The sequence below is a fragment of the Apium graveolens genome, chromosome 9 (assembly GCF_009905375.1).
Source record: "Apium graveolens cultivar Ventura chromosome 9, ASM990537v1, whole genome shotgun sequence".
NCBI classification, from domain to species: domain Eukaryota; kingdom Viridiplantae; phylum Streptophyta; class Magnoliopsida; order Apiales; family Apiaceae; genus Apium; species Apium graveolens.
This window is the reverse complement of record NC_133655.1, coordinates 9435695-9507783: the sequence shown is the minus strand read 5'-3', so window position 1 is coordinate 9507783 and position 72089 is coordinate 9435695. Positions and strand designations below refer to the sequence as shown.

The 72089-nt window shown below is 34.9% G+C and overlaps 1 protein-coding gene and 3 long non-coding RNA genes across 7 annotated transcripts; 2 read left to right on the top strand and 2 right to left on the bottom strand.

The window, feature by feature from the left end:
* Nucleotides 1-2317: 2317 nt before the first annotated feature.
* LOC141687205 (uncharacterized) lies at nucleotides 2318-5602 on the bottom strand. 4 transcript variants are annotated; one of them, XR_012560957.1, is made up of 6 exons: nucleotides 5527-5602; nucleotides 4488-4547; nucleotides 4109-4396; nucleotides 3880-4017; nucleotides 2616-2747; nucleotides 2318-2516 (listed from the first exon to the last, which is right to left on the bottom strand). It is a non-coding gene; the product is annotated as an uncharacterized LOC141687205 (long non-coding RNA). The 4 variants fall into 4 exon arrangements; XR_012560954.1 differs by having other exon boundaries at nucleotides 5314-5580; XR_012560955.1 differs by having other exon boundaries at nucleotides 4186-4396; nucleotides 5314-5577.
* Nucleotides 5603-21665: 16063 nt separating this feature from the next.
* Nucleotides 21666-22448, bottom strand: LOC141684987 (secreted RxLR effector protein 161-like). The gene is made up of 2 exons (XM_074490116.1): nucleotides 21885-22448; nucleotides 21666-21785 (listed from the first exon to the last, which is right to left on the bottom strand). The coding sequence occupies exons 1-2, from the start codon at nucleotides 22446-22448 to the stop codon at nucleotides 21666-21668; spliced, it is 684 nt and encodes a 227-aa protein (XP_074346217.1).
* Nucleotides 22449-32675: 10227 nt separating this feature from the next.
* Nucleotides 32676-33938, top strand: LOC141683171 (uncharacterized). The gene is made up of 3 exons (XR_012560149.1): nucleotides 32676-32899; nucleotides 33696-33767; nucleotides 33872-33938. It is a non-coding gene; the product is annotated as an uncharacterized LOC141683171 (long non-coding RNA).
* A 937-nt stretch (nucleotides 33939-34875) lies between these two features.
* Nucleotides 34876-35609, top strand: LOC141683013 (uncharacterized). Its single transcript, XR_012560059.1, has 4 exons — nucleotides 34876-34995; nucleotides 35082-35186; nucleotides 35267-35354; nucleotides 35465-35609. It is a non-coding gene; the product is annotated as an uncharacterized LOC141683013 (long non-coding RNA).
* The last annotated feature ends 36480 nt before the right edge of the window (nucleotides 35610-72089 follow it).

Here is a 72089-nt window from a genome sequence, read left to right as displayed (position 1 = left end):
ATGTTTGGGCCAAACCCATTTTTTTTTAAAAAAATAGGTCCTATCCATATCTAAGCCCCTGCTTATTAAAGACAGGCCTATTGGGCTTTTTTATGTATAAATATGATTTTCCCTTCTTATGTGTTCCTTTATCTTCTCACCAATGTTCTAGTAAGATTTAGTAAAATCTACAATCTTCAATATCATTTTTATAAATGCACCTTTCTGGTTTAGTGATATCCTATCCCTTTCCCCACATTTTCCTTTCACCCCTCTCCTCTTAGACAACTCAACATACATTATAGTAAAGAATACTAATAATTATAATTTTTCAAGTTTCTAATATACTAAATACAATAGTATAGAAGATGGAGTATAGTTTTTTTCCCTAGAATTTCAAGTCTAGTGGCACAATTAGTTGCGAGCCAATGGTAAGTTATGATTCACAATACTTACTCGAAATTTGGTTTTTTTATAATGATCTGATTTAGTTTATTCAATTTTACTTTACATTTCAGTTTTCATATTTGTTTTCCCAGATTGATTCTTAGATCTGTGTAAATTTGGAATTTCATTTATGTTTTGGTACTTGTACTTAAATTTTAGGGAGTTAATTTTTCTTTTTTTGGTTTCCATAAAATTTCACTCTACATACAACCAAATCCAAATTTCAATGCATAATTAAATTCAGAATTTTGGTACTTTTTTGGATCAGTGTTTTTTCAGATCTAGATACCAAATCAAGAATATAATTGACAACATTGTTAATTTAAAATAATAAAATATGAAAATGTCTTTGATGTCTAGATTCTTCCTATATCTATTATCAATTTTATTTCATAAAACTATCTAATTCAATTTTTCGTATCATTTTTTTATAGGTAGAGTAAACAATGAAGAAAATGCTCAAAAATAAAAAGGTATGTTTATCAAGTGCATACAAAATACTTACATTAATATTTTTGTTTCTTATTTATTTAAATATCTTTTCTTAAGTAATATCTCCTCTCATTTATTTAATTCATGATGCATATATGTCCTGGACTAATTTTTCAATTAGCATCCTAGCGTTTTAATAAAGACATTTCGTCTAGGACCATACATGTCAAGTTTTCTATTTTCACCAAGTTGCTAATCTTTCCTCGCAAGATCTTGTATTGCTTCCTTTGGATTTGATGTACAATATTTAAATTGAAATGTAATTTTTTCACCATTTTTTTATTCTGTGTTTTTCTTTGATCGGTTGATCTTAATTTTGTAGAATTGATTTGTATTGATGATATCAGTCTTATTAAGACTGTTTGGTGATGAGGGACTAGGATAACATAATCTTCAACTTGAAGAGGAGGCAGACACAAAAAACAAGTATAAAATGGAGCAATTTAATTTTTATTTTCTTCTATTATACAAGTTGGGTTATCTTTCATACAGAAATTTATGGTGAAATTTACTCACCTAATTATGACTAATGTATATTTAGCTACTCTTATGGTCATGCAATTCATCATTAGGAACAAAACAAAATAGAACTCAGTAATACCAACAACTAAAACGACAAAACTAATAATTAGAGGCAAGATTATCACAGTTATTAGAACATGGCAGTGTTAATGCTGTAACACTTAATTTTGTGTTAAAAGACAACACTCCATTCTTTTGAATGTACTCCCTTGCAATTAATTACTAATTCTTGACACCTAATAATTAGGTCAATCAGAACCACATACTATCTATTGACACTACGATTTAAACACAAGCAATATTCAGAATATATGATTGCAAAATAGAGAATGTAAGGTTGAACAGCTTAAAGATTTTATTGATACTCACTCCGAAACTTAAACAAAATACACCTAGAAAGTTTCTTACAAAATAGGGACCACATAATAAAACTACCTAGACTCAATCAACCACTAACGTTGAACAAAAACTCACTACCCCATAAGTGAGCTATTGTAATACTAATGGTGTTACAATAGGCCCTAAAACCAATACAATAGGTCTATTGTAAGACCAGGGAGAGTTACATATACGAGCATTACACTTTACTGATCTAATATAATATAGAGGAAAATATTACAGTAAGCACCTTCTATAACACTAACAGGCCCAAATGTAACGCAAATTGAGTGATACAATAGCTTGATCAAGATTGCATAAGTGGGACCACCTGTGGGTCCCATATAACATATTGTAACCGTCTGTTCTATCAATTGTAACAACAATCTTTTTAATCAAGTAATTGTAGCATTTGTAATCTAACACTAAATTAAAACATACATTACACTATAATAGGCATATGTAACATTTAATTTTAAAATTTGAAATACTTGTTCTGTTTTAAAATCTACAATCCATATCCAAAATGTTACAAGCACCACATAAAATTACAACAATACGATCGATCAATTAACCATACTTTGCAGCTATGTTGATCCCCTTCTTCCCATAACAAATTCTTGGATTTTGCTTCTCATAACAATCATTTTTCTCTGCTTCACCGCCTTTTCTTATAAATTTCTATACTCGGGAGAAATCTGATTCATATCAAAAACAGATCAAAGTAGGTTAGGGAGTAATCAGACTAATTGTGCATACTTAGTAGGTTAGGGAATGATCAGACTAATTGCACATACTTGGTAGTATCAAGAACCTGAACGAGATGGGGGTGGCTCTCTGGTATTGTGCAAAACTGCAACACCTAAAGGCACAGTTCAAAATCCGTAGAGCACTGAAATAATGTCGCTATTATTTTGACCAGACCAATCCTGTATTTGGAAAACAATATCAATTTGTCAGCCTTAAAGCAATATCATCCTCGGGGTAAATATTTGTGATTATCTATCACTGTGTAAAATTACTTAAAATTAGCAAAGAGAATTAATGTAAATAACACAGCACTAGCTAAAGGCATACACTTTTAACAACAACGTGTAGTTTGTGTAGAAAGATACATGACCTTATACTAGATACTATTATTCCTGACCGTGCTATACCACTTTGTATCTCATCTGCAATCATTAGTATATTATACTTTGAGTACAGATCTTTGATCATTAGTATATTATATAAACATTTCTAGCTTGGTAAATATTTGTTTCTGCAATATACTAAGCATGCAAACTTTAAATGTTCGTAGTATATCTGTGATTTATACACTTATAATCAAATATCATGTACTATTACTTTGCATTCGTTAATATATAATATCAAATTGATCCCTGTGAACTGAAGTTCATAGCACACTTTCAATTGAATATAAACATCACTATAACCTATACGGTTTATAGAAATGAGTATAGAACCGGTAATTAGAATGTACGCCCACTGTAAAATATCAGTAGAATATATTCGCTCATAAACCTCTGATCAAACATAAGTGACAATTATTAACCTCTTTGTTTCCGAGGATAGAGATCCGCTCTTTAGAAATCAAGTGACAAGGGATGTTAAGTTTAAGATACCAAGTACATCTCCTTAGTTTTTATTTGGCCTTTTTTAAATTGAAAAGAGGTCAGGTGCATATTTCAATCACGAAACACTTGGAACCATATTATAGGACTCTTAAGCTGATCACTTCCCTAAGACTAGATACCTAAATTGAATTGTTACATGTAAGGAAACTATTTTACAACATCGGGAGTTCGGTAAAAGCTAACTAATTTATAAAAGGGAATAGCAGTGCAAGATTTTCAATTCTGTTGCCATTTACTGAACTTACTGAGATAGCACATGAATAATTGTCGCACCACTAACTCCTATATGGTAAACAAATATAAGCTTGGGGTCCAAAACAATATTTTCTAGTTCTCCAACAACTGTTTCAAACATTAAGTATGTGCTTAGTAGGTTCTGTGCATGGATGTTATCCTTGTTCAAGTATAAGTAGTGTAATAATACCTGTGGCATATAGGGGAGTTGTAGTATCCTTAAATCCTCGAAAAACTCCTTGCATGGTTAAAGAGAGAAGAACTGTTGGAGCATCCAGTGATATTAGTTTCAAATACCGTTTTGTAGGCTCTAGCATAGGAGAATCCTCTATAAAAGAAAGATCAGATGTATAATCAAGTTTGATTTTTGGAGACATTAAAAAAAAACTCATGTGCATGAAAAGAGGAGATGTACTTACAGATCTGAACAGTCTTTGACACGAAGAACCCAAAGTGATTATTATAAAATACTGATACTTCTGAATAGAAAACAGACCTGACAATCCAAAACTTCAACTTCTTTTTTCAATTGCGTCCTTTCCTGATCGTAATTTATCACAGTCTCCAGTGAAGACATATCAGAAGCTTCAATCTCCCTTGTGAGATGAAAGATATCCATGTGTTCTGGTATTGGAATCTCTCGATGCCTAATATCAGTAAGGAGAGTATATTTTCCACAACCATTCAATCCAAGAAAGTCCTACCACCTACAAAGTATTAGATGCATGAGTGTGTAGATATGAGTTGCATATAGCCACAATAATTAAGAGTTGCATAGTATCGGGGGAAAACACAAACCTGCCACTCAAAACCGACAATGAGATCAAGTCCGTTAAAGGTAAGAGACAAAGACTCTATCTGCAAATCACCAGCAAAGATCATCTAATAACCAATCAAATATACTCATACAACTCATTCAGGATGACGACCAAACTTAAGATGCATATTGGTAAAAAAAGATTTACATATTTTCATCATATTCAATTTCTGAAGAGGCGCACAATCAAGATCACACTCTGAACAAGTGCTTTCTCACTGATAAAACAATGAAAAATAACGGGTATAAAAATATTAACTGAAAAATTGAGACTACTCCCAACAACATACTACTTTTTAAGCTTTCAGAAAATTTTAGAAATTCTTATAAGTCATCTAACACAATTGATCAAAGAAATATAATGAGAATATAAAGAACAAACTCCAAAGTTTCAGGCTTTAAAATGAAATTACCAAGTCAAAAAAGAAAAGGAGATGAATTAGTGTTATGTCTCAACTTATCATGAAAACAGGGATCAACAATCAGACCCATAAATTACATCTACCCTACAAAATTGAGAAGTTCATTTTGGGTGGGAAAGGCTATAGAAAACCTGTAGATTTCATCTATACTGACCATGGTTGAGGAAAGATGCCTTGCTCAAACCTTGAGGACCTCAATTATCAGGAAATGATTCATGACATGAAAGAGCAAGAATTCTGCAAGTTATTTCACATAGTATAAGCCTTAAGCAATATGACACTCTATATCCAGTCATCTTTTTTATGTCTTTCATCACAAAATAATTAATTAAAACTAAGCACCACGATGAAATAAAATTACTCAAATAACAACAAAATCAATTACCAAGAGAGCAACATCGCCGGAAAACTTAGAGGCAACAAAAGAAGAAGAGCTATCCATCAAAACAAGCATAAGAAGATGCTGTGAAGAATCACTCAGGATAGGGTTGGAAAATATGTACATATTTACCGGTTAATCAGACAAAAAGAATTAAAGCCCCAATTTGAAACCCTAGACACCCTGCAAAATCATATAAACCGGAAAGTTAGTAATAACCTTTGAATTAGAGCCACATAACTGTGTAATCAAATATCAAATCTTTAATTTGATCTTCGACTCATCCCTAAGAGTAGAGAGAGTGTTTTCAGAGAGAGCTGAGATAGAGATGTGAGAGAGTGTGTTTGACCGTTTTGTAAGTGGCCCGACCCGAGTCTTTTTCATTTGGTGGGAAAAATACCGCCCATTTTTTCACCTACAAAATTGTAATGTAATTTTTTTTTTTTTTATTTTTAAATTTTAAATATTAAAGTATGATTTATTAAATAAAAGACAACAAAAACTAACTTATGTATTTATGTACAATTTACTTTTATAAATTATATAATATTATGAATTACATTTCTAATTCCCTAATAAACCGAAATATAATTTTAAAACTAATTAATGATAATATTTTTATTTTATATTTTTTAAAAATAAAAAATTAACTAATGTAACATGTCATGCAACACCAACAATTTTGTGCAATAACTATTGTAACACTAACTGAGAGTTGTTACAATAGGACAAAAATTTATTAGGTAATGTAACTATACTTGTAACTCTTGCATTAGAGTACCCCACTTATGCGGTAGTGATTACTCCTACAAACTCTCCAGGGCATGACCCACTAGGACATGATATAGCAGCACGACTCAGACAAATAAATAGACAAAACACATAACTTCAATTTTGAATTGACACTCCTAGATTTTTCTTATAAATACCATGTACCTCACCAAATAGAAAAACAAGTCCTTTTAAAATTTTCTTTATATATAGAGTCTTAGGACACCAGTTTTATCAAGTCGAGAAAATAAGAGTTGTCTGATTAATTCTCGGTTTCTTCAGTCTTAATTTTTCCCAATATTTCGATGATAGTTCTCGGGATCAGTTCAAGTTCGCTGAGATTATTTTTGATTTATCGATTATACTAGTATCTCGTTTTATACAGGGAAGCAGGTCGCTAAATACTGATGGTGCGGGGCTTTAAGGAGACAGTTTTCTGGACTCGAGATTAAATCCAATCTCTGTTTATTTTCTCAAACTCTTCTCCTAATTTAATTTTTAATTCTTATATGCTTATGTGATTTAAGAATTAGCAGTGTTCTTGTGCATTAGTTATATATTCAATATATAAAATAATGTCTATATCGTACAAGATTGATAGCACCGAGCTCTGTTGCTCAACAAGGAAACTACATGATGCAGCCCTACCAAGGTGCAACATGGCAGCAGTCACCTCAAGGTTGGATGATACAGCAGCTGCTCCAAGGTGTAACGGGACAGGGGCTGCAGTAGCAGCACGGCTCACACTTACCGATCCTTCAAACTCCAACTAAATTGGCAGGAATTATGATTCAAAATTATAACTGAAATATAATTAATTAGTTTTAATTGTTTCTTGATTATCCCAGATTTGTAGCAGTAATTTATTAGGTTAACGTGTGATACTAATCAAACAAATTTGTCTTGTAATAACTCTATATGAATAAAAGTATAAGATTCTATCAAATATTAATATATGTCCCTTGTGTATCAATAATATCAATAGAAGTGGATGTGTGAAATAAGTTCAGTAGTTTACCGTAAGAATTCCTAATGAATTTTGTGCTTCATGTATTTCACTCAAAAATGTTTTGTCATAAGAATTTTTGCTTAGAAGTTTATGCATTTGAGCTTGACAAACCGCTATTAATACTAGGGATATATATCCAAAAGGAAAACTAGCTAATTATTTTACCTTGTATTCCACTATCCGAGTTACTCTGTTGTTTTCAAACAAGAAGTTATACACTAAACCACATTCAGGCTTCTCTGATAGCAAATTTTTGACAGAGTCTCCACCAGCCCTCAACATCTGATGAAAGCAAGAATCTGTCACAAGATTGGAAAAACATCCGACAGAATGTGTTGTTGGATGCTGAATTTTCTAAAAATAATGTGTTGTCAGACGGTATGCATATTTTATTTTTACCAAAAATTCTAAAAGGAAGAAATCATTGTTAAGGTATTAAAAAATTCTTCATTCTTCTCACAAATAGACTCAATCAGAAGTACTGCCACTACTTATAAATAAAACCATTAAAAAAAATATTTTTATCAGAATTTATGACGGCCTTTCATTGTCTGTCAGAAAGTCCCCTGCTACCTGCGGTTCACACATTCAGATTTCATTCCATTCGTCCTTTTTTTTATTCAAACACACACTATTTCCTCATGCCATCAGAATGTATAAAAATTGAAAAGCTAACAGCTCCAATCTGAAATTTTATCTTCCTTCCATCAAAGTGTCCATACATAATGTAAATATGATCTATATACACATTGATATATCATTGTAAATGTTCATTATGGATGAATTAATAGATGATATGTCAGTTTATACTTTGTAGATGTCTTTTGAACGTAGTTGGATCCCTAAAAGATCTCATCCTAATGGTTATAGGTTTTACACAAGAATGTGATGACGGTGTTGATGAATTTATTGAATTTACGGAAAGAAAATGTAATCAATGAAGAATTTATTGGTAGTGGTTCGAATAATGTCCCATATGGAGATGTGTTTGATCAATGAAAATGTAATCAATGAAGGAATATCCGATATGGGGATGTGTTTGATCAAACCGAAATATTGAGGGATGCTTTTGGGGAAGAGTTTACCAACCACGAAGAGCGAAATATAAAAGTAGCAGAATTTTCAAACAATGTGAATGGTCACGGGGGCCACATATATAAAAAAATACAAAGTACACGTAGCTGACTTTTGTTATGAAATTAATTCATTTCAAAATTCAACATGGTTGTAGTGAAAAGGGCTTCAATGAGCTGCTCTCTCTACTTAGTGATGTATTTCCGTAAGATCATAAACTCCCCGAGAATTATAATGAATGTAAGAAGATGGATAAAAATTTGAACTTGGGATATGAGAAAATACATGATTGTGAAAATGGTTGCATGCTGTTTTATTGTGAAGACACCAATGGAAAGCGTTGCAAGTACTGTGAGTTAAGCAGATATAAAGATGCCCAGCGTGGAGGAAGCCGTACGATTCCGAGAAAGATCTTAAGATAATTTCTTTTCAGTGATCGTGTATAGAGGTTGTATATGTCTGGACGTACTGCTGAACAAATGAGGTGGTACAAGAATAGAGCTATAACTGAAGGGGTTATTTCTCACCCTACAGATGAAGAAGGGTGGAAAGAATTTGATAACAATTGTCCAGATTTTACACAAGAGGTTCTTAATGTTAAATTGGCCTTGCAACTTATGGTTCCCCCCATAGCAATGGTACTTCATCCCAGTATTCAGTTTGTCCTGTTGTAGGAGTTTTAATCTCCCCCCTTCTATATGCATGAAAGAGTCGTACATGTTCATGATATTACTCATACCTGGGTCTAGTGATCCTGTAAAAATTCTTAATACGTATCTTAGACCCTTAATAGATAAGTTTTTTGAATTGTGGAAAGTTGGTGTCCATACTTATTATGCCTTTTCGAACACTAATTTTACATTAAGGGCAGTCTTATTATGGACAATGAGTGACTTTCCTCGATTAGGCATGGTGAGCGGTGGTCAACTCATGGGAAGATGTGTTGTTATATTTGTATAGGGGAAGTCAAAGCTAAACAACTACCCTACAACATGAAGCCCAGTTTTTATGGATTGCATAAGGGGTTTCTGTTGATTAAAAATAAGATCACAAACTGGGAATCAAAGTGTTTATATGAAACTGTAAAAACAAAGAATATTTATCTGAACGTATATTTTATTAGAATGCAAAACAAGATATATATGCACGTGCATACAGATGCCAAGCCAAAAAAATAGGACCAGACTCTCCTACAAACTAGCTACCACATAACGTTTATTTCCATGACTTCCTAGAAACTCTCAGCTGAATATATGACCCAGTCATATGCAGATACATGAACTAAATTAAAATAAATTAAAAAAGATAGAAAATGAAATAAGCACGCTTTCGATTAAACCAACACCCTCCCCTTAATCTTAAGCAGGCTTGTGCAGGTCCTTGACACCCAGCAGAGCTCTCATCCTTTCAAATTTCACAGTCGCCAATGCCTTCGTCAACATGTCAGCTCTCTGGAGATCAGTACTCACATGTTCAACAATAATCTCGCCCGTTCAATGCACTCACGGATAAAATGGTAGCGAGTGTCTATGTGTTTGCTACGTCCATGGAACACAGGATTTTTCGCTAAATCAATCGCTGATTTGTTATCGATATAAAGTACAACAGGACCAACGTAGCTTCTTGTTGCTTGACTTAACAGATTTCTCAGCCAAAGAGCTTGGCAGGCAGCTGCAGTTGCCGCCATAAATTCTGCCTCACAGGAGGAAAGAGCCACGCAGCGCTGTTTTTGAGAGACCCATGTCACGAGGCTGTCATTCAGGTAGAAAGCCATACCACTGGTGCTTCTTCGATCGTCCACATGCCCTGCAAGATCACTGTCATAGTAGCCACTCAACATATTATTGTTGCTGTTTTTCGTGTATACCAATCCGTATCCCAAAGTTCCCCTGATGTATCTAAGAATTCGCTTTGCTGCTTGTAGATGCAGTATAGTTGGTGTCTCCATATATCTACTAATTATACCCACCGAATAGGCAATATCCGGCCTTGTATGAACCAAGTAGCGTAAACCCCCAACAATGCTCTTGAATTCAGTTGCGTTTACGGGCTTTCCACCTACATTCTTAGTTATACTCTCCTTTGGATCCATGGGGTACTTAGTGGGATTGCATCCCATCATTCCAGCTTTCTCAAGGATTTTTTTAGCATATGTTGTCTGTCTCAACTTAATGTAATCTCCTCCTTGCTCCACTTCAAGCCCCAAGTAATATGACAATTTTCCAAGGTCGCTCATCTCAAAACGAGCACTCATTTGATTTTTGAACCTTTGAATGAGGGACACGTTCGTACCCGTTATCAACAAATCATCGACATAAACCCCTATTATTAACAATTCATTTCCAGTCCTTTTAGTGTAGACGGCATGTTCATACGGACATCGTATGAAACCCAGTTCTTCAAGACACTTACTCAATTTCCCGTACCAAGCATGTGGTGCTTGATGCAAACCATATAGTGCCTTCACAAGCCTGTAGACAAGTTGTTCCTTTCCTTGCTTCACGAAACCCTCGGGCTGAGTAACGTAGACTTCTTCGTGGATTTCCCCATTCAAAAACGCAGATTTGACATCCATATGATGCACTTCCCATGAATTTTTCGCAGCAAGGGCAAGAAGGAGTCTCACTGTCTCCAGGCGTGTTACAGGCGCGAATATTTCATCAAAATCCCTCCCTTGTTGCTGAACATACCCCTTCGCTACTATACGAGCTTTGTGCTTTGTTACTTCTCCGTTTGCATCCTTCTTAACCTTAAAAATCCATTTCAGTCCGATAGCCTTTTTACCAGCCGGGAGTTTTGTTAATATCCAAGTGTTATTCTTTTCGACTGCATCAATTTCATTTTTCATGGCCTGTTGCCAACAATGTTCCGTCACAGCCTTACTGTAACATGTAGGTTCGGTTGTCCCCATTAACATAAGTTCGTCCTCGTCTAGCTCAATTTCTTCAGTAGCATCATAGACTTCTGCTAATGTTCTGAATCTCTTCGGTTGCTCGCAGCTTGTCTGTGCTTCTGAACTCCCAGTTACATCAAGAGTAGAACCACTCACGGAGGATGGAGTGGTGTCAGGTTCAGCAGTGGAAGAAAGTGAATTACTTTGTGATACGTAGCTTGCCTCTATATTGTCCTCGCTAACAGGTGACTGACTATGTAGTGGGCTATGAAATCCAGCATCTTCAACTTCATTCCTATCATCTTCCTTATACAAATTATACACAGTAAACGTACCTTGCTGGTTGTCCCCCACTGTCTCTACTTTCTCCCAATCCCATCCTTTCCCTTCTTCAAAAATCACATCACGGCTTACATGAACACCTCCGCTGTCGGGATCATACACCCTATATGCTTTAGTTGACGGTTCTTTTCCCAGGTTGATAACCATTTTGCTGCGGTCACTAAGTTTGGTCACTTGGTTACCTGGAAACTTCATGTGAGATAAGCATCCAAATACTCTGACATGTGCTATATCTGGCTTTCTTCCTGACCAAGCCTCATACGGTGTCACCCCGGTTAAGGCTCGTGTAGGCAATCGATTCAGTATGTAGACTGAATGTCTGACTGCTTCTGCCCAGAACATGCCAGGCATATTTTTATACTTCAGAAAACTCTGGGCCATTTCTACTACGGTTCGATTTCTCCTCTCCACCACACCGTTCTGTTGTGGTGAGTACGGGGCTGTGAGTTGTCTATATATTCCTGCCTCATCACAATAATTATTAAACAATTTAGACGTGAACTCACCTCCTCTATCTGTCCGGAGTGTTTTGATTTTCCTTTCAGTTCCCTTTTCCACTTTTGCCCTGAAATTCTTGAATGCCTCAAGCGCGCCATCTTTGCTCTTTAAAAAATAAACCCACATAACTCGCGTGTAGTCATCCACTAGTAGAAGAAAATACTTATTTCCTGCCATTGTTGGAGGTGAAATAGGTCCACACAAGTCTCTAAGGACTATTTGCAAGATTTCGTTTGCACTATAAGTTGCTTGGCTTGGAAAAGAGTTTCGGGTCTGTTTTGACATAAGACAACCTTTACATACTTCATTCTGGGATATTATTTCAGGCATTCCAACCACCATTTTTCCGGTCGTCATTAAGTTCATGGCTTTGAAGTTCACGTGCCCAAGTCGGGCGTGCCAGAGCCACGAACTCTCACTGGTCTTTGACAATAAACAGTTTGTATTTTCACTGTTAATGAAAATTTTGTAAAGACGATTAGTCGAGCGTTTTACCTTCATTATCAATCTGCCTCCTTCTTCGTAATCCCAGAGATACTCCCCATTTAGTACGACCTTGTTACCTTCTTCAGCTAGCTGGCCGAGTGAAATGATATTGCTACACAACGAAGGGATGTAGTATACCTTTTCCAAAACTCTTTCTTCTCCGTTTTTGCATTTCAATAGTATTGTCCCTCTCCCCTCGACGTGCACCACAGACCCATCTCCAAATCTGACATGTCCCTTGATGCTTTCATCCATTTCCTTGAACTTTGATAGCTGGCCTGACATATGGTTGCTGGCCCCGTTGTCGAGATACCAGAGATTTGAGTCATTTTGCTTGTCTTTACCGGCTTGATTCAGCTTTAGCATTACGTTTCCTTCATCTAACAGTAACACCTTCTCTGATACTAATAATGCAGGCTCATCATCCTGCATTTGCACCAGATTTGCCTCCTCCTTTTGTTCTCGTTGGCCCTTTGATTTTCTACATTTCGCAGCATAATGACCGTAGCCAAGGCAGTTAAAACAACGCACCCTGCTCTTATCACGAACTCCATGCACAAATTCCTTATTATTTCGACCTCTTGAAGACCCCTCTATTCCGCTCTTTCCACTTCGCTTAAGCCACTCTTCTCTTGTGAGTAGCAATTTTGTATCGTCTTTCTCTCTTCTAGACCATTCTTCAGCTGTCAACAATAGTTGTCCACTACCAGTGTCATTGTTCTGACCTCTAAGCCTCTCTTCATGTGCTTTAAGTGACCCAACTGTTTCCTCTACAGTCATGGTCTCCTGATTCCCAAATTGCTCAATAGTCGAAGCAATTTGGAGGAATTTGCTCGGTACTGCTCGTAGTAGTTTCTTCACCACGTAGGCCTCCTCAATTTCTTCCCCTAGAGCTCTAATGGTGGTCACTAAGCCATTAAGCTTCATACAGAAATCATCCAGTGCCTCCATTTCCTTCATACTCATTGATTCAAACTCAGACTTAAGAGTTTGTATCCTTGCTTTCTTCACACGCTCAGCTCCCAAACAGTTGGTTTTGACCGCTTCCCAAGCCTCCTTTGCTGTCTTTTTCTCTGCAATAGACAGGAGAATGTCCTCCGGAATACCTTGATAAATAGCTTCCAGTGCTATATTATCTGTCTTTTCTTCGATCACTGTTTTCGAGTCTGTAGTTTCGACAGCAGACCACACACCTTGTGCTTGCATGTATACCCGCATTTTAATCGACCAGGCTGTATAATTTCCCCTGTTTAACATGGGGTAATTTAGCCCGATCGTCCCCTTTTTAGCCTTACCAGTCTCCATCGTAACCCCTTTTGGCATGAACTTTGGCATACACTGAAGTGCCTTAGCTCTGATACCAGAATGTTGATTAAAAATAAGATCACAAACTGGGAATCAAAGTGTTTATATGAAACTGGAAAAATAAAGAGTATTTATCTGAACGTATATTTTATTAGAATGCAAAACAAGATATATATGCACCTGCATATATATGCCAAGCCAAAAAAATAGGACCAGACTCTCCTACAAACTAGCTACCACCTAACGTTTATTTCCATGACTTCCTAGAAACTCTCAGCTGAATATATGACCCAGTCATATGCAGATACATGAACTAAATTAAAATAAATTAAAACAGATAGAAAATGAAATAAGCACGCTTTAGATTAAACCAACACTCTCCCCTTAATCTTAAGCAGGCTTGTGCAGGTCCTTGACACCCAGCAGAGCTCTCATCCTTTCAAATTTCACAGTCGCCAATGCCTTTGTCAACATGTCAGCTCTCTGGAGATCAGTACTCACATGTTCAACAATAATCTCGCCCCGTTCAATGCACTCACGGATAAAATGGTAGCGAATGTCTATGTGTTCGCTACGTCCATGGAACACAGGATTTTTCGCTAAATCAATCGCTGATTTGTTATCGATATAAAGTACAACAGGACCAACGTAGCTTCCTATTGCTTGACTTAACAGATTTCTCAGCCAAATAGCTTGGCAGGCAGCTGCAGTTGCCGCCATAAATTCTGCCTTACAGGAGGAAAGAGCCACGCATCGCTGTTTTTGAGAGACCCATGTCACGAGGCTATCATTCAGGTCGAAAGCCATACCACTGGTGCTTCTTCGATCGTCCACATGCCCTGCAAGATCACTGTCAGAGTAGCCACTTAACATATTGTTGTTGCTGTTTTTCGTGTATACCAATCTGTATCCCAAAGTTCCCCTGATGTATCTAAGAATTCGCTTTGCTGCTTGTAGATGCAGTATAGTTGGTGTCTCCATATATCTACTAATTATACCCACCGAATAGGCAATATCCGGCCTTGTATGAACCAAGTAGCATAAACCCCCAACAATGCCCTTGAATTCAGTTGCGTTTACGGGCTTTCCACCTACATTCTTAGTTATACTCTCCTTTGGATCCATGGGGTACTTAGTGGGATTACATCCCATCATTCCAGCTTTCTCAAGGATTTTTTTAGCATATGCTGTCTGTCTCAACTTAATGTAATCTCCTCCTTGCTCAACTTCAAGCCCCAAGTAATATGACAATTTTCCAAGGTCGCTCATCTCAAAACGAGCACTCATTTGATCTTTGAACCTTTGAATGAGGGACACGTTCGTACCCGTTATCAACAAATCATCGACATAAACCCCTATTATTAACAATTCCTTTCCAGTCCTTTTAGTGTAGACGGCATGTTCATACGGTCATCGTATGAAACCCAGTTCTTCAAGACACTTACTCAATTTCCCGTACCAAGCACGTGGTGCTTGATGCAAACCATATAGTGCATTCACAAGCCTGTAGATAAGTTGTTCCTTTCCTTGCTTCACGAAACCCTCGGGCTGAGTAACGCAGACTTCTTTATGGATTTCCCCATTCAAAAACGCAGATTTAACATCCATATGATGTACTTCCCATGAATTTTTCGCAGCAAGGGCAAGAAGGAGTCTCACTGTCTCCAGGCGTGTTACAGGCGTGAATATTTCATCAAAATCCCTCCCTTGTTGCTGAACATACCCCTTCGCTACTATACGAGCTTTGTGCTTTGTTACTTCTCCGTTTGCATCCTTCTTAACCTTAAAAATCCATTTCAGTCCGATAGCCTTTTTACCAGCCGGGAGTTCCGTTAATATCCAAGTGTTATTCTTTTCGACTGCATCAATTTCATTTTTATGGCCTGTTGCCAACAATGTTCCGTCACAGCCTTACTGTAACTTGTAGGTTCGGTTGTCCCCATTAACATAAGTTCGTCCTCGTCTAGCTCAATTTCTTTAGTAGCATCATAGACTTTTGCTAATGTTCTGAATCTCTTCGGTTGCTCGCAGCTTGTCTGTGCTTCTGAACTCCCAGTTACATCAAGAGTAGAACCACTCATGGAGGATGGAGTGGTGTCAGGTTCAGCAGTGGAAGAAAGTGAATTACTTTGTGACACGTAGCTTGCCTCTATATTGTCCTCGCTAACAGGTGACTGACTACGTAGTGGGCTATGAAATCCAGCGTCTTCAACTTCATTCCTATCATCTTCCTTATACAAATTACACACAGTAAACGTACCTTGCTGATTGTCCCCCACTGTCTCTACTTTCTCCCAATCCCATCCTTTCCCTTCTTCAAAAATCACATCACGGCTTACATGAACACCTCCGCTGTCGGGATCATACACCCTATATGCTTTAGTTGACGGTTCTTTTTCCAGGTTGATAACCATTTTGCTGCGGTCACTAAGTTTGGTCACTTGGTTACCTGGAAACTTCATGTGAGATAAGAATCCAAATACTATGACATGTGCTATATCCGGATTGCTTCCTGACCAAGCCTCATACGGTGACACCCCGGTTAAGGCTCATGTAGGCAATCGATTCAGTATGTAGACTGAATGTCGGACTGCTTCTGCCCAGAACATGCCAGGCATATTTTTATACTTCAGAAAACTCTGGGCCATTTCTACTACGGTTCGATTTCTCCTCTCCACCACACCGTTCTGTTATGGTGAGTACGGGGCTGTGAGTTGTCTATATATTCCTGCCTCATCACAATAATTATTAAACAATTTAGATGTGAACTCACCTCCTCTATCTATCCGGAGTGTTTTGATTTTCCTTTCAGTTCCCTTTTCCACTTTTGCCCTGAAATTCTTGAATGCCTCAAGCGCGCCATCTTTGCTCTTTAAAAAATAAACCCACATAACTCGCGTGTAGTCATCCACTAGTAGAAGAAAATACTTATTTCCTGCCATTGTTGGAGGTGAAATAGGTCCACACAAGTCTCCATGGACTATTTCCAAGATTTCGTTTGCACCATTTTTCCGGGATTTTATTTCAGGCATTCCAACCACCATTTTTCCGGTCGTCATTAAGTTCATGGCTTTGAAGTTCACGTGCCCAAGTCGGGCGTGCCAGAGCCACGAACTCTCACTGGTCTTTGACAATAAACAGTTTGTATTTTCACTGTTAATGAGAATTTTGTAAAGACAATTAGTCGAGCGTTTTACCTTCATTATCAATCTGCCTCCTTCTTCGTAAACCCAGAGATACTACCCGTTTAGTACGACCTTGTTACCTTCTTCAGCTAGCTGGCCGAGTGAAATGATATTGCTACACAATGAAGGGATGTAGTATACCTTTTCCAAAACTCTTTCTTCTCCGTTTTTGCATTTCAATAGTATTGTCCCTCTCCCCTCGATGTGCACCACATACCCATCTCCAAATCTGACCTGTCCCTTGATGCTTTCATCCATTTCCTTGAACTTTGATAGCTGGCCTGACATATGGTTGCTGGCCCCGTTGTCGAGATACCAGAGATTTGAGTCATTTTGCTTGTCTTTACCGGCTTGATTCAGCTTTGGCATTACGTTTCCTTCATCTAACAGTAACACCTTCTCTGATACTAATAATGTAGGCTCATCATCCTGCATTTGCACCAGATTTGCCTCCTCCTTTTGTTCTCATTGGCCCTTTGATTTTCTACATTCCGCAGCATAATGACCGTAGCCAAGGCAGTTAAAACAACGCACCCTGCTCTTATCACGAACTCCACGCACAAATTCCTTATTATTTCGACCTCTTGAAGACCCCTCTATTCCGCTCTTTCCACTTCGCTTAAGCCACTCTTTTCTTGTGAGTAACAATTTTGTATCGTCTTTCTCTCTTCTAGACCATTCTTCAGCTGTCAACAATAGTTGTCCACTACCAGTGTCATTGTTCTGACCTCTAAGCCTCTCTTCATGTGCTTTAAGTGACCCAACTGTTTCCTCTACAGTCATGGTCTCCAGATTCCCGAATTGCTCAATAGTCGAAGCAATTTGAAGGAATTTGCTCGGTACTGCTCGTAGCAGTTTCTTCACCACGTAGGCCTCCTCAATTTCTTCCCCTAGAGCTCTAATGGTGGTCACTAAGCCATTAAGCTTCATACAGAAATCATCCAGTGCCTCCGTTTCCTTCATACTCATTGATTCAAACTCAGACTTAAGAGTTTGTATCCTTGCTTTCTTCACACGCTCAGCTCTCAAACACATGGTTTTGACCGCTTCCCAAGCCTCCTTTGCTGTTTTTTTCTCTGCAATAGACAGGAGAATGTCCTCCGGAATACCTTGATAAATAGTTGCCAGTGCAATATTATCTGTCTTTTCTCCGATCACTATTTTCGAGTCTGTAGTTTCGACAGCAGACCACACACCTTGTGCTTGCATGTATACCCGCATTTTAATCGACCAGGCTGTATAATTTCCCCTGTTTAACATGGGGTAATTTAGCCCGATCGTCCCCTCTTTAGCCTTACCAGTCTCCATCGTAACCCCTTTTGGCATGAACTTTGACATACACTGAAGTGCCTTAGCTCTGATACCAGAATGTTGATTAAAAATAAGATCACAAACTGGGAATCAAAATGTTTATATGAAACTGTAAAAACAAAGAGTATTTATCTGAACGTATATTTTATTAGAATGCAAAACAAGATATATATGCACCTGCATACAGATGCCAAGCCAAAAAAACAGGACCAGACTCTCCTACAAACTAGCTACCACCTAACGTTTATTTCCATGACTTCCTAGAAACTCTCAGCTGAATATATGACCCAGTCCTATGCAGATACATGAACTAAATTAAAATAAATTAAAACATATAGAAAATGAAATAAGCACACTTTAGATTAAACCAACAGTTTCCAGACAAACGTCGAAAAAAATGGTGAACGGGGTTTGCTGATGGTGTTATGTTTGCCGGGATAGTTTTTCCTCTTCCTGGATAACCTCATTCCAAAGAAAGGGTAGAAGGATTTAGGGTTTTTCATAATTGGACACATGTTACTAGTTTTTTTGACTTGCCATATTAGAATTCCCTAAGTTTACGTTATTGTATTGATGTCATACATACGAAGAAATATATATTGACATACATACGAAGAAATATATATTGACATGCATACGAAGAAATATATATTGACAACATTTTCCTTACCATAACTAATAGTGGTAAATCGAAGGAAACTACATTTATAAGACAATATTTGAAAGTTTTGGGAATAATGAAAGATCTATCACTTAGGGGTACTCAAAGGCCTCGAGCTAAATATGTTCTTACACGAGAGCAATTGAAACTCTTATGTAGTTGGGTGAGAAAAGTGCAGCTTCCTAACGGCTGGTCTTCAAACGTTAAGAGATGTGTTAAGGTCCCCGAGTTGAAGTTCCGCCGCATGAAGTCACAAAATTGTTATGTATTTATGTAATAACTTATACCTTTTTCCTTCGGTGAAATTCTTTAAGATGATGTGTTAAAAGCAATTTGTGACCTATCAAATTTTTTCAAATTTTTTTTTTCAAAAATTTATGCTCAACCACACTCCTTGTATCTGATTTGAAGAAAGCAGAGAACAATATTGTTGGAATTGTTTGTACATTGGAGACCATATTTACACCTAATTTATTTGATCCAATGGAACATCTTCTTGTTCACAAGGTGGGGGTTTTTCACTATAACCGGAATAATTTTGGTATGGATTCGACTCATGGAAATAGATAATTGGAACATATTCAGGTCCTAAAGTTAAACTAGGGTTCAAAAGTTGGGGTTCCATGGATAATATGAACCTTGGGGTACCTGAAGCTACTCGGTAGGGGTCTAGCTAATATGGTGGTTGTAGAGTTGTGCTATGAGGAACCCTGGAAGCACATGGTAGTCGTGCTGGAATTACCTCTATAATTCAACGTTTAGGGTTACTAATGTATTGTTTATGATTTTAAAAGCTACTAATATTAAGTAACTAGAGTGGTCTATAACCAATGGACTTAATTTTCTTCATTTTTTATTTTTTTAAAATTATATAAAACAGAAAAAAATATAATAAAATACACTCAAATCCTCCTAACTATATTACAATATTTTAAAAAGAAAACTTTAATTTTAATAAGAAATGATTTCATCAAATTGTAAAAAAACCTTTTAAAATATTTAAAAAAAACTAAAAATATATTTTGAAGAATTTTTTTTGTTGCGAAAGGTCCTAAATGACATTAAAAGATGATTATAAAGAAGAAAATAAATTTTTTAAAAATATGAACAATAAAATATCCTATATCTGCTTAAACTAGACTGTACAGTTTGTATTTAAAGTTAGAGTCAAGGGGTTAGATCAGGGTTAGAAATTTTTAATACATAAATTATTTTTTAAAACGAACCAACAGTAAAAATGTCAGGTCAAGTTTATTACTAATTATATTTTTCAATTGTTAATATTATTGTAATAAAAACTTTCGTCGGGACTTTGAATTTGAATATGGGGGAATTAAACCGAGGGGGATTTCAATTTTTGTGAAAACTTGAATAACCCGCCTATAAAATTAATCACTTAATGACTTTAACTAAGTGAATTTAGTTGTTTTTATTTTAGGCCGGATATTTTAACTTTTCAAGGAAAAAAAAATTGGGGGACAATAACCAACCAAATTTAGTCGATTTTAGTTTAGTCTTAACTAGGAAAAATATCCTATATCTGCGTAAACTAGACTGTAGGGTTTGGATTTAAAGTTAGAGTTTAGGGGTTAGATGAGGGTTAGAAATTTTTAATACATAAATTATTTTTTTAAAACGAACCAACAGTAAAAATGTCACGTCAAGTTTATTACTAATTATATTTTTCAATTGTTATTTTTTGTAATAAAAACTTTCGGGGGTACTTTGAATTTGAATATGGGGGAATTAAACGGAGGGGGATTTCAATTTTTGTGAAAACTTGAATAACCCCCCTACAAAATTAATCACTTAATGACTTTAACCAAGCGAATTTAGTTGTTTTTATTTTAGGCCGGATATTTTAACTTTTCAAGAAAAATAAAGTCGATTACAAAGTCAACGACAATAACCAACCAAATTTATTCGATTTTAGTTTAGTCCCAAAAATTTGAATTTTTATGAAATTTTGGAGAAAATCTAAAATATCCTGAAAATTTGATTAAAACAATATTTACATAATCAACCGATTTTTTGAATCAATGTGTTGGATTTAATTCAACTCATTATTTTAATAGTTAGTCTTTCCCCTTACCTTTATTTTTATATCTTACTCTTGATCTATAATATCATTATAATGCAAAAATTTTGGTGTAATCAACTTCACACTCTACAAATTCAAATGTAATCATATCACAAACTTAATCATGAGTTTGTATTTGATTATATCTATTTTTTTAATCTATAAACATATATTTTTTTTAAATATGCTTGTCTATATTCAAATATATCAATATTACATGTATGTTAACATGTTAATCAATGCTTTTGGTAAATTGTAGGTAATTGACAAAATCACTTTGTTTTACCGGATGTTGAAAACAATAATGATAAACAAGAAGATGGCTCACTGGTGGAGAATTGATGATTTTGAAGTTGAAAGATCTAAAATATATTAAAACCCTACCACACTTTTACATTTACATTTTATTAAATCCAGTGTTGTACTCTTCCCGTCTTTACCAATATGCAACCTAATGTCCATTGAAGCACTAGTATATACTCACACACACCTCTATGTATAATTGAGGAACGTTAAACTCTCTTATTGATTAAAATAGAACTAGATACAGGGTAATATAAGCCTGCTAGAAACAAGGATCAAAACAACCAACTCCTACACTATCTCAACTACCTTATTTCTGCTATTACTACCCCAACTACTAGCTGACTACTTCTACGTACAAATAAAACATATATAGCCAAGCAACAACTATATTTTAAATATGTTTAGATTATTAAAAACCCAACAAGTTCCCCCCTAAACTAAACATATTTTTTCACTCCTGCATCACCTGCAACAATGTCCTTGACACCTAGCAAATTCTGTATTGCTTCGAACTTAACCTTTCCTAAAGCCTTTGTCAGAATATCTGCTCGTTGTTCCTGTGTGCTCACATACTTCACAATCAGCTCACCTCACTCAATGCACTCCCGGAGAAAATGGAACCTGACATCTATGTGTTTACTCCTCCCGTGTAGCACCGGATTCTTCATTAATTTAATAGTCGATCTATTATCCACACACAATATCACAGCTCCAACTTCTTGCCCTGTTAGTTCACCTAGTAAGCCTCGAAGCCATATGCTTTGACACGCCGCCATGGTGGCTGCCATATATTCAGCTTCACAGGAGGAGAGTGCAATCACTCTTTGTTTCTGAGATTCCCAATAAATGAGATTTCCATCCAGATAAAAACACATTCCCCCTGTGCTTCTTCTGTCTACAACATCCCCAGCCAAGTCGCTGTCTGAAAAACCAATTACAGCCCTCTTGCTTCCTGCCTTCTTGTACTCGAGTCCATACTCGATTGTCCCTTGTATATATCTCAGAATATGCTTTACTGCTTGTTGGTGCTTCGTTGTAGGTGCTTCCATGAATCTACTAACTACCCCTACAGCGTAAGAAACATCAAGTCGCGTGTGGGTTAAATACCTCAAGCTTCCAACAATGCTCCTGTATTCCTTAGCATCTACCAATTGTCCTCCTTCATCCTTATCAAGTTGCATTTTCTGCTCCATTGGATACCTTGCCAAATTGCAGTCCATCATTCCTACTTTTTTAAGAATTTTCTTGGCGTATGTAGTCTGTTTCAAGGTAATGGATGACCCCCCCGCTTCACCTCTATACCCAAGTAGTAAGATAGTAAACCCAGATTGCTCATTTCAAACTTAACACTCATTTGATCCTTAATGTGTTTAATCTCATCCTCACTCGATCCCACGACTATCAAGTCATCTACGTAAACTCCCACAATCAACACACTTCCTTCCCTACACCTTGTGTACACTGCTTGCTCATGTAAACATCTTTTAAAACCCAACGCTCGCAAGCATCTATCGAACTTTGCATTCCATGCTCTAGGGGCCTGACGCAAGCCATACAGTGCTTTTATCAATTTATATACCTTTTGTTCTTGACCTCTCTTCACAAAACCCTCTGGTTGTGCAACATATACCTCCTCCATTAACTCTCCATTCAAGAACGCTGACTTGACATCAAGATGGTGTACCTCCCACTGTTCTCTAGCTGAGAGTGCCAACAACAACCGTATTGTCTCCAAACGTGCCACTGGAGCAAAAACCTCTTCATAATCGATTCCTCTTCTTTGGACATACCCTTTTGCAACAAGTCGGGCCTTATGTTTGACAATATTTCCATCCGCGTCTCTTTTGAATTTATAGACCCACTTGAAACTAATAGCCTTATGCCCGGATGGTAGATCAGTGAGAAACCATATTTTGTTCTTCTCGATGGCTTCCATATCCAGTTTCATCGCATTCTACCATTCCTGCTCCTTCGCTGCTTCAGCATACCAAAATGGTTCCTCAGTCTTTAGTAACATAAGTTCATCGAGCATGTTTATCACCTTTGTTTCATTATACAAGTCTTCCATCATTCTATAACGATGTGGCCCACTACTGAGTTCAGCAGAACCACCCGCTGAAGAGACACTTGCAGATGACTCAGATATAAACGTTTCTGGAGTTCCTGTTCGTGGTGTTTGTACAGGTGTTGGCACCTCATTTTTGGTCTCTGAGATTTCTTCTCTCTTTGTAAAAACATTTTCGATGGTGAAATACTCAGATGTCAATCTCCCGTCACCTCCTTCTTGTTGCCACGGCCAGAAGCTTTTCTCTTGAAATACCACATCTCTACTCACGTGTACTGTCCCTGTTCTGGGATCATACAACCTTTCTCCTTTTGTGCCTGGTTCTCTCCCAAGATATATAACCTGCTTACTGTGATCATCAAGTTTTTTAATATGTACCATCGGGATTTTCATATACGTGATACACCCAAATACTCATATATGGGCTAGATTTGGCTTCCTTCCATTCCAGGCTTCATATGGAGTTTTTCCATTCAAACTTCCTGTTGGCAAACGGTTCAGAACATACACAGTATGACGTGCTGCCTCCCCCCACATATACGAAGGCATTTTCGACTCTTTAAGGAAACTTCTGATCATGGCTGCCACCGTTCAATTCCTGCGCTCTACTACCCCATTTTATTGTGGGGTCTAGGGTGCTGTAAGTTGTCTGCTAACACCTGATTCTTCACAAAACTCTGCAAATAATTGTGAGTAGAACTCCCCTCTACGGTCTGTCCTTAGTGTCTTTATGTTCGTCTCTGTTTTATTTTCGACCATCACCTTAAACTTCTTAAACACAGCTAATGCCTCACTCTTCTCCTTCAAACAATAAACCCACATTTTTTTACTAAAATCGTCTACAAACAACAAGAAATAACGATTACCTCCTGGAGTTGTTGGTGAGATGGGTCCACAAATGTCTGCGTATACTAGCTCCAACACCTTTTTTGCTTCAAATTTTGTTTGTGAAGGGAACGATCCTCTTGACTGTTTTGACATCAAGCATCCTTCACACCTGGTTGATGGGTATGTCAACCTTGGGATTCCCTTTGCCATTCCCTCCTTTGACATCAACTCAAGTGCTTGGAAATTTATGTGTCCCATTCTGGAGTGCCATAGCCATGTGTTCTCCTCCGCTTTTGTGATCATACACCTAGGCCACATCTCTTCAAGACTTATTTTGTACAACCGATTCTCAGATTTTTTCACTTTCATCAAAAGCCTCCCTTGCTCATCGTATACCCACAAGTAATTCCCATCTAACAGAACTTTGTCTCCATCTTCAGATAACTGTCCCAGGCTAATGATATTACTACACAATGCAGGGATATAGTATACATCTCTCAATAGCTTCTCTTCGCCGTTCTTGCACCTAAAGGAGACGACCCCTTTACCCTTTATACACACGGTAGATCCATCTCCAAATTTTACCTGCCCACTCATGTTCTCATTTAACTCCTTAAACTTTCCTCGATAACCTGTCATATGGTTCGACGCTCCATTGTCCAAGTACCAGACCTGTGTCTCCTTTTGATCTCCTGGACTCTCTTTCAGCTTTGGGTTCACTCTTTCTTCCTTCAATAACATTGGATTGCTTATGATTTCAGATACAAGCAAAGCTGGTTCGTCATCCTGGAGTCTGGTTAAATTCAACTTCCTCTGTGTGTCCCTATTCTTACGAGGTTTTCGACATTCATACGCAAAATGTCCATACACTTGACAATTGAAGCACCTTACCTTGCTTCTGTCTTGTCCACCACGATTCCCGTTTTTCCATCGGTTGTCTCCATCGCCTCGAGTCCCTTCTTTGTTGGTTCGTTTTAACCATTCTTCTCGAGTCAATAAAACTTGCCCCTCATTGCTCTCCTTCCTTCTCCACTCCTCATCTGTTAATAGAAGTTGTCCTTGGTTCGCTTCAGTTCGTCCACCCAGTCGTTCTTCATGAACTTTCAACGAGCTAATTACTTCTTCTACAGACATCCCCTCCAAGTCTCCAAACTGCTCGATGGTTGAAGCAATTTGAAGAAACCTTGAAGGCACGGCTCTGAGAAATTTCTTCACTACATACGCTTCTTCCATTTTCTCTCCTAGTGCTCTAATATTCGTGACCAGGCCGTTTAGTTTCATGTAAAAATCGTCTAGCTGATCAGTCTCTTTCATGCTCAATGCTTCAAACTCTCCCTTTAATTTCTGAGCTATTGCCGTTTTCACTTTCTCAGCACCTAGACTCATGATTTTGACTGCCTCCCACGCCCCTTTAGATGTTGTTTTGTGAGCAATGGATAACAACATGTCTTCCGGTATTCCATGGTAGATAATAGCTAGAGCTCTCTTATCAGTCTTGTCTTCCACCGTGGCTTTGGATCTTTTGGTTCGATTGCATCCCACACTCCATGAGCCTGCATAAACACCTTCATTTTTAGTGCCCATGCAGTGTAGTTCACCTTCGTTAACATGGGAAAGCTTAAACCGAACGAGCTCTCTTTGGTTTTGCTGGTCTCCATCATAGCTGACCTGGTAAATTTGCTTGAACAGATACCTGCGCTCTGATACCAAATGAAGCACTAGTATATACTCACACACACCTGTATGTATAATTGAGGAACGTTAAACTCTCTTATTGATTAAAATAGAACTAGATACAGGGTAATATAAGCCTGCTAAAAACAAGGATCAAAACAACCAACTCCTACACTATCTCCACTACCTTATTTCTTCTATTACTACGCCAACTACTAGCTGACTACTTCTACTTACAAATAAAACATATATAGCCAAGCAACAGCTATATTTTTAATATGTTTAGATTGTTAAAAACCCAACATCCATTGGATAATTTGACAAATTATAATCAGACAACACGGCCTTTTCGAACAGATTCATGGCATACCCAATAATGTTCTAACCATCTAGGGTCACTCATATCAAATTCTATTTTGATTTGATGTTGAAATTTTATAAGAGTTGAAAGACTCGTACATGTAACAACGAGATCATCTACGTAAACTCCAATAATGAACCTTTCAATTCTCTCCATTTTTGTATATACCCCATGCTCCTAAGGATATTTAGTGAAAACCCTAATTTCTCATGGTACTTACTGAGATGAGCATACCAAGCTCGCGGAGCCTGACACAATCTGTACAAATCTTTTATCAACTTGTAAAATAGGTGCTCCTTATTTTTCTTCGCAAATCCCTCTCATTGGGTTATGTAAATTATATCGTGCAATTCTCTTTTCACGAAATGCAAACTTAAGGTCCAAATTATGAACCTACCATTTGTTTTTTCTTGCTTTCTAGTAATAGTCTCACAGTCTTGAGCCTTATCATTGGTTCAAATACCACCTTGCTTTTGTACATAACCCATCGTGATTAACCTAGCATTGTTCTTAATTTCCCTGTTTGTGTCCCTTTTAAGATTAAAAACCCACTTCAAACCCACAACTTTTCCCATGTGGAAATTCGACTAAGGCCCATGTGTTAGTTTTTTCAATAGTTTCAATCTCATTGTTCATGGCTTGTTCCCATGTTTTTTGAGTAACTACTTCATCCCGTAGTATTTCGGCTCATCTATTTTCAATAACTAAATGTCATTTTCAGCTTTTAACTCTTCCGTTTCATTATAAATTCCCCTAGAAAATTATGAGGTTTATTATTGTTGCTATTTCATGACTGACTCTATGCACAATTTTATGCACTACTTTCTCTGTCTCATAATTCTCCGTTCTGTCTGTATTGCCTCATGTATTCATGTTAGAAGTTGTTGGCTCCTCCTCTCTTTGATAGCCACTTGTTCAGCACCTTCACTCGACTGGTTTTTCACCATAATAAATGAATCACGTGATCCAGAACTCTATAATTTCTGTTCAAAAACCTATAGTCAAGTCTTTTTTCTTCAAAGATAATGTCATGCACAGAGCCAAGAGTTGGATCATACAAGCGATACGCTTTAGTTACATTATCTCTGCCCATATTAACGACCAACTTAGTGCGATCACTGAGTTTGGTTGTATGGACACAAGGCAGTTTCATGTGTGCCACACAACCGAAAGCTTTGACATGTCCCAAATCGGGTTTTTTATTTCTTTATTCCTGATACGGTGTCACTTTTGATTGTGCCATGGTTAGCAATTGATTTAGAATGTACAGACTATGTCGTGCAACCTCTCCCTAGAAAATTAAAGGCAGATTCATCATTTTCAAAAATCTTTGAGTCATGGCCACAATGTTATGATGTTTAAACACTCTGTTTTATTGGTGACTCTAAGGTTTTGTAAGGTGTCTCTCAATCCCAATAATTTCATAATATTCTGAGAATTTTTTCGAGTTAAATTATCCATCCTTGTCTGTACGAAACACTTTAATTTTTCTCTTGATTTTTTTTCAACCGAGATTCTAAACTTTTTGAATGCATTAAAGGCCTCATTTTTTCCTTTTAACATGAACATCCACATTAAATGAGTAAAGTCATAGACTCAGAGCAAAAAATACATATTGGCCGATGTTGTCTCTTGTGTAATAGGTCCGGAAAAATACATGAATTAACCCAGTACACTCTTAGCTCAATATTCAATGTTTTCTAAAAAAGAATTTCTTATTTTCTTTTACATTAAATAACCTTCACAGACAGTCTTTGGCTAAGAAAAACAGGTATGTCGTGTGCCATTATGTTGACATTATTTTCATCGCTTGAAAGTTAACATGGCCAAACCTTGAGTGCCACACTCAAGTCGATTATTCCCGATTAACTAGTAGATATGAAGGTTTTAATTTTTTTAGGACAATCTTTTATAGTTTTTTTTGGAGAGTCTACCTTTCCTGACTAAATATTTTTGGCTTTCATACACCCACAAGTACAACCCTCGAGAGTGACTTCATTCTTGTTCCCAGCTAGCTGACCCAAAGATATGATATTGTTTCACAAGTTCGGAAATAAATTAGATGTTATGGATATCCAATTCTTCTCTATTTTTGAATATAAAACCAACTTTACCCTTACCCTTGATAGCGACGCTAAACCTGATTTGCTTGTCACACTTTCATCTAAACTCTTGAACTTAGACTTGGTACCAGTCATGTGATTTGATACTCCATTGTCTAAATATCACACTTTTGACTCCCAATTCTTGTTATCATTTTTATTTAATCAACATGGTTGTACTTCATTCTCATTCATTTACTAATCATGGTTGTACTTCGTACTCATTCACATAAATATAGCCTTTGTTTCTTTCTACACTCATCCATTAAAAGAGTTGGCTAATCATCGTGGACATGAGTGAAATTAACCTCGGTCCCTGGTCTTGGTTCTTTATTTCTTTCATGACTTCGTTTGCAATATTCCGCCGATATTGTCCATATACACTGATTTTAAAACATCTTTGCTTTTATCCCTTTCTCCACATCCTCATGTGTTTTTCTCTTAATTATCAGACCTCTCACTTTTTTTTTCTTCTTCAATCATTCCTCCTTCGTAAGGATAAGTTTTCCCTCTATATCCTCCCATTTTTTTCACTCATCTTTGGTTAATAGGAGTTACCACTGCTGCCATTAGCCATACTCTGTCCATGTAGGCATTCTTCTTGTGCCTTGAGAGAGCCCAAAATTTCCTCAATTGCTATGGTCTCCAAATTCAAAATTTCCCTATCATGGACGTGATTTGTAAGAATTTTTTTGAAATGGCTCGGAGTTATAATGTTTTTACCACATATGCTTCATCGACTGTTTCCCTGAGGGCTCTGATATTGGTGACTAGACCATTTAGTTTCATACAGAAGTCATCAATCTGATATGTGTTCTTCATTTATAAGAATTCAAATTCAGCCTTTAATGTTTGTATCTTCGAAGGTGCGGTTTAGTGATGGTTGACGAGTATATTCACCGCTGATTTTAGTGACTATCTTAATACCGCTTTTAGTTCAGTGATCAACTTGATACATTTATCCGACCAAAGTGACCCTATTTATAACCCCCACTCGACCCACACACACTTTCGAAAAAAACATGAATGTCATACTAGTTTCAATGGATATTACCTAGATAGTGATTGCTCCAATTTTATTCTGAAATTGTTAATATAGGTGTCCTCAAGATAATACATTATCACTGTATACAATTTTTTATTAAATATCATTGTTATGAATTTGTCAATGTTCATATCATGATTTACAAAAGCTAAACCTATTGCACCATGGTTTGCACAAATTTAAACTTGTATTTTCTAAAACTAAAATATTTTTTACCTTACAAAATACCTTAATTGTCTTAACCTCTACATACATGATGATAGGGATAAATAAATCCTGATTACATAATAGTTTGGGCTGTAAGGCCCAATAAGAAGAAGTATGACATTAAAGACCAGAAAGGTTAACATGTCGATCAGGCCTGATGGACCAGATCAGGCCTGATGGAACAAAGAAGGCCCAAAAACCCTGATTATTTATTAATTTTGTAATTAATAAATAAGGGAGAAAAACATCCATTAAGATAAGTCCTAGTGAGGATATAAATCCTTGTAGATTGGCCTCCAAGGAACCTCATGGAATAAGGAATCAGCTTCCTACTCTCTAGGACTCCTAAGTCTATCCTAATTCAGGGACTTGACCACCAAGTCCAATTCAAGGACTCTCAACATCTATATAAGGGGCCTCACCCCACAGATCAGAACTACATTTTTTGACTTGATCCTTGGCAATCAGCAAGGTATGTAGGCATCTTGTTAAGGCAGATTGAGTCATGAAACACAAGAACAGTCAAAATCGAGCCTTGAAGCTCACATTCCTTATTATTAGATACAGCAATTATATATATTAGTTTTAATCCATAACATTTGGCACCGTCTGTGGGAAGGCACAACAACAACCATGGCGAGAACACGGAGAACAACTAGAGCTCTAGAGGAAGGAACACCATTGGGAACAACCCAGATGATTTCGTCCACCGTGGAGATACCTCCCCACTCAACTTATGCATCTACTCAAGCGGAAACCCAGATAGGGGCAACTCAACCTCAGCCACAAGGGACGACTCCCCCGACTATTCAAGGTACGAATCCTCAAGTTCAACAAGTACATATACCTGTGAATTCCCGACCCGTCGGGTATGAATACTCAACTGTTGTTACTACTAACCACCCTTATGGGATGCCCCTTCACCCCGAGGTTGGAGGAAGTGGATATGCTGGGCGAAGTGAAGCACGAGGGCAATCGCCCCCCTATATACGAGGTTTGGCTCCTATCCGCGAGGATCGGGAATTTTCTGGTCCTTACACTGAGAGAGACTCTAAATCTTCAGATGATTAAGTGGCCCCGAGAAGGAGGCGTCCTGGCAAAGAGCCAATGGCCGATGGAAGGCAACGCCCTCAAAGCACCCAAGGGGTGAATCCCCAAGAAGTGCAGGAAAGGATCAGGGCTCATGAGGCTGAGATCCAAAGGCTGAGGCATGATTTGGAGGCTCACCAGGCCACCAGACCCGAGATACCTCCTAGGGGGAGAAATCCTCCTCTTGTCATAGACCTGGATGGTCCTGTACGAAGAAGGGTTGTCATCCAAAGAACTGATCCAAGCAATCTCCTTCCCCTTGGAGATCCTGATGATCCAACTCCACCCTTCACAGAAGAGATAATGAATGCCCATATCTCAAGGAAATTCAAGATACCCACTATCAAAGCCTATGATGGCACGGGAGACCCCGCTAATCATGTTAGGACATTCTCTAATGCACTGCTGCTGCAACCCGTGAATGATGCTATAAAGTGTCGGGCCTTCCCTCAAACCCTGTCATGTATGGCTCAAAGATGGTACAGTCGCTTGCCCCCAAACTCTATTGGGTCGTTCAGAGAATTAAGTCAGGCTTTTATTAAGCAGTTCATCAGTGGGAGAGTCCATGAGAAAAGCTCAGCATCGCTTATGAGTATTGTGCAGGGAGCTAAGGAGTCTTTGAGAGATTACCTGAATCGTTTTACAAAGGAGGCTTTAAAAGTCCCAGACCTTGATGATAAGGTAGCCATGATAGCACTGCAACAAGGAACTAGGGATGAGTTTTCCTTGGCCAAACGTCCCCCTGAAAGCCTGTTGCAGCTCCAAGAGAGGGCAGAGAAGTTTATCAAGGTTGAAGAAAGCATGAAGAAGACCGTAGTAAGTAATGAGTCCACTGGAGGCAAGAAGCGAAAAACTGATCTGGAGTATATCGCCAAGGACAAGTATCCTAGAACCGAACAAAACCCTGATTCAACCACCAAGAAGGGAGGACCTGGGCAAAAGTTCACCGAATACGCTAAGCTGAATGCTCCTAGAAGCCAGATCTTGATGGAAATCGAGAAAGATCGAGATATTCGTTGGCCTAAGCCCTTGAAGGTTGATCCCGCCAAGCTAGATAAGAGCAAGTATTGTAGATTCCACAAAGATGTTGGCCATGACACCGATGAGTGTAGGCAATTGAAAGACGAAATTGAGTTTTTGATTCGAAAAGGAAGATTGAACAAGTATACTGGAGAAGGAGGGGACAGGAATAAAAATGGAAGGAAGAACTTTGAAGATCGTAGGAGGGACCAAGATGATCAGGGGCGGAATCCCCAACCTAGAGGGCCGGTTATAAATGCAATTTTTGGAGGGCCGCGACCTCGAGGACCTGTGATAAACACGATCTTTGGAGGTCCAACTGCTGCTGGATTGTCCAAAAATTCCAGAAAGGCATATACTAGAGAGGTTATGCATATTGTTGGAGAAGCCCCGAAGAGGGCCAGGACAAAAGTAACATTGGCTTTTGATGATTCTGACCTAGAGGGTGTAAAGTTTCCTCATGACGACCCGCTGATCATAACACCAATAATAGGAAATAGCCCGGTTAAGAGGGTTCTTGTGGATAATGGTGCTTCTGTGGATATATTGCTCTACGACGCCTTTCTAAGGATGGGGTATAATGATTCCCAGTTGACACCAACCGACATGCCGATATATGGATTTGCTGGAGTAGAATGTCCTGTGGAAGCACTAGTACAAAATTGGTTTTTTACGTCGCGTATTTTACGTCGCACATTGGAAAGTGCGACATATATATCTCTTTATACGTCGGTGTTTTCAGACCCCGACGTATATTAACCTATTATAAGCACTTTTTATATCGGTTCAAAAAAAAACCGACGTATATTTTGATCATATACGTCGGTCTTTTGTTACCCGACGTATAACATTTTAATTTACGTCGTATCATTTTAACCCGATGTATAAAGTTTGTATACATAGTTGACATATATGTCGGTGTTTTTGAGATCCGATGTATAAAAGTGGCAATATATATCACGGTTCATTATAATCCGACGTATATAATTCCAGTTTTATCAAAAATATAAAATTAAAATTTTTAATCAGACTACGCGAAGCAATTGGGAAACAGGCGGGGATAGAAAAAGTAATGGCTAGTTGTTGAAACTCTCTTCTTCAATTCCCAGCAAACAAAACACACCTAAGCTATCTATTATCAAACTCATCGGACCAAGAAGTTGCCCTAATTCATCTTATAATTGGTACCTAAACTCTTAATTGTATACACGCTCTTTATCTCCTCCAGATCTCCGGCTAATTTAATCGATAACCAACACACTCTCCCACTAATTTAATCGGTAACTTCTTCTCTCCCTCTCTCCCTCCCCCCCCCCCTCTCTCTCTCTCTCTCTCCCCCCCCCCCTCTCTCCCCTCGCATCCTCTGCAACTTCCCCATCTCTCTCTGTGGCGCTCTACTGTGTAGGTATTTAAAGTGGTTATAATTTGTTTTTAATTAATTTGTTATTGAAACTTGTTAGATTTGTTCTGCATATCTTCAAACTGAGCAATTTGAGTTTCTTGTTTCTAGCTTTTTGGTGATAGTTATATGATTTTAATTAATAAGCATCTCAATAATGACATGTCAGGGGAGAAAATCTTGACTTCATTCACTGAGTTTTTTATGCATAGATATTATATTTGTGTGTGAATTGTATATATGAAAAGCCCTGATTATATACCAAACTTCAGACAATAAACTGTTCTGATGTAGAAGGTTGTGAGCAGCAAATTATATACCATTGAAAAGATATCAGAGTCTAGTTTTTTATGCAAAAAACGGTTTGTGAAAATAAAATTTCTACAAAAAGTTACAGCAGTTTTAGTGAAGAAGGGTCATGCTGGGCAGATTTGTGGGTTCTGTTTTATACCAAGTGGGTCTCTGTTTTATCTTCTTTTTTGTTCCTCTGTATACATTTGTTTTGTTCAGTTAAATTCAATGATTATATTGTTCTTGTGTTCTCATGTTAGGCATGTTATAAATTTACAAACAGTTTCTTAATTCCCTGCCCATTCACATGTTAGGCATTTTTATGATTCTGTGATAATTCTGAGGTTACTAGGGTTTAACATGAGAATTTGATATATTCATTTTAGGTATTGGTCACTGCATTATCACAAGTCGTAACATTTCTCACATAAATGACTGGAACTCAACCTGCAGACACTGTAAGCATTAATATATGCATTTATGCTTTCCAATACACTTGCTTATCCGGTAGTTCATCTTGTTATCCATGTTGACTAATATCATATTTGCTATTATGATGTAGGTATTTCCCATGGACGAGGATAATACTGAGTCAAGTTCAAGTCAAGGAAACAAGAGAAAGACCCGGGGTCCAACGTTGTGCTCAAAATTAAAAGAAAAATTTAAAAATCAAAAAACAGAGTGCAACCTTGACTTTGATGAAGATGGTAATCCTGTAGGGGATATGGCATCCCAATTTGCGTCTTATGTTGGAACAGCTGCTCGATTACATGTCAATATAAATATCAAGAGTTGGTATGTAGTTGATGAGGGATTAAAGGATATGATTTGGGAAGATATTAAGGTATGCAAATATAGTCTTGAAAACGTATTAGATGTCTATTCTTCATTGTCTTTATTTGCTAATTAAAATTAGTTACAATAGATGCACTGGAAATTAAAGGCTGACCAAATAAAAAAACAAGTGTTGGAAGCTGTAAAAAAACAATTGTAAGTAATTATAAGCTCAAGTGATCTCTTGATTTAACTGAACTTAGTGTTGACTGTAGTACAACTTTTGTTGAGCTTTGATTTGTTAAGGTTTTAATAGCTGGTTTGCTGAACAAAGTTGTTGATTAACTGTTTTTACAAATCTGCGCAGGATGACCCTTCATCACTAAAACTGCTGTAACTTTTTGTAGGAATTTTATTTTCACAAACCGTTTTTTGCATAAAAAACTAGACTCCGATATCTTTCCAATGGTATATAATTTGCTGCTCACAACCTTCTAGATCAGAACAGTTTATTGTCTGAAGTTTTGCAATCTGCTGATTTAAATTTCCGATTTCTGTCTTTCACATTGCAGTTTTCAGTCTTTGCAGATTAGTTACACTATGTTGAGAGTTTTCACACTATTCTTGTGGATAGGGAGAGTTGCAAGGGCAAATATCTGATGGTTTATGGACTCCATGTGGTCACGATGACGTGCTGACTCATGCACTTGGGAATAAGGAACATGGCGGACGCGTTAGAGGGGTTGGAGGAAGAGCAAAAATCAAGAGTGTATTTGGATCACAAAGAAGCAGACAAAGCGGAGTTGTATCGAATTTTTTATTCTTATATATAACAGGGCATATAAAGTTGCTACTAAATATGGTTGTAAGAAGAATAATCAAAATAACCTGGTCTGGTACGATGAAGTTCAGGTATTCCTACACTATTTGTTTTGGTCTTACAAGTCTTTTTCTAAATTTTTTTCTAGATTTTTAAATGTTTCAACTTTATTTTGTAGTGCCCTCAACAAAAAGGAGGTACTGAGTGTGGTTATTTTGTGATGAAATACATGAATGAGATAATCATGTTATCTCGTAAAGACCCTAAAACTAAGTGGAAGGAGGTACATAACATGGAACAAATATTTTTATAGATAGTAAACAAATAAATTGTGTACATGTTAGCATTTCATTTTCTTGACAGGTTCTTGGAAAAGGATACACAAACGAGCAAATTGGAGAAATTCGAGATATTTGGGCAGATTTTTTTATTCGTGAATATATGTGATTAGGTACATTATTCTGGCTTTAATAAGTTCGAAAAAAAAAAATTCCATGATTTTTTACTCAGTATATATACATCACATATATACTTATTTGTTCTCACAAATTTTTGCTGTAGTGCTACGGTTGGGACTAGCTACTGCTAATCGGGAGTGTGATCATGTGTTAGTCTACATCAATTGTTAGATGGATACTGATTTCTTTTGGCATCGATTAATGATGGTTATCATGTGTACATGAAACATTTTGAAATGTATGGTACAATTAATTGTCATGCATATCAAGAATTTTTAAATATTATTGTAGATGATTTTCAAGTAATGGAACAACAGTTATTTTAATATTTTAAATCATTTGTTTAAGAATATTGGAGTGTAAGTTTTATTTACATTAAATTAATATTTGTTCAATATAGGGCAGGTATATTATCAATTTTCTAGCAAAATACGTCGGCTCAAAAAGGCAGGCGATGTATAAAATTCAGACATATACGCCGGTTAGTTAAAAAAGCGACATAAATAAGTGAACAATATACGTCGGTTTTAAAGTTTATACATCGACTACAAAAAATTTATACATCAGTCAATAGACTTTTATACGTCGGCAATAGAGAACATTATACGTCGGGGTTTTCATCTTTTACGTCGGTTTGAAAAGAGACGTATATTAGATATTTACGTCGCATTTTTAACCGCTGTAAAATCTTATGACTATATACGTCCCCCCTCTATACGTCGCCCTTTTGCCGACGTATAACACATATTTAACCGACGTAAAAGGCCAATTTTGTACTAGTGGATCTTATTGGTAAGACTATGGAAGTCTATGTTGATGACATGTTAGTCAAGAGTCTAGTAAAGAATGATCATATAACCCATTTGAGGGAAGCTTTTGAGGTCCTGAGGTACCACAAGATGATGTTGAATCCTACGAAGTGCGCTTTCGGAGTAGGATCTGGAAAATTCTTGGGATTGATGGTCTCAAAGAGAGGAATTGAGGCTAACCCCGATAAAATAAAGGCAATCCTGGACATGGAACCACCAAAAACTGTCAAGGATGTTCAGAAGCTCACAGGAAGGGTCGCTGCGCTAGGACGATTTATCTCCAAGTCAGGAGACAAGTGCTTGTCATTCTTCAAGTCACTAAAGAATATCAAAGACTTTGTATGGAATGAGGAAAGCCAGAAGGCATTCGAAGAGTTAAAGAAGTATATGGATCAGGCCCCGTTGTTGGCCAAACCATCTTTGAATGAAGTTTTATTCTTGTGCTTGGTTGTTTCAGAGAGTGCCTTGAGCGCTGTGTTGGTTAAAGAGGAGCTAAAAGTCCAGAAACCCGTATATTATGTCAGCAAAATTCTGCATGGTGCTGAATTGAATTATTCAACTATTGAGAAATTTGCTCTAGCCTTGGTAATGGCTTCGAGAAAACTGCGTCCTTACTTTCAGGCTCATCAGATTGAGGTGCTAACTAATCAGCCACTGAGAAATATCATTCACAGTCCCAAGGCAAGTGAGAGATTGATTAGGTGGGCAATAGAGTTGGGAGAGTTCGATCTCAAGTATAAGCCACGTACGGCCATAAAAGCCCAGGCACTAGCTGACTTCATGGTGGAAAGTACCATACCCAACCAAGAAGTCGGGGGGCAGGAAAATACCATACCTCAAGACAAGGGAGTCGATAATGGGGACAGAGAGAAGGATGATAAGGAGAAAGAATATTGGTTTCTCTATTTTGATGGAGCATCAAAAACAAATTCTAGTGGAGCAGGGTTGGTTTTGCAAAGTCCTGATGGGTTCTTAATTGAGTATGTTATGAAGCTAGACTTCCCAACCACAAACAATGAGGCAGAGTATGAAGCCCTGATAGCTGGCCTTGGTCTAGCTGGGACACTTAGAGTCAAAAACTTAAAGGTCCGTGGAGACTCGAAGCTGATCATATCCCAGGTAAAGGGAGAATTTGAGGCAAAGGATGATACGATGGCTAAGTATGTCCGCCTGGTAAGGGCTGTGATGACCCAATTTAATGAATGCCATGTTGAACACATTCCAAGGGAAGAAAATGCTAAGGCAGATGCGCTATCAAAGTTTGCTTCATCTGAGATAGAAAAAAGTTCAGGAAGTGTGTACTTCCGTGTTTTGAAGACACGAAGCATAGATGTTAAGCTTGTGGCTCCCATAGGCCTGGGGATGTCATGGATTGATCCTATCAAGGCTCACATTCAAACTGGTTGGTTGCCAAGTGATGCAACTGAAGCACGAAAGTTAACTGTTCGAGCACTAAGGTACTCTTTGATAGATGGGATTCTTTACAAAAGATCTTTTGTGGTTCCCTACTTGACGTGTCTCAGGCCCGATGAGGCACGCTTGGCTCTTGAAGAAGTGCATGAAGGTATTTGTGGACAACACTTGGGGGGCAGGGCCTTGGCTCATAAGATAACTCGTCTAGGCTTTTATTGGCCAGAAATTATGGCTGATGCCAAAGAATATGTGAAGAAGTGTGATCGCTGTCAGAAGCATGCACCTGTTGTTAGATAACCTCCCGAGATGCTGACATCTATCAACTCGCCCATTCGCTTTGCTATGTGGGGGATGGATATTCTGGGGCCTTTCCCTAAGGCCACGTCACAAAGGAAGTTTCTGATTGTCGCTATTGATTATTTCACCAAGTGGATTGAAGCCAAACCCTTGGCCAAAATCACAACTAAGCAAGTTGCACAATTCCTGTGGGAAAATATTATGTGCCGATATGGAATTCCCCGTATCCTTGTCACTGACAATGGAACATAATTCAACAAGTGACATCATTCTTGTTCCCAGCTAGTTGACCCAAAGATATCATATTGCTCCACAAGTTCACAAATATATTAGACCTTAAGGATATTCAATTATTTTCCTTTTTTGCATCTAAAACCAACTTTACCATTACCCTTGATAGCGACGCCGAACCTGATTTTGCTGTCACACTTTCATCTAAATTCTTGAACTTAGACTTGGTACCAGTCATGTGATTTAATGCTCCATTACCTAAATACCATACTTTTGACTCCCAATTCTTGTTATCATTCTCATTTAATCAACAGGTTGTACTTCATTCTCATTCATTTAATAATCTTGGTTGTACTTCGTACTCATTCACAGAAATATTGCCTTTGCTTCTTTTCTACACTCAACCATGAAGTGAGTTTTGAAGATACTGTGTTTATGTGCATGTTTTATGATATATGTTAAAACATTTATCTCTACAAATTAGATTAATTTGTTTACCAGATCCATAACAGTTCAAGAAGCATGAAATATCCTAAAAATACATTCACCCCCTCTGTGTTGTATTTATTACCTAACAGATTGGATCGATGAAAAATATTTTTAAAAAATTAAAAACACCAAATGAGGTCTAACCACTAGTTAGTTGTACTAGTCAAACTGATGCTTGAGTTTTAAAATGGCAAACCAAATAAAATTATTTTAATCTAAAATTTTTGTTATATCACTAATATGTATATCTATCAACATCTATAAGGTTGGATCGATGAAAAATACTTTGAAAAATTTCAAAACACCAATTTAGGACCAAACACTATGTGTTAGTCAAACTGATGTTTGACTTTTAAAATGGCAAACCAAATCAAATTATTTTGATGTGAAATTTTGGTTATATCACTAATATGTATATCTATCGATATCCACAAGGTTGGATCGATGAAAAATATTTTAAAAAAATTTGAAACACCAATTCAGGACCAAACACTATGTAGTTGTGTAAGTCAAACTGATGTTTCACTGTTGAAAATGGTAAACCAAAATAAAATTGTTTTAATATGAAATTTTCGTAATATCACTAGTATATATCTATTGAAATCGATACAATTGGATTGATGAAAAATATTTAAAAAAAAATCAAAACACCAATTCAGGACAAAACACTAGTCAGTTGTACTAATCAAATTGATACCTGAATGTTGAAATGTCAAACCAAAGAAAATTATTTTGATCTGAAACTTTGGTTTTATCACTAATATATATATATATATATATATATATATATATATATATATATATCTATTGACATCCATACGGTTAGATCGATGAAAATTATTATTAAAAAAATCAAAACACCAATTCAGAACTAAACACTAGTTATCTGTAGTAGTTAAACTGATACCTGAATGTTAAAATGGCAAAAAAAAATAAAAATAATTTCCATCTGAAGATTTGGTTATATCACTAATATATATATATATATATATTGACATCCATACGGTTGGATCGATTAAAAATATTTTTAAATAAATTGAAACACCAATTCATGACTAAACACTAGTTAGCTGTATTAGTCAAACTGATGTTTGACTTTTCAAATGGCAAACCAAAAGAAATTAATTTCAACTAAAACTTTGGTTATATCACTAATATATATATATATATATATATATATATATTGACATCCATATGATTGGATCGATTGAAAAATATTTTGGCAAACCAAATAAAATTATTTTGACCTAAAACTTTGCTTACATCACTAATATATATATGTTGACATCCATATTGTTCGATTAATGAAAAATATGTTTTAAAAACTAAAACACCAATTTAGAATTTAACACTAGTTAGTTGTACTAGTCAAACTGTTGTTTGACTTTTCAAAACCAAATACAATTATTTTGATTTAAAACTTTGATTATGATTTGATTTTCTGATTCATATTTAATTATTTTAGTAATCCAACCGTACAGATGTAAAAAATTTCAAAAAGTAAAGGGTTCTCGGGAAAATCAACTAATTTAAATAATTAAATCTTAGTTAGTTTTACAAAATCGATTTAGGGGTTTGTAACCCTAGAATATTTATTCTATTTTCTTGATTACTTTTAACCAATACGATATAATTAAACTTAATAGTAAATTCCACTGCACACTAATACTGGTGGGATTTATAATAAACAATCAAAAGCACGATTCTATGTTCTTATTAAAATAATGGTTAAAATAAGTTTTTGCAAAAAATCATAATATTAAAATAATTTACCAAAAGTTAGATATCATGGAAATAATTAAAAAAATTAAAATTGGTAAGCACTTAATTAAATTAAGGCCCGGCCCATTAAAAAAAATGCTAGCAAATTACCATTTTCTATACAAGACCATCACAAACAGAAGCAAAAAGCGATGGCCGTCTGCCTCTATATCCACTCACATCTCTGAACCCTGTCACTGCCTCTCAATAACATGAAGTCCTGAACTCAAAACAAACCAAAAATATGTTACTACAGCGAGTTGACCCACATTTCTCTCTCTCCTCATACTTGGACCCCCGTGCCTCTACCATCTTCTCCCACGCTCACCTCACTTTAATAGTCCTCATCCTGTTACATAAATTTATTTCAATTCTTCTCCGAACTCTCGGTCTCTCCGACTTTCTCCAACCCGAAGTCTTTCGGTCGACCCGACCCGACTCCTCCACCATCGACGGAGATTGGAGTTCTCGGCGCGTTGGAGCTGTTGTTACACGCGCTGAGGTCGGAGAGTGAGCGAACTCGAAATGACTCGGCGTTGGCGCTTTACAATCTCTCATTCATAAAGAGTAACCAAGTTAAAATAATTAAATTCAAAATAGTTACAGTTTGTTAGAGAATGATGATGTGGCGGTGTGAGTTTTACCCATGTTGTGTAATATGGCTAGGTGTGTGGAGTGTGGAGGGAAAGTCAATTATGTTGCATCACAATGTGGCGATGAGTTTGGTGATGATGTTGGGGAGAGTTGACTCTAAGTCGACTCGGGATAATTGTTTGGTGGCTTTGTAATATGAGATTTAGTGGTTTAACTTTAGAGTGTGGGGATGGGGAGGTTTTGAGTAGATTTTGAGTGAGGTTTTTGATAAAAAGGTAAGTCAACTTGATCAGGAGAGAAAAGGTGAGGATGATGTTGAGTGTTTTGAGAGGAAGCAGAGCAGGAGGTGGATTAAAGCTTGGTTGTTTCTGCGTGTGTATATTCAAATTCACATATGCCCGGAATCTTGGGAAAAGGAAATTTTCCGGTTTCCGATGAGATTTTTTTTAAACATTTTTTATTTAATTCAACCAAAAGCAGTCGAATTTAAAATTGTATTTTTGACCATCTAAGGTCGAATTTAATTTTTGGGCAGGCCTTTTAAATTTTTCAGAAAATTCAAATTTTTCTACGGAATTTTCAAATTTTAATTGAAAATATAAATTCGACCGCCTTTAGTCAATTTAAGCGGTTGTATTTATCCAGTCTTAATTAGTCGGTCGAATTTGTTTAAAAACGGTCGAACTTCTAAATTCGACTCCCTTTATTACAACCGATTCAAAATCAGTCGAAATTAAGTAAATTCGACCGCGCGCAGTCGAATTAAGCTAAATTCGACTGATTTTTTCGGTCAAATTTAGTCTTTTTTTGTAGTGTGATGAGTATACAAAACCTACTCAAAATATCTATTTTTCACAATATCATAATGGTGAAAAAAGTGAAGAAGTGAGCGTTATTTCATCCCAGGTTTTTTCTTCACAGAAAATAAAAGATAAAAGGGCACGAACAAAGAATTTTACGAAACAGGAGGATGAGATGCTTATTTCGGCATGCCAAAATTAATTATCCGACCCTATCACTCGAGTTCATCAAATTAATGGAAGCTATTGGGAAAGAGTATACAACTATATTATTAGGCACAAAGATGTTCAATCTGACCGTACTTCAAACCCATTGATGCATTGCTGGTCTGTTATTCAATATGGGATTAATAAATTTCATGGATTTTATAACCAAGTAGGTGCACCAAGTGGCTGATTCGAAAGTGATAAGGTAATTTATAATCTTTATTTTGTTTATTATAATCAAGTTTAATATAATTTTATGGTTGATTTACTTCTTGTAACAACTAAAACAGATCAAACGTGCAAAAGCTATGTATAAAACCCTATACAAAACTAACATTTTATTAGAGTATTTCTTGAATGTTTAGAGAAACCGAAATGGAATGTAAGTTTTGCTACAAAAAATCCAAAAAAATTCAAAGGGATAGTACTACAACTTCTTCTCCATGTACTCCTGAGTGCGTGGTATAGGAGAACTTGGAACTTTAAAAACCAGTTGGGAGTAAAGCTGCAAGAGAGATGGAGAAAAAAGGAAAAGACCGGAAAATAAAATTGATGACGGTGGAGCTGCCGTTTTGGAACAAATTAGAGCTGATTAATTTGAATCTAAAAAAGAAAAGAATAAACAGTTTCACCATGTTGTGAATCATTATCCATATGTCCTATACCGCCTAAAGTATAATTTTTGTAATAAATTAAAAAATAACCTTTTAATCTTTTACTTGATTGGTTGACTTTAAATTTTTAATGTATATTGCTCTCTCTCTCTCTCCCTCTCTCTCTATATATGTATACATATATATATATATCACAGTTTACCAATTAGTTTTAATATTATAATAAAATTAAAAAGACTTCATTAATAACAACTAAAAAGAAAAAGTACTTTAAAATAATATTATCAGTTTGAGTAGTGCTAGAACTATCAAATTGTATACCAAAATTTGGTTCCAAATTACATGACATGGTGACTTAGATGATATTATTGGTGGGATTCGTGTGAATGTAGGGGGTCCGCTACTATTAATTAATTTGTAGCATGACATGTGACATTTGAAATCCATTTTGGTTACCAATTTGGTACCTCTAGCATTATTCTAAGTAATTAATTACAAATTGTCAGTTATAATGCTTAACACTTGTGCAATTTTACATTTTTGTCGTTTGTATAATTTACTCAATCATGTATTTGGATTTTTTTACATTTTTAAGTTTTCAAATTACTATAGTTTCAACAAAATGACAAACTATTACACCTAATAATCATTTATGACATTTAAGTGCTTCGAATCACAACCACATACTATCATCTTTAAAATAGATGATTATTATATTTTTATATTTTATAAGTTCTCATACATGGTAAGGGGTACAATGATTCCATTAGGACATAACAACACGTGAGTGGTCTGTGTTAGCTGTAACAGGTAGGTGGTATAACAAAACTACCACAGCTCATACATGTAGATCCTTTAAACTCCAAATAAGTTAGATGAGTTTGGTGATTCTTGTATTACAGTTGAAAATGTGGTGTCATAAGCTTGCACAAACACCTATCAATTCATATCATAACCCTAAGAACTAATAATTTTCTGATTGTGATAAACAATTAAGATAGACATGGGATATCGAAGGAGGTCACCCCTTAATGTTTTAAGATTCTTTTAGATGAAAAATTGTAGTTAATAAATTTGACTTGCCAGACATGTTAACCCATCTTATATCCTTGATTCCTATTGCAAAATTTTAGTTTGTAGAAGACTAACACCAACTTGATCTTAAGATAATCTTTTCAAACAAGTTGTCAAGACCATTCCCTAAAAAACAATTACACTAGAATCTTTCAATCTTTATGGTTGATAGTAGCTTCAAATATCTTCAACATCATATTACCAATGATGCTTAAATATATTAATGAACTTTTTCCATTGTTGGGATGCAGACTTCTTTATTGCAACTAAGACGGTAAACGAACCGAGCTGTTCGTGAACAGTTCAAGCACGACTCGTTAAATTAAAGCTCGATTCGGCTGGGCTCGTTAAGAGCTCGAGCTCGAATTCAAACACAAAAAAATGTTCCTTAAGCTTAACGAGCTCAAGATGAACCCTATCTTGTTCGACTCGAGCTCAGCTCGAGATCGATACGAAATTAGTAAATCGGTTTGAAATTAGATAACTCGTGTTCGGCTCGTTAGAGCTCGAAAAAATACGTATAATATTTTTTCTATTTTTATGGTATATATTTAAACCACCCCTTCTTTATTTAAGAAGCCATTTTAAAATACAAATCTGCAATAAAACACAACAAAATTGAACATTACAACTTAAATCGATATATAACAAGATACATAAATAGAGGAATTAAATATGTATATATATGAAATATTATCAAATTTGTGCATCGTGAGAGATATAGAAAGAGGATAAATGATTATGGATAACTAAGAGATGATAAATGATAATAGAAGCTAATCTCATTTTCGTCATAACTCGGCTCGACTCGGTTCATTTATAGCCCTACTCGTATGTACCAATTCTTCGGTCTTGACAGATTCATTTATATATATAATCTTACTTGATGTCTATAATGAAATTATACACCTAGAGGGAGGGGGGTTGAATAGGTGTTATTGCTAACTAATATCAATTTGAAAGTATTACCAAATATTTATCAAACTGTCAGACAACTTGTTGTTATATTCGAATATCTACTGTCAGCAAGCTGACACCCGATATGCAATGCAGAAATAAATAACAGCAAGTAAATAACATAACACAAAGAGTTTTATCCAGGTCCGACCCCTATATCTAATGCTTTATGTCCTGGTCCCTTACCAACTTGGTAAGAAAATATATTATTAATCATTTAAATTATACGATTATAAGATTCAGTAATATATCTCCCTTTATTCCTTGTTCCTGATAGCAACTTGCTGATAACACTTGTTATCCAAACTCAACTACTCAGCAACAAATGTTTACACCTTGAATGATACAAGTTTAAATGAAAATTATAACAGAAAATTTAAACTCGATGAATATAAATATACGTGAATAAATTTGAGCTCAGAATAAGAATATTCAATGAATGCAAGTTGTATTTTCTTACATGGCATGGGGTATACTTCGTGGATCAAACTCAAAAAAAGTATACCCCATTGTATTTATAGACTAAGTTAACTTTCAAATCAATTCAACAATATTCCCGATCTTGACCAAGTCACACAACTAGTTTGTTATTATTTGAATGTTAAGATAATCTATAATACGTTAAAACTAAAGATAAAAGATATATTAGAAAAAGATTTTAAAAACGTCTATCTTTAGTTTAAATTCAAATACCAATCGAAAAAGAAAGTTATTAAGATAAAAAATTTATTTACAACTTTCTAGAAAATAGCAAGTGGTTTTAGTAAAAGAGTTTGAAGAAACAAAAAGCTCTAATATAAATAAACACATTAAATATACCATAGAGTCCTTACAAAAACTCATTCCTATCTATTTCCTCAAAGACCGTAATTTTGGTTTATCCAGAATAACTTCAAGCTCTAACTCTAAGCTCACTGATAATCCTATCAAAATATTGTAAGCTTGCTGATATAATAATTATATTATAATATTTGACTTCTTTGAAATAATATTAGTAACAATTATAGATAAATTATAATCAACTTGCTATTAAGATAACATAACAATCTATAAGTATATGATACTCCGCCTAAATCATATATCACCTGGTCATAAGATAAAGCTAAAGCAACCATAACATCATCAAATTAAATTAAACCACATTCAAGTTATTCAAACCAAAATAAACCAGATAAAATCCAACAACACCTACTGGTGAACTAAATCACCAAGTTCAAACATATCACCACTTAAACCAAATAAGTTCACAAAATGATCAAATAAGTACTTAAACCAAAATAACAAACAATTTTCCTAAATTCTCCCTCTTAATTATTAAAAAAATGTAAAATTTAGGAATTATCTTCAACATCCTCATTCTTATCCCTGTCTTTGTCCTCCATGTCCTCCTTGCTAAACTCTCCATCTTTGGTGTCACTAGGAGTAATATAAAAATATATGCCATCCTGATCTACAGCAACAACCAAATTATTATCTACTGATCTTCTTGTTGAAGTGTAGGGAAAAGGACCAGAAGGATCAGAAGGTCCGGTTGGAGTAGCAATACCCAACAACACATCCTTGAGTATCTTCTGATCAGCAACAATCTTATCCAACCTCTTAAGAATTATCTGTTTATCAGCCTTGATATCAGCCATAAAATTATTGAGCTTATTGGACAATTCCTCATCAAACTGAGCAACATGAGGAGATATATGGATGTGGGATGGCTTAAGAACTTTAACAACAACAAAGGAGCCATCAGCTTCAACCTTCAGACCACTATGAGAATAGCACTCACCCTCTTAAAATTCTTTGGTAGTGAGAGTCTCAGTATCAGACATTTCAAGATCGCACCACTAAAACACCTTGATCAAAAGCAGACCATACAGTAACTTAGTGGTTGGTTTCCCATCAAAAACCTCAACTATATTCTTCAAAATAAATTCACTTATATCAATCCTTTTACCAGCTTGAAGCATACTCACAACAAGTATATCTAGCAAAGTTGGTCAACAATCTATGACATAAATTTTCCAAACAAACTTTAAACAATAAGTGAGCCATTGGCACCACATAAGCATTAGTAGTGGCAAAATACTCAACCTACTTACCATTTCAAGTAATCAATTGGACTTGATCTAATGCAGAAAAACCATCTAAATCCTTAGGGCTTGTCTTACTATAAATGGACACATTAGATGGACTCAAAATATCTAACATACCACTTAAAACACCAGCATTCATATTAATCATGACTCCCTCAACAAATGAAATATATCCATTTTTCTCAACATACAAATTACCATAATATTCTCTAACAAGCACAGGGTAACAAGCGATGGTTTTCTCTAAAACCGACGCAAAAGGTGTGAAATATTAAGCGAAAATTGTGCAGGACTTAAGTAAAGCACGACAATGAAAGTAAAAGAAAAGAGGGGAACTTCATTGTTAATAGACAGAAATATGGGCAACAACTACCTAGGTGAACAAGACCCCTTCAACTTGACATAGCAGTTCCAACAATGTACCATGAGTGATACATAAGCATGAAACGGAGCACTATGAATACCTCAGTTATCATTTGAGCTTGCTTAGCTAGTCCTCACTAAAAGAATAATGATTTGCTCCAAAAGCTTCACATATTTTTAGGAATTTATTCTTTGCTTTTCTTCGGAGATGAAGACCACAAATATAATTTTCTCAACCTGTATGATATATCACCATTAGGAAATCAATATTATCATATATGACTCGTATGTATATAAAAAATGATGCAAGCAATAACAATTATAGGTAAAAATAACTGAATAGGTAATGAAATGACTACATATACGTTACACAATTTCTCTACGAAATAAACTTTTTAGTTTTCACTACATCATCTCAAGTGAATATAATCACCCAAATCCAGAGGTATCAACAATTTTCCCAGAGACAGGATCAATGACTGGGTGCCCAACAACAACCTGCTTCAAGTACCACTAGTACAAACTTGGCTTTTAGCGTCGGTTAAAATAGGTCAAAGGTGTCGATTATTAGGCATATTATATGTAGGCGACACTATAGGTATAGGCTTTAGGCGACGGTTAATTAGACAATGTTAAAAGTTAGTTTGTGACGGTTTAATAACTGACACAAAAAGGCATATAACCGACACCTATAGATGTACAACAGCGTCGGTCGTCTTGAACCGCCGACACATATAGTCTTTTTATTAGCGTCGGTTGATAAAAATGCCGACACCTATAATATTTATTTATAACGGCGCTCCTCCAATAACCGACGGCTAAAGCTATTTAATTAAAAAAAATATATTTTCCCATTTTATTGATATTGTTTTCAACCTACTTCACATATATACACATCCATCAAATAAAAATATAACAAACATCAATGGAAAACACGCAAAAGTAAAATTATGAAATATCATCATAAATAAATTTAAATGAATTTGCGATATCTTGTTTATCCTTGGAATAAAAAGTACATTAATATCTACGAGTATTACATTTTAGAGACAGACTGTTTTAATTCAAAATGAAGCTAATGAAACAGGAAATAGCAGCTTTCAATTGTGAGTTGTGACTTCATTGGGAATAGCAACCTGCAACCTTGTAAGGCATGCTATCAGAGGTCTAAGCTGATACCACAAGCCTACAGTAGGAAGGAGACTTGTTAGCTTATGATGCAAATGAGAGGATAGAAATATAACAAAAATGAGAACAAAATTTGTTGAATCAAATAGAAAATCATTGATAATAAAATTCTTTACATGGTAAAGCAACCTACAACAAATTCCATACACTGAAGTATCAAACCATACCGATGATGCAAAAAATTAGAAAGATTTACATCAAACGAGAGAGTAGCAAAGTAGCATATATGAAAAAGTAAACAAGTATTTAAGTGATAATGACCTCACCTTTGACTGTACCTATCCCAGCCTGTGAGAAATTCATAGTTACTTCTATTGAGATCACAGGATAATTACTAACAACCAATATTGTGGCTATCTAAGATCCAATTGACCCTCCTCCAAGAATGGAAACCTTCTTTATACTTCTTGGTATAGTATCAGTCCACGATAAGACATTCTTGGAATCTGTCAACATAAGTGGATTTCATAAATATAGAACTGAGTTTACATACCCCTATAAATCAGAAATGAAGAAACATGATTAAGTTCATACAGCCAGATTTCAATTGAAATACATGAATACAAAATACATCGAATCGACTCATTAAGAACTTAATGAATACTTTCTACACTCTCTAACTTTTAATTAAATTGTTTTCCCGAGATTGCAACCTTCAATGTGTGCTATGAGTATTACGGTCTATTAGTTTTAGTAAAATTCCTAAAGACTACACTGGAAGCTTATAGGACGGAAAAACATCTCTAGCACAAAAATGTGATGTGCAACTATATGGACATCTCACTATTTTGATTTAGAAAGATTGATTCCGTAACCTTTTTAGTAGTACTAAGTTGAGAAAAATATTTAATAATGTATATAAAAAAAACAAAAGCAAAGAATTGCATACCAATATCATTTCAAGAGATTTCAACGCGCTAACCAGGCATGGTAGTATTTGCGTCCTTGAAAAGATTAATGATCATTAAATAGTCAAGTTGGCATGCAGGGGTAAACACCCTAGTCTTAACAACAGGTAAGGAAGATACATCTAATTGGTACTTCCAAAAATATTTAACAGAAGTGGTTGAACTCTCTGTTCAGATTAAAGTTACTTTTCTTAACCCTTATCATCATAATTTAGAACCTATACACGTGGTAGAAACTATAAAAAATACCTCCAAATCCAGGAATAATGCCAATTTGTAGCTCAGGGTTGCCTAGTTGTGCATAAGATGTAGACATATGTGCATGACAACTCTAGGAAGTGAGAGAGTGAAAGAAATGAACACATGAAATTCTTTAGAGACTGTAGACACAATCCGCATAGCCATATTGGTTAAGAAGATATTTCTCTAAATTTAATTAATTACGGAAATACAAGGTGCAAAAACATAAGGAATTCATGTGCCTAGCTTCAAGGGCATTTATGGCCGCAATCATTTTCACCAGAATAGGGTCTCTCCTCGAAAGAAACTAAATGAGATAGAGAAGAACAGAAATTTGTAAGAAATTATATGGCTTCAATAACAATGGATGGATATTACTAGTCACCAATATTGCGTATCAATTTTATCATTGATCTATCATTGTTATGCTTTGAAGCAACTACCACAAAATATTTGCTCAAATAAAGTTTGGATTTATTATCTTCATTCTAATACAAGGTTGAAAATTTAAATCTATTAATCACGCTCAATAATGTTACTAGATAGTTTCAGATAAAAGCATGTTAGGACACAAAGTGAGACAAGAAAAACACTGATATTAATTCAAAATCCTGACAAACAATCTATAGTAGCAGAACATTAGACGAATAGAACATTAATTTTGAAAGTCAATAAACATGAATTAATCACTTTGATTAGCCAGGGATAGAAAACAAAAGTGATTTACAGCTTTACTCATTGATTGTGCTATTTTCATATCTATTAGTTACCTAAACAAAAAGGTAAAGAGAAGCCCAAAGCAGTAATATAAACTTCACTTTCTCTCTATTTAAAATAATTAAGTAGATGAGAGTACAAAGCAGAAGATTTTGGTTATATAGTGTCCTGTAACATGTGTTTTATATAATATTAGTCACGTAGCTCAGTGTAGATGCAGTGTCTGTAAAACAAATTCCTAAATATCAGAGGTGAGAATTCCAGAGAATTACAAAGAATTGAATCACGGGAACAGAGATGAGAAACATATAATAGACTACAGGGGGAAAAACGTGGAGAGTTGAGGGCTCAGAATTCAAATTCTAGGAATAAAATAGAGATAGATTAGTTGAACTGGTCCATTACATACATGTCATTTATGTCAATTACATTGTAACTTGAGGGTTTTTAGTACAAACAAAGAAAAAACTAAGAATTCTTAGTTGGTAAATACATTCAATACAAAGATTGTCAAATCAATTTCAATAAAAACCCCAAAATTAAAACCTTAAAAATTATCATTTCTAATTTAATATAAATAAATTGAGTAGAGTGCTCAATTTGATTTGAATGAAAACTCAAAAATTGATTTGCTACGAAGACCCAAAAGCCCAAGTCGATTTGCTAAGATAAGACCCAGCAACTAAGCCAAGCAGTTCCATGGATTTTCTGGATTAGAGAAAATAAAAAAAATTAAATAGCTCTTCTGCCTTTTATAGAATAGATCGATCTGAAAGATTATGTAGAAGAGATTGAAGGGATCCGAGAACCATTGTCATAGATGGGAGATGGCCAAAGGGGGAGGAAGTTGCTCGTGAACAGGTGGAGAGAGATACAATATCAATTACACTTGCACGCTAATCGACGTTTTTTAGCTTGAGCTTTGTAACGTGGGTTAAGCAGGGTACATAATAGGTACGCAAGTATAAATAATTAAAAAGTGAATAATGATAAGATATATATAGGGGTATTTCATTAGAATTTAGTTTATTATTTTATTAGAAGTGATAAAAAAAGTAATGCTAAAAAATTTAAAATATAATTGAATCGTTAAATTGATCAAGTAAAAAACGAAATTTACGTGTAACATATTTTTATGTAAAAATCTATAATATGGTTTATGAAGAGTTAAGTTCTATATTTAATATTTATATAATGTTTAGGACTTTTTAAAAAAAAATCAAGTTGAAAAAGATTTTTGAAAAAATAATATCAATTTTTAAAAAATTTAAAAATATATATATACTTTTTAATTATTTGCAAAATTATGATTTTACAAATATTTTTTTTTTTCAAAAAATGACTTTTTTGCAACTTGATGCAATTATATGTAATCTCCACGGGTTTTTGCGTTTGACTAGATTGCCAAAAAACTCGATACAACTATTTGCATATTTGGTTGATTTTCGTTGAATAGTATTTTTATAAATATTTTCAAAAAACAGTAAAATTGTAAAAAAAATCATATTTTTGGTAATTTCTCTAATTTTTAATCTACTTACAAAAGTTCAACTTTTTCAAATTAAGAAAAAAAATAAAATTTGTGCAAGAAACATTTTTTTCATGTTTGTTTCACCATTTAAAAAATTATAATTGTGAAATATAATTCTAAATTTATAAGAAATAACATACTTTCCTATATTTATTGTCAAAATTATAAAATCTACTACAAATTATTTATTATAAGATAAAAATATTTAAATAAAATAATGTGATGATCATTTTTTTAGGGACTTAAGATGACTTTGAAAATGAAATAAAAAAAATACGAAAACTTAATAAATTTATTTTAACCAAATATTGAAAAAGATAGGTTTTTACCGATTTTTAGTGAATCCAAAATTTCATTATTAATTTTAGAAGAAGTATGTCAGGAGGAGAGAAGATTGTGTTAGCAACCGGCCCAGTTCACCTTTATTGGCGACATAGGGAACCAACGCTTATGAAAATTTTTTTGGAATCACTGTTTCAATCAGCCGACGCTTATCTTAATTTTAGGCGTTGGCTGTTTATAAACCGACACATTTGTATATTTTAAACGTCGGTTATTCATAGCAACCGACGCAATAAGTCTACTCATGGGCACAATAGCGTCGCCTAAACTAGCAACCGACGCTTAAATGTGTATAAGCGATGGTTTTCTCTAAAACCGACGCAAAAGGTGTGAAATATTAAGCGAAAATTGTGCAGGACTTAAGTAAAGCACGACAATGAAAGTAAAAGAAAAGAGGGGAACTTCATTGTTAATAGACAGAAATATGGGCAACAACTGCCTAGGTGAACAAGACCCCTTCAACTTGACATAGCAGTTCCAACAATGTACAATGAGTGAAACATAAGCATGAAACGGAGCACTATGAATACCTCAGTTATCATTTGAGCTTGCTTAGCTAGTCCTCACTAAAAGAATAATGATTTGCTCCAAAAGCTTCACATATTTTTAGGATTTTATTCTTTGCTTTTTCTCAACCTGTATGATATTTCACTGTCAGGAAGTCAATATTATCATATACGACTCGTATGTATATAAAAACGATGCAAGCAATAACAATTATACGTAAAAACAACTGAATATGTAATTAAAGGACTACATATACATTACCCAATTTCTCTACAAAATAAACTTTTCAGTTTTCACTACTTCATCTCAAGTGAATATAATCAACCAAATCCAGAGGTATCAACCTTTTCCCCACAAACAGGATCAATGACTGGGTGCCCGACAACAGCCTGCTTCAAGTACATATTACCCCCGGTAGCACGAAATAAAATCCTTTCAAATGACATAGAATTCGCTTTAGGGACAAGACCGCTTATAAAAGCCAATTTAACTTTTTGTAGAGTACGATATAGATGCGAGGTATGATAGAAAATGGGGCAAAACAAGGTGTAAGAGAAAGTGTTGAGCAACATGCTACTTTGTTGGCTCAAAATGTACCCCTAGTTGATCCTATGGACATTGCTTCCGACAAGGAACAAGTTTTAGCATCACTACAGGTGGAGCCACAGTCGGACTCTGGAAACTGGGTATCTAGTATTTTGCTAATTTTACGACAACATCTACCATTTTTATGGGGTTTTATCTGCTTTTGCACCTCTGCTTAACCATATCTAACACAGTTCAAGGGCTTGAATTTGTTAGGTTGGACTTGCCAGATTTTGTTGGGGAAGTTATTGCATGTTTTATATTAGTTCTTCAAGGTCAACAGGTGCTGGCACTTGTATCACGTTTTATGCATGCCAGGGTTAAGAGAGGTATTTATCTAAAGTATGTATGTTCTTCAAGTCAATTTTGCAATTAATTTGAAGTAAAATGTTTACTCTCCCGCTAAGAACCAGGTGATTTAGTAAGTACAGTCTCTTATATATTTAACTGTGGTTTGATACTGATAATTTGAGTTTGGTACTGCCAACATGCTATACATATCTAGATTTTATGTTTCTAACCTAAATTAAATCAAGAGATACATATTTTTGTACTTTCTACATTCTTATTGATTCCTACTGCTTCTCATCCAATCCAACTAGATAATATTTATTTGTATTTATTGTGTTGTTACATCAATCTTTTTCTGTTAACTTATCTCATCATTTCATAATTAAAAACATAGGCAGTGAGCATGGACTTAAAGCACAGGGGGAAGGGTGGTTATTAACCGTTGCCTTGCTTGAAGGGAACAACTTGGCCACTTTTGAGTCAACTGGGTTCTCTGATGTTTATGTAGTGTTTAGCTGCAATGGTAGGACTAAAATCAGCTCAATCAAGTTCCATAAATCTGATCCTCTGTGGAACGGTATGTTTCTTGTTTATGTATTCAACAATTGGCATGTTACTCTGGTGTTACATCGAATTGCTACAGGGGAAAAGAAACTGTCTCAAGCATGGAACTTATAATCCTATTCCTTGACTAGTTTAACATTATTAGCCTTGTTATCTGATTAAAATTCTGGCGTGAACTTTTCAGAAATATTTGAATTTGATGCAATGGAGGAACCCCCATATCAAAACCAGAACTTTACTGCTAGCGTTAAATTCCGATCTAAAAACCAGCAAATGGCTAATAAACCATACTCTACGCAACAATATAACTTCACTGCTAGACAATTAGAATTAGCGCAATTACATGTACATATATACACATAGAGATAGAGAAATATGGCATATTAAAACCCTTATTCAATTTGCTTTAGCAACTATTCCGATCTAATAAGAGCAAATTTCTACTCTTAGCAAACTCTCCTCAATAACAATAATTAAATTTTAAAATACAGATCAATTCTATTTAGGACTCATACTTTGATATTAAACTTGTGATTAAAATCAGCACCACTGCATTTATATTAAACTTGCTATTTCATAGATTGCTTTATCTTATAGGAGTAACATTTAGTATGCTCCCATCATCGATTACTCGGTCCAAAACTTGAAATTATTGATACTACCACACTTTCCACTTCTACCTATTAGTCATATAGAAACAAAGCAAGCTACATGTTCTACGCGTTATACAATACAACACACTTTCCACTTCATCGATCTAGTTGTTATTTTGTCGTCATTGATACTAGCACACTTTCCACTTATATCAAGCCATATAAATCAGAGAAAAAAACACTTAAATACCATTATTTCATAAAGTTCAAAATCCAGAAATCACAAAAACAAAAAATATTTTTTGTGTGTGTAAAATACAATTGTCATGGATCTCAAAATCTTGAGATCTCAAGTCAAAACTAGAATCCATTTCTTCATCTTCTTGAGGCCTTCCTTGTTTTCTCAACTTCTCAACTCCCATCAACAAACTCCTCAACTTCCCAGGAGACAATCCCCCTCCTCCACTTCCCTCAAAATAAACTGAAGAGGATGTGAAACGAAAGAAAGAACATAATAAGTCGAGTTTAAGTAGAGAAACTTTGATTTGAACCCTAATTGAAATCTAGAACCCCAATTTGAAGAAACCTTAATTAAAGCTTTCAAATTTCACACACAACCGTGTCCAGAGATTCTGAAATCAATTAATTTGACACTCCGTGACTAGATCTATACTTAAAGTAACGAGAGGGAGAGAATAAGATTTAGGAGAGAGAGGAAGAGAGAGAGGGAGTTGGAAGAGCGAGAGAGATAAAGAGGGGTTAATCAAAAACAGGATTAAGTGAAAAAATAAATAGGCGGCCGGTGAAAAAATGAAATAATGAGCGCGATTTAAAATTTACCTGTATTTTAAAATTTATATAAATATATTAAACAAAATATCTTAAATAATATTTAAATATCTAACTCATTTATCTATAAGATTTTATTTATTTAAAAATCTATTTATCACTTTTATATTATTTATTTATTTAGGAATCAAAGTAATACTTAATTTTTTCTTTTACATTAAAATTACAACATATTATTAATTTATTAAAACAAAATATTACTTAAAAAAAATAAAATATTGACATCTATATGGTTAGATACTCAAAAAACAAAAGATGTATATATTTTAGTGATTCGACTAAAACTACTTACCAGTGTCAAGTTCTCTATTAATATTTTGGTTTTTAAAAATATTTATAAATGATCCAACCATACGGATGTCAAGAACTGTGTATATTGGTGATATGACAAAAGTTTCAGAAAAAAATTAATTTATTTGATTTGCTATTTTAACAATCAACCAATGATTTAACTAGTGCTACTTATCCGTGTTTAGTCCAATGTTGATGTTTCAATTTTTTGAAAAATATTTATGAATGATCCAACCGTACAGATGTAAATATATATATATATATATTAGTTATATAACCAAAATTTCATATCAAAATAATTTTATTTGGTTTGCCATTTTAACAGTCAAGCATGAGTTTGACTAGTACAGCTAACTGGTGTTTAATCCTGAATGTGTGTTTCTATTATTTTAAAAATATTTTTCAATGATTGAACCGTATGGATGTCAATAGATATATATATATATTAGTGATATAACCAAAATTTCATATCAAAATAATTTTATTTGGTTTGACTTTTGAAGAGTCAAGCATGAGTTTGACTAGTTTAGCTAACTAGTGTTGAATCTTGAATTAGTGTTTCGATTATTTTAAAAATATTTTTCTATGATCGAACTGTATGGATGTCAATAGATATATATATTAGTGATATAACCAAAATTTTATATCAAAATAATTTTATTTAGTTTGACATTTTAACAGTCAATCATTAGTTTGACTAGTACAACTAACTACTGTTAAATCTTGAATTAATGTTTCAATTATTTTAAAAATATCTTTCAACGATCCAACAGTATGGATGTCAATAAATATATATATTAGTGATATAACCAAAATTTCATATCAAAATAATTTTATTTTGTTTGACATTTTAACAGTCAAACATCAGTTTGACTACTACAACTAACAAGTGTTGAATCTTGAATTAGTGTTTTGATTATTTTAAAAATATTTTTCAACGATCCAACCGTATGGATGTCAATAAATATATATATATTAGTGATATAACCAAAATTTCATAACAAAATAAATTGATTTGGTTTGACATTTTAACAGTCAAGCATCATTTTGACTAGTACAGCTAACTAGTGTTGAATCTTGAATTAATGTTTGGATTACTATAAAAATATTTTTCAACGATCCAACTGTATGGATATCAATATATATATATAGGGAAATGGTCAAATACAAACTAAAATTAAAATAGAAACTTAGAAACAATGTAAGCCATTAGATATACCTAATCTAATGGTCCCCCTAAATCACACCACCCAACTATCCTGCACCCTCCCAAACCCAATTTCAGCTTTTCCCCTCCATTTTTAATTTGATATTTCCCGTCAAACCGTAATATTTTAAAAAATCTGATTTCAGTGTATTTTTCAACATCTCTCAACGATCGATTTGCATACCATATGTGTTATGTTTCGAATTAATTTTAAAAAGAAAATTATTTGGTTTCTAGTTTACATTCTAAATTGGTTCTAGCCCCATATATATATTAGTGATATAACCAAAATTTTATATCAAAATAATTTTATTTGGTTTGACATTTTAACACTCAAGCTTTAGTTTGACTAGTACAACTAACTAGTGTTGAATCTTGAATTAGTATTCAATTATTTAAAAGATATTTTTCAATGATCCAACCGTATGGATGTCAATAGATATATATATTTGTGATATAACCAAAATTTCATATCAAAATAAATTTATTTGATTTGACATTTTAATAGTCAAGCATCAGTTTGACTAGTATAGCTAACTAATGTTGAATCTTGAATTAGTGTCTCGATTATTTTATAAATATTTTTCAACGATCCAACCGTATGGATGTCAATACATATATATATATATATTAGTGATATAACCAAAATTTGAATTTAAAATAATTTTATTTGGTTTGACATTTTAATAATCACGTATCAGTTTGACTAGTACAAAAAACTAGTGTTGAATCCTGAATTAGTGTTACGATTATTTTAAAAATAATTTTCAACGATCCTACCGTATGGATGAATATATATATATATATATATATATATATTAGTGATATAATAAATGTTTCATATTAAATTATTTTATCAAAATATTTAATTTTTTCTGAAATTCTTCAAATGTCACCCAAACAAATAAATGTTTACATTAATATGGTTGTATCATGAAATAATATTTCTTAAAAATTGAAATTATCAAAAATCATGTGCTAATTTAAGACAGAATCTGTCATAAATTATTATCCGCAAAAAATTTGAGAAAAGTCAAATTTACCGCCAAAATTTTAATTTCAGTCGTAAATTTGATGTTCAAATATTTTCCGTCACAAATATTTCGTCGTAAATTGAGATGAAATATTTTTTTATTTAATTTCAATTTAAAATTTTAGTAAAAATATTTAACTTACGACGAAATGTTCACATCGTCGCAACTTCAAATAATATTTATTTTTGTTTAATCGTGTCGTGCATAATTTTATTAATAAAATACTAAACTTACGACAGTTTTGGCTTTCGTCGTAAATAATTACGACGTTTTACTTTTTTCCGTCGTAAATTGGGCGCGTATTTTTTTCCGTCGTAAGTTGGCCGTCGTAATTGGCCTATTTTGTTGTAGTGTAATTAGGATATTTTTCATTCTCAAATCGAGGAGGCTTCTTGACATAAACTTCCTTTTTAAGAAATCCATTTAAGAACACACTCTTTACATCCATTTGGTCTAACTTGATTTTATTGTAGCATGCAAATGAAAGTAGTATTCTGATTGATTCCAATCTTGGAACATTAGCATAATTTTAATCAAAATCAATGCCTTCTTATTGATTGTATTCTTGTGCCACCCAAACATCACATTTATCAAATTGATTGAGTTCTTTAAGCATTTCCATGATCCAATTTTAATTATTAAGAGCTTCATTGATATTCTTTGTTTCTTCCCTAGCTTGGAAAAGCTGAAAAAGCACAAATATTTGTTGCACCTTTTCTTATCTTAATTCCTTCTGATCTATCACCAAAATTAATTCTGGAGGATGATTTGTCACTGTCTGAGATGACTTTGGTAGAGAATTTTGAGCTATGACTTCCTCATTTGTTCAAATAGATACTTACCATCAAAATATATTATGAAGCTTCTCAGTAGCTCTATTTCCCCTTGGACCTTTCAAAGTAAGTCTAGATAATTGTTCCAAAGTTTTATCAATAGATGAAGAAGTTCCAGCTTTTTTATCAACTTCTGGAGTTGCATCTTTTGACTTGTCAACTTACTGCGAATCAGTATTCTTCACTGCCAGCTCGCTGCCAGTACCAGTACCTGCAACGTCTTCCTCTTCCCTTGATAGATCATCATTAGACTCTTGAAATGAGACATCAATAGACTCTTTAACAACATTTTTATATATATTATACACTCTATATGCATTACCTGTTAAAGAATAACCTAAAAATGTAACTTCATAAGATTTAGAACCCAATTTACCATTCCTTTTAGACATTTTAATTATAAAGCACTTTGTACCAAAGATATTGCAGTACCCAATATTAGGTTTCTTCTTCCTCAATTCATATGGAGTCTTGTTGAGTAATGGCCTGATTAGCACTATGTTAAGAACATAACTTGTTGTGTTGACAGCTTTTGCCCAAACAGTCCTTGGCAACTTGCTTTCCTGAAGCAAAGTCCATGTTGTTTCTTGCAATGACATGTTCTTATGCTCCACAACTCCTTTTTGTTGTGGTGTACGAGATGCAAAAAATTGATGTATACTTTTTTTACAGTAAGGAATAAAGTCCTTTTGGAATTAACCACCATGATCACTTCGTAGATCTATAAGTCTTGTTTCATGCTTATTCTAAAGTAACTTGATTAGCTTATAGATCACTTCGTAGATCTATAAGTCCTTTTGGAATAAATGCACAATATTTAGTAGATAATAACAATACCCAAGTATAGCTAGAATAATCATCAACAAGAACAAAAGCATACCACCTGCAATACTCTTATAAGCTTCTGGACCAAATAAATCTCTAAAGGTTTAGAAGTTGATACCACTTTCTTTACTTTGTGTGATGTTCTGATTTGCTTTTCTTGTTGACAAGAAGTACATGTTTCTATTTTAACATACTTCAATTTTGGTAATCCTCGAACTAGCTATTTTATTGATAGCTTGCTAAGTAATTTCATGTGTGCATGTCCAAGTCTTTTTTGCAAAATTTCTAGACTTATATCAATTGCTTCTAAACAACATGATTGTTCCTGTTCTTCAAAATCCAATACATAAATAAAAAAATTCTATACTAGCAACTAGAGGAATTTTATTAGAACCCACAAGTATAATACACTCATGTTGACCAAATCTAATTTATGACCATCATTAAATAATTGACTTATTGAGATTTATTTAAAGACACAATACAATTACTAATTTTTCCTTTTCCAAGAATAGAAAGAGTCTTGTTATCATCAATTTTGACACTTCCACCCTTCTTCATCTTTAGACTAAAAAACTGAGATTTGTCTCCACTCATGTGCATTGTTGCACCACCATCCAAAATCCATTAATTTGACTTTAATTTGGCCATGAGACAAACCTACAAAACAAATAAAGATAACTAAACATTTCGGTACCCAATTTAGCTTGGGTCCAGCATGGTTAGTAGATTGAACATATTAAACATTCAAATCATATTTTTTTAGCCTAATTTTAAATGTTTTGGGAGTCTGATTCTTTGTTTGGCCGGTCTTGTCAGCTTGCCATTTTGGTTTAACAGCTTGCTCCGGTGAGGTTTCTGTCTATTGCATCTTTTTGACACTGCCCGTTTAACTTTGTATTGCTTAGCTACATGACCTTTTTTCCCACATGTGTTGCAACCTTTCCTGGGCAGAACATAGTCACTTGAAATCCCATTTTTGCCTTCATACTTCAAAGAATGATCCTTTGATGTAGATGCCATTCCAAGACCACCTTTATCCAATGGAACTCGAGTTTGTTGGATCATAGATTTGAGTACTTCTTTTCCTTGAACAAACTTTCCCCTTTATTTTTGAAGATTCTTGATTTCATCTTCCAGTTCCTTGATCTTCTTAGCTTGTTCTTCTTAGCTTGTTCTTCCTTGAGTTCTTTTGTTAATTCCTACTCATAATTTGTTGGTTGTTTTTTTAAGTTGAGCAATCTGTTCCTTGAGATTTTTTATTCCAACATTTGATTTGGAATCCATTAGATCTGAAATGAAAATTCAAAGATGAATATTTTCTTATTCTAGCTCATAATTCTCATTCTTTAAATTTATAAGCTCAATCATTGATTGAATAGCTTTATCCTGCATGGCTAGTTCATCTAAAGAAAAAATATAATATACTTTAGAACTAATAGAATTTACCTTGCTACTTGAGTCTAATCCATTGTAATCAGTTTCACATGATTTTTCAAGTCTTACATAATCTAAGTTAACCATCTCTCCACTCGACTCGTCATAATTTGAATCTTAATCATCACTTCAAGTCAGAAGTGCTTTAGATTTTCTCTTGTCTCTGAAATCAGATTCATGTTTAGGCCGTTTTAACTTATTTTTCAGCTTGTAGCAATCTCTTTTGAAGTAAATTTTGTTTCCGCATTCATGACATTTGTCTGCCTTTGAATCTTTCTTTGCACCAAAAGCTTTTCCTTTGTCTCTCCTCATTTTGTTCTTCTTTTCAATCAGTTTCTTGATTTTCCTGGACATGAGAGTCATTTCTTCATCTGACTCTTAGCCCTCATCTGATTTCAGCTTGTTAACACACGAGTGCAAATATAAATTATTATTTTCTCAGTTGGTAGTTTGACACGTTCAGATTTGATGGCTTCAATTCTTTACTTAAATTTTTCCAGCTCAGCAAAGATAGTTAGATGATCCATTATATTAGAATTTGTAGCAGATTCCAAAATTGTAGTCTTGGATTGATAGATAAAAGGAACCGAGCTAAATACTATCATGTTGATCTCCTCTTGTGAAATCTTCTTTCCCAATATTTGTAAACCATTTATTGTATTCTGGAACCTTACTTAAGCTTCCTTGATAGTTTCACCGTCTTCAAGCTTGAAGTTTCCAAGATCATTCAATAGAGCACTAAGTTTAACTTTCCTCAATGCTTTTAATCCTTCATGGTATGTTTCAAGAGCATTTCAAATCACCTTGACAGTCTTGAAAGATGATAATTTATCATATTCAGCTTGATTTGGACCCATAATAAGCATGCTTCTAGCTTTCCATTGTATCCAATCTTTAATAGCTCGTCAGTAGTAAGTACATCAACATCTTTGACTCTCCCTTTGTCATCTTTAAACTCATATGGTCCTTTCTGAACTACTCTTAGAACAAGTGGATCCCTTTATCGATTTCTTCGTCTTCCTCTTCTTCTTTATTTAAATATTCAATCATTTCTTGAGGATCCATTAGGCTTATAGTATGAATAAATCATAACAATGAGAAGAGATTTTGGGAGAGATTTTCAGTGATGATTCAGACTTCTTAAAAAAAAGCTTTTAAATATCGAGCGGTTATGAAATATATTTGTGTATGTGACCGTTAGGAATAGAAAATATAATAAAAAGAAATGGAGAGGATGTTGAGGAGGGCTGTTGGTATGTCTGCAATCTTTATACAGACAAACTTATGTAAAGTGTTTGAGATATAAAACTGAGAAAAGAAAGTTGCGTTGTTGTATTACTAAAAGAAACTGTAATACATAAATAATAGAAACCAACCAGGAAGGTGGTGCAGAAAAAAAAATGAAAACATTCCTACTATTACTCCAGTACTGCTACTAATTCAAACGCTTCCTAAAACTACTCAACTACGTGCATGACTAAGTCACAAGACTATATCTGATAAATCTATCTATTATTTATTCAGTAATTAAAATAAAACAAGCCCAGCAGTCTTGATAGCCCAACAGTCTTGATTAAAAGCCCAACATTCACCTCCTTAATCAAAGACTTTTCTTGACTAAATCTTTAACTCCCAGTAACGCTCTCATCTGCTCGAACTTCACCTTCGACATGGCTTTGGTTAAAATATCAGCCTTCTGCTCCTCTGTTCAAACATGCTTCAGGATCACTTCTCCACGCTCAACACAATCTCTAATAAAGTGGTAACGAATATCAATATGTTTGTTGCATCCATGAAATACTGGATTCTTTGACAGATCAATTGCAGATTTATTGTCAACGTACAGTTCCATAGGTCCAATGTATGCATCCGAGATTTGATTTAGAAATTTACGCAACCATATGCCTTGACATGCTGCAGCAGTTGCAGCCATAAACTCGGCTTCACACGAAGATAAAGCTACGCATTTTTGTTTCTGTGACACCCAGGATATTAAACATTCATTCAGATAAAATGCTAACCCACCTGTGCTCCTTCTGTCATCCAAGTTGCCAGCTAAATCACTGTCCGAAAATCCTGCTAACAGGTAATTCCCTTTACCTCTCAAGTAAACCAGTCCGAAGTCCAAAGTTCCACGTACGTATCGCATTATACACTTCACTGCATTCAAGTGGAGGACAGTGGGTCTTTCCATGTATCTGCTAACAACACCAACTGAAAATGAAATATCCGGGTATGTGTGCACCAAATATCTCAGACTACCCACAAGGCTTTTATAATCAGTTGGGTTCACAGCCTTTCCTGTCTCGTCCTTGTGCAACTGGATTTTAGGCTCCATAGGATATTTCACAGAGTTACACTCAGATATCCCAGCTTTCTCCAATAATTTTCTCGCATACGCAGCCTGCTTCAGTTCTATGTAGTCCTTTCCTTGCTTGACCTCAATACCCAGGTAGTATGACAACTTGCCTAAATCAGACATGTCAAACTCTTTAGCCATCTGCTCTTTAAATTTTCCTATATTCGACAGCCTTGTCCCAGTAATTATTAAATCATCCACGTAGACACCCACTATCAGAGACTCATATCCTTCTCTATGTGTATAAACCGCATGCTCGTGTTGACATTTAGTAAACCCCAGTCCTTCAAGACATCTCCTTAAGCGAGCATACTATGCCCTTGGCGCCTGACACAGTCCGTAGAGAGCTTTCATAAGCCTGTACACTTTATGTTCCTCACCAGTTTTTTCGAGACCTTCAGGCTGAAAAACATATACCTCATCTTGCAAATCGCCATTGAGGAAGGCGGATTTTACATCTAAATGATGGACTTCCCATCCATTTTTAGCTGCAAGAGCCAAGATCAACCGGACTGTCTCCAACCGAGTAACCGGGGCAAAAACTTCTTCATAGTCAACCCCTTGTTTTTGTACATAACCTTTTGCTACGAGACGGGATTTGTACTTAATGACTTCTCCTTCAGTATTTTTCTATACTTTGAAAACCCACTTTAGCCCAATCGTCCTTTTTCCAACTGGTAGTTCTGTTAGCCTCCAAGTCTGATTTTTTTTCTATCGATTCTATCTCTTGATTCATTGCAATTTTCCACTCCTTTTCCTTGGCTACTTCATGGTAGTTTGAGGGCTCTTCCACACTTAGCAGAAGTAAATCATCAGGTAATTCTATCTCTTCTGTTTCATCATAAATTTCTCCCAACAACCTGAATCTTCTCGGTTCAATGCTTTGTGATGAATCTGCTGCTCTGCTTGTTTGTTCAGCTGACTGTGAGGACTCTAACAGTCGAGAATTCTCAGGAGTATATGGAGTCGACTGAAATGAAGGTGACTGGGACTCCAGCTCAAGCTCACTAGTTTCTGTCACCCCTGTGCTAATATTGATCACAGAAAATGTAGGTGCTACAACACCCTTACCCATCTCTGTGTCATTCCATGGCCATCCTTTCGATTTCTCAAATATGACATCCCTGCTTACATGGATTCTCCCTTATTTTGGATCAAATAAACGATATGCCTTGGACCCTGGTTCTTTACTGAGGTTCACAACCGGCTTACTCCGGTCATCCAACTTCTTAACATAAACAGCAGAAATTTTCATATGTGACATACACCCAAAATTTTTAACATGATCAATGTTTGGTTTGTTACCTGACCAAGCCTCGTAGGGTTTTTTTCCAGTGAGAGCTCTAGTGGGTAGTCGGTTCAACAAGTAAACAGCATGCCTTACTCCTTCACCCCAAAATTTTGATGGCATTTCCCTTTCTTTCAACAAGCTTCTTGCCATCTCAACCACGGTTCTATTCCGACGTTCAACCACCCCATTTTGCTGCGGGGAATATGGTGCCGTGAGATGTCTCATAATGCCTGCTTCATCACAAAATTCATTAAATTTTGCTGAGCAAAACTCCCCACCTCTGTCTGTCCTCAAGATTTTTATTTTTTATTCACGACCATTTTCAACCAGAGCTTTAAACTTTCTAAAAGAATCCAGAGTCTCATCCTTTGTTTTCAACATGTACACCCACATAACTCTACTGAAATCATCAACTAGCAGCATGAAGTAGTGACAGCCACCTGGTGTTGGCGGTGAAATGGGACCACACAAGTCACCATGGATGAGCTCCAGAATTTTGCTTGCAGTGAACGTCGTTTTTGAAGGAAATGATTTTCTGGTCTGTTTAGATACCAGACAACCCTGGCACACATCTTTTGGTTGTACCATTTTTGGCAAACCATACACCATATCATTTTCTGACATAATTGACATAGCCTTAAAATTAACGTGGCCCAGTCTGGTGTGCCATAACCGAGTTGTTTCCTCAGCTCTTGACAACAAGCAAACACCTCCTGTATCCTCAATAATTATTTTATAGAGTCTGTTTGGAGATCGACGTACCTTCATCACCAGCTTTCCAGACGTGTCATAAACCCACAAGAATTCAGCTTTCATAATTACTTTGTTCCCCTCTTCTGACAGTTGACCCAAAGATATGATATTACTACAAGAGTTGGGATAAAATATACCTCTTACAACAACCTCTGTACTCCATTCTTGCATTTCAAAACTATCGATCCCTTTCCCTTTATGCTGACTGTTGATCCATCTCTGAAATGAACCTTCCCAGCTACATTTCCATCTAGTTCCTTGAATTTAGATCGATCCCCAGTCATATGGTTGCTTGCCCCGTTATCAAGATACCACAAGTTGCTCTGTATTTTTCTGTCACCATCTGCACTTAGCTTAGGAATAACTCCTCCCCTCGTTTAGTAAGACAAGCTCACCGTCACTTGTATTCTTTTTAGACAACATAAGTGTTGGCTCGTCATCAACTATCTGTGTCAAATTTGCCTCTTATTTTTTCTCTTTTTCCTCGCCTTGGTTTTCTGCATTCTGATGCGTAATGACCGTAAATGCCACAATTATAGCATTTCAGCTTACTCCTATCACGTCTTGAGCCATTTTCACGACCTCCATCTTTGGCTTGGCCCTGTTTTCCTTTGTCTGTACTGTGGCTTTTGGCAAAACCTTTTCCTTTACCACGACTCCCACCTCCAGAATGATACTTTTCAAGGCCACCCTTATTCGATCTTTTCTGCCACTCCTGCTGAGTTAACAGAAGTCGACCTCCAGTGCTTTCTGCCTGTCCACGCAACCTTTCATCATGGGCCTTCAGTCGACCCACCACCCTCATCTACCGTCATCTCTTCCATATTTCCAAATTGCTCTATGGTTGAAGCAATCTGCAAATATCTTGAAGGAACTACACGAAGCAATTTCTTCACGACGTTGGATTCCTCCATCTTTTCTCCTAGAACACGGATATTTGTTACTATACCATACAACTTCATACACAGTCGTCAAGCTGGTCTGTTTCCCTCATGCTCATCGTCTCAAACTCCGTCTTTAACGTCTGTACTTTCGCCTTTGTACACGGTCAGCGCCTATGCACATTGTCTTGATCGCATCCAGGCCCTCCTTGGCGGATGTCTTTTCAACAATGGATAGCAATACCTCCTCTGGTATGCTCTGGTAGATAGTAGCTAATGCTATTTTATCCATCCTTGCTTCTACAGCTACCTTTGGGTCATCTGGGTCTATAGCATCCCACACTCCTTGTGCTTGCATATAGACTTTAGCTTCAGTGACCATGACGTGTATTTGTTCTTCTCCAACATAGGATAACTCAAACCAATAGTGCCTTCTTTGTGCTTCTGCGTGTCCATTACAACTGATGTCTTAGGCATGTACTTGGGCATCCACTGGTTTTATCAAGCTCTGATAGCAAAATATTATCTACAATCTTTATACAGACAGACTTATGTAAAGTGTTTGAGATATAAAACTGAGAAAAGAAAGTTGCGTTGTTGTATTACTAAAAGAAACTGCAATACATAAATAATAGAAACCAACCAGGAAGGTGGTGCAGAAAAAAACTGAAAAAATTCCTACTATTACTCCAGTACTGCTACTAATTCAAACGCTTCCTAAAACTACTCAACTACGTGTATGATTAACTCACAAGACTATATCTGATAAATCTATCTATTATTTATTCAGCAATTAAAATAAAACAAGCCCAGCAGTCTTGATAGCCCAACAGTCTTGATTAAAAGCCCAACAGTTGGGGGCCAAATATTATCATAAGAGCCCCTTAAGTAGAAGTTTTTAAAAGGAGCCTTGCAAGTAGCTCTTATATTTCCTAATAGCGATAGTCTGCATGGACATTTAATACTTTTCTTTTGGTTTTCTCCTAATAGTTGTATGTGCTTGGTGATAAAAGACATAATTTGATTGAGTAATAATTATTCGGGTGAAAAATTATTATCATAATTGATTTGGATAATAATTATATTTAGAAAATTATTATGAATGTTATGTGTTTGTCACAAGTTGGAGATTGGACATCAAGAAAGGAAGTTTGTATAATAAGTATGGGAAGAATTTTAGAACAAGTATGCTATGTTTGGTGGGTAAGTTATGGGTGGGTGTATATATTACCATTTAAGTTTGATGGGTATATATACATTATCATATGTTTAACTTTAGTCACATCACTCTAATTTATGTACTATCGGATTGCTTGAGATGTATGTACATCCATTTCTCTTTAATATTGATTTTTCTGTCGGGGTTACACTGGCCTCTTAAATATAAAAACAAAAACGGTTTTTGTCACATTCTCCTTTGGTTCCACTGTATTTTACTTTTTCATTTTGAATTTTAAAGGTAGTTGGTAATTCATTTGCTTTATACTACATTATATCAAAAACTCCAATGTTTTGTGATAATATTTTCATAGAGGTTATCAAAGTCCACTTGGTTAAGTTCTAATGAGAAGCATCTAAATTTGAAATGAGCAATTCATGAGCTATCCATATTTTATTTATATATTGGCACATACAATAAGAACATTATTTTAGCATTTATTTGAAAGGTTATAAGATGCCGACATTCATGTGCACAAAGAGAAAATTTACATGGTTTATAAATGGTTAAAGGAGAAAATGAAAATAAATTTAGGTAGGTGCTATCCAAAGAATATCATTGGGAAAGATTTATTTGGATTACTTTTAAAATATAGTGATTAGATTTATATTTGTTTAAAGTTATTATTTTTAATGTATAGTTCTTTTGACTATTACTTATATTTAGATGTACACAATGCGGGAGCTCTTCAAAAACAGTCTCCTGATTCTCCCGCTTCAACAAAGCCCTCGGGATTAGAGTAAGGCTGTCCACCATTAAAATAAGACACAACATTAAAATATATCTACCACCAAATTTAGTAAATTACAAAAATATCTAGAAAATATTAAATCAAGGCAAAAGAAACAAATTTAAAGTACAAAAGATTTTATTTTATAAATCTAGTAAAATCTAGAATCTTCAATTTTATTTTATAAATAGATAGTCCTTGGCCTATCACTATCTCATCCCTCCTCACATTTTCTTCTCCCCTCTTCTCCTAAGCAACTCAATATACATTTTAGTAAAAATTAAAAGTAACTATAGTTTTTGTAGTTTTGAATAATCTTATTAAGATAGTATAGGAGATGTATCAGTTTTATTTTTTTCTAGAATTTCATCTCCACTATCACAATTTTGATTTGTATGAGCCAGATGGTAGTCACATTTATATATGTATGTATACTATGATCACTTACAATTAATTCTTTGTCTAGTCATAACTTTTGAGATTTGTTTTTTCAAGATATCTTTCCTGGAATCACAAAAAAGTTGTGTTTTCATTTCTGTTTTGATACTAAATTCAATAGTTTTTCACAATTAGAGCTACTTAGATCTTAACTAATTTTGATTTCAGATTTGAGCTAAGTTTTTCATTAATTTTGGTTTTCATCAAATTTCACCCATGTACAACCAAATCAAGATATATAAATTCTTATTTTTGATTCATTATTTGTTATTTTTTTAGATCTAAATATGAGAACTCAAAATTTTAATTGTCATCCATGTCCATATAAACTATTAAAATCTATTTATTGAAGATTCTACGCATATATTATCAATTTAATTTTAAATACTCTAATCCAAAATACTCATATTACTTGTTTTATCATGTACAGTAAACAATGAAGAAATTGCTCCACAATTAAGAGGTATTATTCTTTTATATTTATCAAATTCATAGAAAATAATTATTAATTATTTATTTAATTATCACATTCCATGTAATAGTCATTTGTATTTGTTACTTACACTTGATTCAAAAGATTATTGGATGACAAATTATTTATTCTTGATTTGAAGGTGAAACTCTCAACACACCTGGGATTATGGTTGAACATAGGCAAGTAGTTTGTTTTTATTGCACATCCTTCTTTTACTTGCTGACATGATCACTCATGAATACTTTATAATATTATTTTTTATTGCCCTTCTTCATGATGCAGATATATTCTCTACTGAATTTGAACCAATTCCCATTAACACAGCTTTTGAAAAGGGAGGGTCTCTTCTACGAAAATTGGAAATGTTAGATTATGTATGCCGATCCAATCATATATGATATTTGCAATTCAATCATGTCAATTGTATTAATAGCATGTAGCATAATAGTTTCATCAATTTTTAAAATTCTATGTTGTCAATTTGCATTATCTTTATCCATATGTCTTGTACCTCCTCATGTACAATTTTTGTAATAAATTGAAAAATAATCTTTTAATCTTTTACTTGATTGGTTGATTTTGAATTTATTTGAATGTATATTCCTCTCTCTCTCTATATAGGTATATCCTATAGGTATATCACGGTTTACTAATTAGTTTTATTATTTAGAATAAAACAAAATAGACAACTAAAAAGCAAAAAAGGTCCTTAAAAATAATATTATCAGTTTGAGTAGTGCTAGAGGTATCATATTTATAATAAAATTTGGTTCCAAATTACATGACATGGTGAGTTGAGATGATATTACTGGTGAGATTTTTGTGAATGGAGGAGGTCCATTTTGGTTACCAATCTGTTACGTGTATCATTATTCTTATCACTTTATTACAAATTGTCACTTATAATGCTTAACACTTGTGCCGTTTTATATTTTTATCTTTTTGTATTATGTACTCAATTATATTTTTGACATTTCTAAGTTTTCAAATTTGTATAGTTTCAACAACATGACAAATTATTACACCCAATATCATTCACTACATTTAAGTGCTTCAAATCACAACTACATACTATCACCTTAAAAATAACTAATTATTATGTTATTATATTTTATTGGTTGTCAGCCATGGTGAGGGGTACAATATTTCCATTATGACATAACAACATATGAATGGTCTGTGTTAGCTGCAAGAACTAGGTGGTATACAAAACTACCACTCCTCACACATGTTGATCCTTCAAACTCCAAATGAATTGGATGAGTTTGTTTGTTCATGTATTACACTTGAAAATGTGGCGTCATGAGCTCGTCATAACCCTAAGAACTCCTAATAATTTTCTCATTATAATAAAAGTTGAGATAGTTTGGGGATATGGATGGAGGTCACCCCTTAACTTTTTAAGATTCTTTTAGATGAAAAATTTATTCAATAAATTTTTCTTGCCAGACAAGTTAACCCGTCTTGTTGCCTTTATTTCTAGTGCAAAATTCTGGTTTCTTTTAGGTTAATCTTTTCAAACAAGTTGTCAAGTCCATTCCCCAAAACAAATTACACTAGAATCATTCGGTCTTCAATGTTGATAGTAGTTTCAAATATTCTCAACCTCTTATTACCAATAATGCTTGAATATATTAAAGAACATTTTTCACTATTGGAATGCAAATTTCTTCATTGCAACTAAGACACTATAAATGAACCGAGCTGTTCGTGAGCAGTTCAAGCTCAGCTCGTTAAATTAAAACTCGGTTTGGCTTAGCTCGTAAGAGCTCCAGGTCGAACAACAAAGAGTGTTATTTAAGCATAACGAGTTCGAGCCAAACTCTAGCATGTTCGACTCGAGTTCGGCTCGAAAGCGGTTTCAAATTGATAAATTGGTTCAAAATTGAATAATTCGTTTGATAAGCTCTAGTTCGACTCGGTTTACTAATGAGCTCCAGCCCGAATACAACTTTTATGTGATAAAGATGCTCGGCTCGGTTTGTTAAGAAAAATGGTTAAGCTCAACTCATTTTCCTCAAAACTGGACTTGATGACTCAATTCTTTTAAGACCTTACTAGTATGCACCAATTCTTCGGTCTTGATAGATTTTTTTATAGATATAATATTATTTGATGTCTATAAGTCCTAGTTATTTAAAATTCCTTTATTAACATCAATGTTACACTTCAACTTTAAATATCCGTTGTTCGATTGTGAAGCATTAATAACTATTAAATACCTAGAAAAGAACTCACTTTAATTGTGTGTTACTATTATTATTGATCAAATATATTGACTTCAATTATTCATTTTTGTTCTTTGTATTATAGTATAAGTGATATTTTTTCAAATTATTATTTCTTCAATGCTAAAAATATTAACAAATTACCATATGATTTTAGGTTACTCATTTAAGATGAATAACATCCTATATATAAATGTTAATTTTGTATGTGACTCACTATTTTTGGACTATTAGATGTTCTTTTCCTCGGAACCCTCAAACCGGATTTTAAAAAACTGGTTTATATTTGTGTCACAAGATTATTTTCATTACACAAAAGTGTGTAATGAGACAACGTTGCATACACAATTACTTGGGTCAAGATATGTTTATCAACCTCGGGTCGAATCAACGTTGTTAAAACAGTTTAAAAATTAAGAACTTCCTTTTTAGTAGCACAATACAAAACTAAGCTTAAAAAAGAATATACGTGAATATATATTTTTAGTAACAAGATCTATGTTTTAAGTAATATAAATGGAAAATTATGACTATATCTATATATTCATATTTTAAATATTCAAGAAAGTGTATCCGAAGAAGGAAGAATGAAATATTTCGACCTTAAAAAATACAGATAAAAGAATAAGTAAAAAAAACACATTGTGAACTTTTTTGAGTGGTATATTACAACCTAGAGTGCTAGCGATCAACTTCTTATTTCTTTTATCACTTTT

Bases quoted from the DNA above. Each gene is read 5' to 3' on its own strand.
- LOC141684987 (XM_074490116.1), bottom strand. From the start codon at position 22,448: ATGGACTGCAATTTGGCAAGGTATCCAATGGAGCAGAAAATGCAACTT. The intron at 21,786-21,884 runs GTGCTACACGGG...GTGAGCACACAG, and splicing joins TTAAATTAATGAAGAATCCG to GAACAACGAGCAGATATTCT.